The following is a 72,089-nucleotide window of genomic DNA, read 5'->3' as shown; positions in this document are numbered from 1 at the left end:
CTGCGTTTTTTCACGTGAAAGGTCTCTTCAGTGTGAAAGCGGGAGCTTTGCTGAACGCGTCCGTGGTTCGAAGGTGAATGCATGGATACCTACTCTGCGACTTTTGAAATGTAAGTGCGAAATGTAGCCGTTCCTTTTATGCGATGAGTATACGTGGACACTGATACCACTTTGTGAAAAATGTCGCGATTATGAAATTATATTATGAAAATAGGATGTAGCACTTGGTGAAAGTCATGTCTGTTAGACATCAAAATAAAATGCGTGAATAAAAAGGCGCCGCGGTTGAAAGAAAAAAAGTATAGTGTAAATGGATGAACATTGTAGCACATGTGAACGGAACCGAGGTTTAACGGTTGCAGTGTGAATGCGAGAATGGTTACAGCATATATATCTACAAGAGGAACGGTCCTAATAACTTTAATAACAAGATAGGGACTTTATTTGATATCTCCCTGAGGTCCCATCTACCTACAAACTAGCGGTGTCTATTCCATCACACCTATCACATTCTTTTAAACAGACCATTCATTATCATTGATTATCGTCACGAAGTCTTCGTTAGGTAAAACCGTCATGTAAACCTGCTCATGATATATCAATGCCGGATGCAATTTATTGAAACCCAGATCGAAAGATGTATTTATTATCTCACAGCTGATGGCATTGGATATGGGGAACGGCATTATCAGGACATGAGATAATGGACATACACAAAATCAAACAGGAGGGAAAGGAAGAGCCTCATGCCTAAAGTTCAACTCAATTCAGTGGTTATTTCTTTAGTATTATTGGACCGAATGGCAGAACACACAAAATTGCAAAGTTTTATTGTAGATTGCAACTGTCTATACAATTATTACGATAAAAATATCTTAAAACACCAACTCCATCGTAAACAAAACAATAATAAGTTTTAAAAGTAGAGGAGGAGGAATATAATTAGACCGCTTGGTGGTTACTTCACCAAAAGAATGTATACTTTATGGAAATATCAAAGATGTACTGCCAAAACATGTGAGTTCATGTTATGGGTAGGCTAGGGAAATATGTAAGTTTGTGAATATGTTTGTTTGTTGTTGTTTTAATACTTAATTTATTATCAATTTGCCATTTATCTGACAGAAAACCAAACACTTTTGTTTGAAATTAAAAAACAAATTCTTTGACAACTATCACGATTTGATGGATTCTAAAATATAGCTTATTAAAATGATATCAGACTCAACTAATGACTAGAAATTATGCTTTGAGAAAGTTTACATTGCTATACAGCTGATGTTTTAGGCATGGATCTTTGACAGTTTCATTGACGATCGTAATCATCAAGCGATCACGAATTCGTCTCCTAGCGATTGATGCTTAATGACTTCGTAATATACGACGACGCGATTGCGGAAATATGAAATGTAAACATGTTACAGTTTAAAATCTGTTTAATAGCCGGGGAGTGGTTAATCAACCATCGGGCTAATCATGAAAATGGATCAAAAAATGTCCGCTATCAATGCAACTGGCTTCGTTTCATCATAATGAAACACACTGCTCCGCTTTGTCTCCTGCTCCGTTTCTTTTCTCTTCTTTTCCAGTTCATCTATTCATTTCTTTTATATCAACATTTTATTACATTTATTCCTTTTCTTATTCATGTTATGTTTAGTGTTAGAAATATGGTTATTACAACATACATAGAAACTTAGGTCTCCACTCTTTTTTCCTCTTTGTACTAATCACTCGCTCATGTTATATCATCTACTTTTAAGTATCAAACAGAAAAATAATTTAGATTTGTACGTGAACTAATGTTAAGCACTATCAGGTGATGTATAAGAATAATATGGAAAGATGATGAAACGAGTGAGTATGGTGATAATCAAAGAAAGGAAGAAAGACAGAGAGAGAGAGAGAGAGAGAGAGAGAGGGGGGTGTGGGGGCAATGGATGAAGAAAGAAAATAAGCACGGTGATACAATAGTTTATACAAAACACGAAACGAGTGGTAAAGTAAAGGGACAAGCTTCCTGACATAATTTTTATTTGTTAATACAAGTAAGAGAAAGGAAGAGATTTTGTATCAAAAACCTTACAATTCGGCAGCCAGCGATCGATCACCAGGCTAAGTAAACCCCATATTTCGGAAACAACGAGAAATAAATAGTTTCTCTATCCGGGGAGTGTCATGCGTGCACGTGATAGTTAAAACTGTCAGGTGATCTGTTCTCTCCCTCGAAGGAGATCTGTAAGAGGATCATGTTCAAGAAATCCAGACGATAGTAGGTCGATACAGACCCAGCGAGCTTTCTCAAGTAAATTGTTTTACAATGTTCCTGTTTACAATTCGATTTTACTAAGAAAACGAATTCGGTTAAGGATTCAATGTTTGGGCAACCTAATTCCCCCGAGGCTCAACCATTCGCCGTCAAAAAATACATTCTAAGTAACGTTACAAAATGCTCTGTAATCAACTATGAATTATATTTCCGATTCGCTACACTTACAAAACTTCACAACACTTTGATCATTCGAATCATTTCTCATCACGAAATGTTTGATTTTCAGGGTACAATGTTTCCCAAGGCAGTACGCTCAAAGCTCAGGGGTCAGGTTCAGAAAGAACATTCGCATGTTGCTTATGGTATACCCTCTCCATTTTGGACACACGAATCCTAAGTGTTTCGATTGGTGCTTTGGGGAGTAACAATTCGATCGTAAAAGGCGCGAAAAGTTAGTTTAATCATCGGCAAAGAAATCATCTGACAGACAGCGACCAAAGGGTTCACGGAAAGGTTTTGCTTTAGGTGTACAATGTTATCGATTATGAATGATATCCCGCGTTTTCCTTAGAGAAGAAAGAGGGTGGAATTTTTTTTCATAAGAAGTGTGAAATTTTGAATATTCCTGTGGAAGGAAAGTCGGCCAGATGTGAAATGTGAAAGGCTAGTCATGCCCCTTGGGTGTGAAGCTTGTGGAAGGTAAAACATAATCGGAACATGGCGCATATATTTGGGGTGTTTGGATGTTATCGATAATGGATGATATCTTACCCGGTCCAATTCTCTTGACGTGATGCTGATTGGTTGTTTCATGATCACGTTATGGAAGGGGATGCTCTATGTAATGTAGTTGGTATTTATCTCGGACCAGGGATTTAATTCTAATCTAGCAAAGACACGTGTTTTAAAGGGTAGAATTATTGTACTTGATTATAAAGCTACAGGATCTATGTTTAGACCCATTTCAAATGTATTTCTAAATATTCTTTCGTTCAACACGCAAAATGGAGTTGAATTGCATAGTCCAAGGAGGGTACTATATATATGTAGGCGAATAAAGGGACAAAAAATAGGGGTAGTCATGAAATCAGTTATGTTAATGCAGATTTCACTTTTAAGCTAACTGATATTAAATATCTTAGCACTAAAATAAACATTTCTCAAATAACTTTGTAAAAGTTCTCGGTTTGGTTAAATATTAAATTAATTAATTCCAATGTTCATCTCCTTTTGACTTGAACTTTAGTGAATTACAAATGTGGTTTTCACTATGTTTTATCTGAAATCCATTCCTTTTCCTTCCCCTATTTCTCTCATGAAATTTGAAATTATTCTTTTATACTCTTGTCTGTCCTAATTCATCTCATGCACACATACATAATTATAACACATAATAGAAATGTTAATATGGCATGTCTCTGAACCTAAACACACGCGCACACACATCTACAGACGACCACACCCCCCATTTTACTTAAATTGTTATTAATGTGAATGTCTAGTCTTACTTTACTGATTCATGATAAAAATATATCACTATGCGTGATAGCTAGGCAGAAATATGTGTCCTTTCATTTCGCTTTACCTACCCATATACAAAGTTTCATGTCTTAAAATGGCGTCACCATACAAGAAGCGATCCGCCATCAATTAAACTAATTCTATATATCCTAACCTAATTAAGTAAGCAGAACGTGTCGCAAAATAATAAGCGGGAATAGAGGAATGTGTCAGACTTTGCTCAGAGTCTCAGACAACCCGTCCAACAATTTGGCGTTTTTTGTTGGAAGGCCAGATTGTGCCGAATGCACTTAGTCGCGCTCCAGAAATCACACTTTAATGTTGACAAAGATTCAACTGTTAAATAGAAAGAGAGAAAGAGAGAGAGAGAGAGAGAGAGAGAAAGAGAGAGAGAGAGTGAGTGAGGGGGGTATTGGGAGAGAGGATAATCAATTATCTTATATATCAATGTCTAGTTGAAGCTTGGTATGGTTGCTCTGGGAGTTAGAAGGGTAATGTGATGCTATAAGGTATCATGATTGAGAGGGGTGCTAGGAAGGGCTAAGGACTGTGAGATACCAAGAGAATGAGAATAAATCCAACATGACAGAAACTCTTTATGTTTGGTCTGAACTCGGCCACCATCGGTGACTAAAGTAGGTTATGCATTTATAATCATGTTCCTTCAGGTCTCTTTGTTTAAGTCTCTTTAGTTAGATAAAGAATGAGTAATTGCATCAAGGCTCACGAAGTTCCATCCATAATATTCGTTTTTATTAATGAGAATGTCTGGTATGAATTTTACTGTGCCATTTTAATAAAAACCTACAACCTTTGGTATAGGGCATTCTCCTTTCCTTTCTCTTCCGTCCTATTCATCTTTTGTTCTTCTTCCTCATTTTCAATATCTGATTACCACTTCATTCCATATCTCTCCCCCTCTGTCATTTTCTTTCTCCCCATCTCTCTTACCCTCTCCGCCTTTCCATATACATTCTTCCAATCCTCTCTTCCTCTCTTTCTCCTCCAACGCACCCTGTTTATAGTGAATACTTTAAAAGATACATGTTTTTGTTTTATAGCCATGTCTTTGCTTGCCCGAAGCTTTGTCAATATTGATATTAATAAACCATAATTCTTTACTGGCATTATGAAATGTCACTCTCAATTTATTATTTGAATTTTGTTATACGATTTATCGTTCTTGGGAACGTTATCTTGTAATTTCGCCAAACAACATGCATGCCTTGACATTTAGTTGCTTTAAGTGGTATTTACAAAATGATTGATGAGCTATTAAAAAAAAATCCCTTTTTTTAAGCAGTTTATATCTTTTATAATTACGTTGTTGTTGTTTTATCGCGACTCAACTCTTTCTTACAAACCTTTGTATAATTCTGTATCTATTCACTGTCCAATTAATTTCCTTTCCCTGTTTCTTTCCCTATACCCATAAACTCTCTCGCTTGTAGATGACTCCCCTCCCCCTCCAATATGCATCATAAATCCCCTATCCAGCCAAGAACATGTTCTATGCATGTAGTCGAACGTCAATGTGTCTCGAATCTGAATTTGACAGAAGAAACTAAAGAAAGAGGATATCCCATGACATTCCTTTTTCTACTCAGAAATATAACCATTGCATTCTCAGAGCGCCTTGAATGTGTGAGTTAGACCGTTGCTACGAATGCTATCTTTGGTGCTGTGTCGCCATTCGAATTACAACCGTAATCTAATCTCTACTGGAATATCAATAATTCGTCATGGGCGCCTGATTAAAGGCTAAAAGCCTTGCACTGTCCTGAAACTGTGAACAGACGTGCTTCAAGTTTCATTCCATTAGTCTTGTTTGATCTCTGGCAACAAGGTGTTGATCTTTCGCGCGCTTTGCTAATTGCATAATGTCGTCTGTCTCCGACGTGCACGGTGTCTTGATTGTTAAAACAAAACAAAAAATGATTCTATAACCACCAGAGAGATTCAAGAATTTAACATTTAGATGTTAATCCATTTTATCTGAAGTATAGATCTATAACCTGTTTTCTCTCATTACGACTATGGGACTCAATCTGCCAACCAGTTCCTCTACCCATCTCTCTCTATCACTAGTTCATCTCTCTCTCTCTTTCTCTTATTTTCCTCTCTCTTTTCTTCCTTTCTCTCTCTTTTCTATCTTTCTTTATCCTGCCTCTCTTTCTCTTTCTCTCTCTCTCTCTCTCTCTCTCTCTCTCTCTCTCTTTCTCTTCCCACCCTTATAGCGTTTTCTATTCTCTCTATCTTTAACTCATATCTTGCATTCCTTTTGTTTCCATTTCCACGCACATACACATTCAATTTCTTCTCTCCTCCGCCTTCTCTCACTCAGTGTGATACCCCAAACAAACTCAACTACAGTGGATAACGATGGAGATTTCTTCCTGCCCTGTCTGTGATAATGGATTGTCAACGTTCATATCCTATCCATTATATCTGATGGGAAGTACGTCAACGGCACAGGCCAGGAAGATAATGATTAAAGTTCTAAACAAATCATTACCTATCCAAATGTATTTCCTCTAAAACAAAACGCCTTAGTGCTATAAATTGGCAAAAAACAGTTAGTATTAAACAAGTTCGAATATAAGACCAAAAGAGCTTGGTAATTATTGACTTCCCGATGATATACTGGAATAAGCATGGTCTTGACCTTTGACTTTTAACCTTGAAATCATTTATCACGGTCAAGGTTTTCGAAAGCATCTAATGATCACCTATTCAGATCTACCTTAGACATTGTTAGAAAGCATCAGGATAATTGTAGTGAAGTTAGCATCCACTTTGCATTACTGATCTACTTATTCCTATGATCTCTGAAAGTCAAAGAAAACTCTGAAAGTCAGTTGTACTTCCTTCTGCACAGCGTTAAGTAGAGATAAAACGAATCGATTCCTATTTTGAATAATAGTTTCACATAAAACTATGACACACATAATATACGCTTGAAGAAAAAAAAGACTGTCTTGTTCTCATCGAAGGGATTTCCTTTAGATTTATAGACACGATTACAAAGACTTTTGAGCAATCAGCCCAAGGCATTTTCAATAGTCTTGTCCATCCGATTGTCGGCTACATGATGTAGAAATACGAAAATGAGTATATCGGTAATAAAACGGGGTACTGAAAATGCCCTTGAGTTGACTTCTGGAGAGTCTTTGCGATCATGACTGAGTGTGTATATCTTTTTTTGGTTAATTGAATCAGTGCTAGTTCTGTCACTGCCATCATCATCATCAGTCATTATATTAATTCATTCCTACAATACAAAAAGGTATTTTTTAATTGTCTTAAGTATTACAAAAGTAGTATCGAACTTTTAAAAACTACAGTACCCTATGAAATGAAGTGCCTCTTGCAACTTCTGTCCCTCATGCTGAGCCGCTGGAGAGGACCAGAGAACCATGCCAAACATGTTAAATCCTTAATGGATACTATGTTGTCAGTAACTCAATAACTTTCGAATAGCTTACTGGTAAGCACCTTAAGGAGCCTCGTACATTCATCAGAATAAATTTATCAACTAACCTTCGAATCTGGCTCACATCATGCTGTATACATTGACTAGTAACATTCTATTCCAGATTGTTTTCCACATGACAGGTACGCCAGAGTGATCCCTGATTTCAGATTCAAGCGCTATCTTATTTCTGTCACTAATCCATCGATAGGTCATGCACCTGTGACCTTTTAGAGGATAGCTGACACGATGATGACGTCACTTTCTGCGTCATCTGAGGAAAATCCCTACCTATAGGAAGGATCATTCCTACTTGTATCCTTATGTTCAACTATTTACTTCACCGATCTGAATGTAACATTGAAGACAATATACTTAACCGTATGACCTTCGCATCTCCCAAATATTAGTAATATCCCCGTGTCTACTAAGCCAACAGTAACTCAATATTCCCTCCAAGTGAATATCATCTTCCGTAACCAATACCTGTACAATTTAATAATTCATCCCCAAATTGAATCAGATAACCTCTAAATTTCAGTATTATAGATCTGCCATGCCTCAAAGTCAAACGTGTAGAGGTTAGATATGAGCATGGGTCACACAAAAATAGTAGGCGCATTTCCCCGTTTATATCTGACCTGTTCTCTAGGGTCGACATCGTACAAATTCGTGCAATATAAGTTAACCCATTGCTTACTGAAACCTGGTGGTCCCTCTGTTAAGTCTATGGGAACTAGATAATTCAGTAGCCAACGGGTTAAGAAAGATATGTAAAGCCCACCACACACTATACGATCCGACTACGATCCGACTACGATCCCATTTTGGAAGAATTTGCAATAGCATTGATACGAAAATTTAACATATACAAACTTAGTGACCGAGCATCTGAAGTGTCGTATGATTAAGAAATCTTTATTTGAAAGGATTTTATGCTTTCTTGAAAGAGGATAAGCTAAATCGGTTCAGGATCGTAGTGACGTCAGACCAGTGGTGCGATTGTCTACGATTTGAAGCCGATTTCGGCTTTTATTCAGACTAGAAGAGTTCAATGCACTAACGTTCCAGTTGTTTGCATTCTTATTCTTATTTAGAACCTAAATCAGGAAGATTTTTTTTTTTTTTTTTATAGTTCCTACAATAATTGTCATTTCTTTGAAAATTGAATCGCAGGACCATCGTGTAATGTGTGGCTTAAGCCTAATAAAGGGATAGATAGCCTATACATACGAATACATTTATGAGATAACTAATTTTGATTGAATATATAATTATTATAACGAATGGATTTCTCAAATTAAATCTATTACTTTGCCTATCTCTTCGGCCGGCAGAAACTCACATGCATCAGCATTCGTGTTATCTTTAAAGTCATCCCGATTTAACTTCGGAAAGAACAGAAAAAGAGAAAGAGAGACAGAGAGAAAAAGAGACAGACAGAGACAGAGAGAAGAGAGCAGAGACAGAGAAAGAGAGAGAGAAAGAGAAAAGAGAGAGAGGGAGAGAGAAAGAGAGAGGGAGAGAGGAAGAAAGAAAGAGAGGGAGGGAGGGAGGGAGATAGAGCGCGCACAACCACATGAACATCCGATATCTTCAAGGTTATGATATTAATCTTCGCTCTCTTTTGGAGGTACATTTTGAGCTGGTTACGCAATTGACTCTCAACACACTGATGCAACTGTCTGTCTGTACCGTGTGTGTTTCTCATCAATCCATTAGATGCAATCAGCGGTCCCTCTTCATTCCTCTACTAGGTATTAGTTAAACAAATTAGGGGTGCTACGTAAACACCACACTCCCGCCAACTAGAATAGCGATCTACCGTCTCCGTCGTTATTGCCAATTTGTCGTCGTTTAGAGCAATTTTTAATTTTCATCCATTTTCTACATGGGTAACATATAGTCGGGGCGGAAAACAATCAGAGTAGCTGTTTAATGTTCATCTAAACTTCCTTTTTATATATGTCTTCGACGAAGCAAGTTGTTTGATTATCATAATTATGACCCAAAACAATTGTCTCTCAGTTACTTAAAGTATCTACCACTTGAGAGCTGTTATTGTTTAGGGCAATATGAGCTCATAGGTTTATACACAATAACACAATATTAAAGTATCATTGGAAATGTAAGGATTTCCCCTTTATTTGAATCCCCCTCCTTTTTGAAATTTTTAAAAACTAAGTTCACATCTTCTCTGGATAATATTTATCAAATCTTGGAATGCTCCAAAAACAGCTTTACAGAGTACACTCTGGTTCTCTTGTTCATGAATATATTCAAACAAACAAAGTTACAATTACGAATAATGGCATTCGAGTCAACATCCACATACACGCCAGCCGCACGATGTCTCAAGTACCTTCTCTGCTCTACAGAAAATGGTGAATTAATCCTATTTCCTGAGCACATTCTTCGTTTCGTGACCAGAAATGGAACACTATTCCCTCCACTCCATACCGATTTCCATATTAGATCTAGAGTATGGGGCTTCCTATCATTGAACGACCTTGGTTAGCTACGTACTTGACCTTTCAATAAAACGAATTTGAAACATTAAACGCATTTCAACCGGGGCGCTAATACTGCAATTACATAATTCACCGGAGCGACTTACCTTCACCGAGCGAATATGAGTCGAAAATCTTCTTACCTCCACCCGCTAAATGGATTTTCTTGAAAAAAGGTGAGAGCATGCGATAAATCTTTAGTTCTTTATTCTCTGCCCTGATCTTAGACAGTCTCATACGTTTCTTTCATCTTAAAGAATAATCCATTAAAATCACTAAGCCTTCAGAATATTCAGCGGTAGCAAACAGAAATGTACAAATGGATACTTTCGCTCAACCATCGATACTGTTTGAATATTAAAGTATTATGCACACACAAACAAACATACTTACATTATCAAAGAAACAACTAATATGGTTCGTGTAATCCTTTGACGAAATCATACACGCAACTTGATGCATTTGATGATTCAGGTAATTTTGAGTGAAAAAACCACAGGTATTGCAGCAATTGCACAATAAAAGACTGTAAGTTATCGAGCATCGCTTTAAAAGCCGGCATTTGGAGTGTTTCTCTACTACTTCAAATCGCGAGCAAAGTGCTAATGAAGGAATGAACGATAGAGGGAGATGCGTATACTTTCTGCGGTTATCACCCCAAAAAGATGGCAAACTACTGGATGGTGATAATCGAGCATTGACGCAACGAATGCGGTAAGCCGACACACGCACTTTCCGTTTGATACATATTTGTTTATTTTCGATAGTTACCACTGTTGTATTAATGCAGAGGCGTTTGGTTGTGTAATTATTGGTTACTTGTATTATTAAGTCCATATTGATGGATAGATTGACGAAGTCGATCTACATTAAGAACCATAAAACCCCTCAAGCTCCCATTACCAGCATCTCTTACTCAATCAACGTTGACAAGTTGGAGCAAAGACGAAGGAAAGTGCAAGATTCTTTCAGCAATCGCTGTTTTCAAAAGAGACCTCTCGTTTATTTTTTCTTTTATTATCATTAGATGTGACCTGGCTCGACGACAACGACTTCGGATTTTAAATTATTTTGCAATCAATCAATCAATCAATCAGATCTGCAATCCATCAACCAATCAGTTATTGTAATGAAATACACAAACAACATTCTATTCAGGATCTGTTAGACACAACATAAAATGCTTCTTCAATCAACAGTCAATCATTCAATCAACCAATCAATCAATCAATACACCAGTCAAACAATCAACCAATTAATCAGCAAACCAAACAAATTTATACAAGTGTAGGCACAACTAAAATAGTATACAACCACCGCCATCTATAAACACAACAAACGATATTCTTTTCTAGCCAAAGAATTCTATGGATGTCGAAATTGCTCTGACCTTGCCCTTGCTATATACCTTTACTCTTTCAGACCATCTCAATCTCATAATATATCTCATCAATGGCCCTTATGTTTTTTGTCACCTGTCCCTTGTCACCTGTTATTTTATTTCAACGCGTTTACCATAATTACCTTTTGTTGTATTATTTCTCTATCTCCTATGCTTTGGTTTTCCCCTCTATCTTCCCGTCTCGATGTTTTCATCTTCTCTATATTTTTTTTATTTTTTTAAGGATTTTACAATCTACTGGTAAATGAAATACTTTTTGTCTCTTTCTCTGTGTCCTTATCTAAATAATCCTCTTTCATTGTATATTTTACATTAATGTCACTATCCTGACTTGCGCCACTCATTCTAATTAATTACTTCCCTCGGCCTTTATCTATCATTCTCAGTCTCTGTCTTGTTATTCATCTCTCTCTCTTTCTTTCTCTCTCTCTCTCTCTCTCTCTGCATCATGTATTTTTCCTGTCTCACGGTCAACCTGCATGTGAGGTTCCCTTCTCTCGCTTCTGACTGACCTGCAGGAGACCTTATGTAAGTGATATCCAAGTGGTAGCGAATGAGAGAACGTGTGTCCTCTGTGTATTGTTTCTCAGGGAGGGCATCAGCCGGTATATGTTTAATAGTAACATCACGACCAGCTCACATTATCAAGGGGGCCTTTTCGGCTCCAGGAATGGGGCAAAGATTTCGTTCCCGCTCGGAAAGTCATATATGCTTCCACTTACAATTTTGTGATGCTCCCTGTTTTTGCTTTTATCGAATATAACATGCCACATGCATCGAATACAGTATGTACCGGAGTTTGGCGTTCGGCTCGGTTTATGTACCGTGTATTTTCTTTCTTTGACTTCTTCACTTCTTCACTACAATATATGAACCGATATGGAATCAAAATCAACTGTATGAGTAAAAAAGCATTCTATATTTTGGAGGAATTATATACACGATCTCAAAAGGCCGAGTGACTCCCTTTGGTACTGAATGTAGTTTGTATGCCGATTATTTTTAATATATATACGTTAAGGAAAACATACATAATAATCAACAGCAATGCTGAATACACATTTCAATCCTACTTTAAAATCAGGACCCGAATGTTATATGAAGTGAGTTACGAACATTTCCATACCTGTAACAAAACTGATCCTCATGTGTATTTACGCGAGCACTGTACATCCAAGTACATGCATATTAAAGAAAAACAAAAGTCCAAGTTGCCTACATGAGAAGTTAGGAAACGCTGTCTCCGAAATAGGTTGTTGAAGTGATATGTAAATATTTTTCTGGCTATTCTAGAGCAAGATCTTGAGGTCTATTTGTAGAGCAGTCTTTCCTTACATGGTGGCTCGCGTAAGACGACTTGGAGTGGAAGTTTTCTGACTTTAATTTGGAAGGATAAGAACTGGGGTGATAGGTATAGAAGGGCAAGGGTCCTTCTTGTGACAATACGTCTCTACCTGATAATTAGAACAGACATGATGTATAAATAGAGCGGTAAAGAAAACAAAGAGAATTAAGAAACCGTTTTAAATTGAGTGTGAGATAAAAATGGTGCCTCCGGGCTAACTGACCTGCACCTCAGAGGACACTCGTTTGAAATAGAGCATTCAAAAATCTATAACAACACCATCACTCCTGTGATATATCAAGACATGGCTATTATGTATAGACCGGAATGGCTATTCTAAGTAAGAACAACTTTAAAATAGTGATAGGAGCAACCTTTGCCTACATTTTGACTTTTCAATAATGTATACAAAATAACAAGTTTGGTATGCATCATTTTAATAGCCAAAATGAATATCCTCCTCTTCTATTGTCATATATAGTAAACTCCAACAAACCGCTCCTATGGAGTATGGAGAGGAGGGGGCAAGGATCTTTGATAACATATTCGAATTTATTAAGTTTAAGTTAGTATTTCGAAAATGATAATCTAATAACTCAAAAGTAACTTTTATTTTCCCTCTTCGATTTTTTTTTAATCCCTTGGCCGATTCTAGCAGAGAGTTTATTTGGGTACATCGTGATACAACATAAGATATTTTTAATTAAACCCACTACTGAGCCAGTCACCCTGTTAGACTCACTAATCTCATGGGAGTACGTCACTTGTAATCCAGACTTGGATGGAGTATCCTTACTAATTGATACGACAAGGTGGGGAGAGTTTAATTAAATATTAAGACAGGTTTAACCAGTGATCCCATAAGATATGACTTCAATGATTGGATGCTACAAGCGGTATGTCGTGTTTTCTTCATCTCATAATATGATCACTGAGTAGATATCATGATATATTCATATGAATTTGTAATATAGCCTGACATGCCTGGCATGGCCTTGTAATTACCCAACCTCTGTTGAAAAACAATCAGAGAATAGAAAGAGATTACAGTGACGCAATAACTTAGTTGGTTATTTGAATTGATCATCTGTACCCGGGTGCCAAATTAAGAGTCATTTGAACACTTATAATAATGCAGTGTGAGCCTCCGATTGGTGTGGTTTACCCCCCCCCCCTCCCCCTCCCTATTCCTTTTCTCCCTCCACCCTACACGAAGTGACACCCCAGACATGTACTTTAGTGGTGTGCGAAGAAAAAACATACACTGCTTTGGTTGAAGGTCATGAATGTGGAAATAATTATAGGTTCGTAAACTTTTGTGGTCGATGAAGCCATGATCATGTTTTCTTTGTATATTTGTCAAGCAGTTCTTGATACCGTAAACTAAATATTTATGCATATCATGATGTGAGGACGGGAAGCTTGTGGATATTGATAATCACTAAAAAGGGAATATGAAGAAAAAAGGAGAAAAGTTATATAACTTTGAGGAGGTATAGTTCGAATATACCCATATGGTAAAGGACACCTTACATAAACATCAGGAAGGCACTGCCATCATTACATCACGATGCGTTATATTTTGGCGCCACACTCAACACTGTGTAACCCCGAAAAAAGTTCACGTGATCTAAGTTCATGGTATGGTATGTAACCACAGACCGCTGCTTCGTATGCTGATAGCTAGCTCGTTGGTGGGACGTTTAGAAGAGAGATCTCCGTCTCTCCCAGACCAATTTGATTTAATTTGGGTAGTGGGAGGGGAGGAAATTACCCAAATCTAGTTATTAACAGTACATGATGGTGGATAAATTGATGAAGGGTTGCGATAATGTAGCACGCGTCAATGGATTAAGAGAAGGAGTGAAGGGAGGGAGTGAGGGGCGGGTAGAGGGTGGTGTAAGATGAAGGGATTAAGACATCAACTCAAAGACTGCAGTATAACCAGGGGGTGTTTCACAAAACTTTTCATTGGTTACAAATAATGACAGTTTGTGTTATAAGCTAGTGAAATCCTAGCTTCTGATTGGTTATCAGCAGATTTGTCACTGATTTGTGTCGCTTGTCATTAAAAAAGGCTTTGTGAAACACCCCCAGGATGATTGTAGAATGGACATGAGCAATATGAGAAGGGAACAAGTGGTTTAAAAAAGAGTTTCTGGACAGAGCTTAGAATTTAAAAAAAACTAAGAAGAGCAAAAGACGAAGGAGAATGGGGGCAATGAATAAAGATGCAAAATACAGAGAGGGTGAAAGAAAAAAAAGAACGATATCATACAGAGAGAGAGAGAGAGAGATAGAGAGAGCTTAGATGGGGAGTTGGGACCGGACGTTGCGTTGAAGCTTCATTTAAAATTATTACACCGTACAACCTGAATTTCAAGAGAACGTACAAACACAACTCTTGGACTATATGTCTTCAAACTTCATGGCATTTTGGAGGAGGCGAGAGCAACGCGTATAATACTTGTACACCTCACATACAACCAGACATGATGATAAAATATGTACTTCTAATTGAAAATATGGACAAAGGTCGACTGCACAGCATTTTGTCGGTCTAACGAACACAGGGTCTAGTCGGTCGTCGGTCTCTTAAAACTCCAGAATAATAAATTGTAAGACCGACACATTCTTGTGGACCTTTGGTCTTACTTGTCCCCTCCTGATACTAATTTGGACCCATATTAATAGCCCAGATTACAATTATCACTATATCATTCTATACTTTGTGTTCAAAGACGAATTATGAATATAATGAATTGTTGTCAAAGACGATAGTAATAATAATGAATGGAAGGAGGGAGGGAATGTGAACCCTTGGGACCAATCCAATGCACGTCACGTATAGGTGGGCCATGTGTCCTTTTAATGCCATCGGCATCACTTGGTTCGTGAAATTAATATGCTTGCTTGCTCCAAATATCAAGATAGTTTCTTTCATCTTCTCTTTCTCTCTCCCTCCCTCTCTCGCTCTGTGTGTTTGTCTGCTTGTCTGTCTCTCCCTGTCTGTTTGCCTCTATCGTTATTTCTATATATTTTGCTTGTATTTTGCTTTTTCACAATTAATACTTGTTAAACAGCGTCTTCACGTGTCTCTTTCTCATTCCAAACATTAATATCCATATATCAAGTCACATCTTTGCAAAGTAAGATAGGCTCCACCTGTTATTTTATGATTATTTTTTAAATATTTCCATCAGATAATATTGTGTGGTCTTTAATATAATGCATACTGAAGTTGCTTAAATAATGAAGTTCATTGTCTAATTCTACAAGTTTACTACTTTTTCTGATTCCATTGAAATAATTTTAAGACAGACATTCCAGACAACACAGAATATAGATTCAGAGCGATGCAATAGAGACGTGCTGTAAAAGCTGGCAGTCGTATCAAGGTATATTATTAGATTGGTACGTTATTAAAGAAGCAGCGATGCCATGGGCTATGTGCACTATATATCAGACTTATCAGATTAATTCTGCTACCTTATCACAATACATGCATCAATACCTTCCTTTATCCGTGCTCTACTTATCAACATATAGCTAGATTGTATTCCTTTTAAACACACGCTATTTTCATAATTATGATATCGGCAATTAATGGTCAGCATGTGGTTGCAACCAGCCTTTGCGCATTTTCATGTTGTATTACAACAGAAAATAAAGTAATAAACACAGCTCGAAAACGTGGAATATGGTTCATTAACATCATTAATTAACTGTCCTTCTTTTTGTTTTCTACTATTAAAGGGTTTAAAATGCATGGCTTGTCTTTCTTTCTGTATGTCTGATGGCAGTTTCCTTTCACTTTATTGGATCCTACAAGTGACCATACCCTATTGTCACAAACGGAGTATTCGGCAAGTTGGCTTACAATTATCTATTACTGTTACCATATATTTTTTATAATCTTTCACATCATCTTCAGTGAGAAACAAATGATTGGGATGAGGTATATCAAAAAGACAGAGGCATCTACTAACATGACGTGAAGTGGAAATAACAGCTAAAGTGAAAGAGCAAGAAGAATAATCAGAACTTTCTAAAAATACGACGTGATCTAAAACGAATAAATATTGATTTTTGTTTATGTTCTCTCCCTATATGCGCTTCGTTAATCAGAATCCGTTTGCAGCAAAAATGTAATGTCATATTCCCGGTCGTAACATAATTACGTATCATCCTCTTGGCATAGTGATGGGATAGTGATGGGATAGTGACAAAAACACCTTCATATCTGGAAATCGATATCATGTTTCCTGCTTGAGCAACCAAGATATCAAATTACAAAGACATTCCCAAGGAGACAATCGTTCATTACTTCATCCAAATGTTTGTTGACTCCGACATCCTTTCTTACTGCTTCTTTCCCTCCTACTTCATCTGTTTGCTGAGGGCAAGACAGTGATCTACTGCTGGACAATATTGGAGCAGAGCAATTCTTGAATTTAACTGGATATCTTAAAGCAACGCTGGCCTACTTGGAAATCATAGATTAGTTGAGGTCATGTGAGGGTACATGGGAAAACCATATAGATACAGATGGAACTTTTGTGCAATCGTGCTTGTGCATGTTTACTCTTGAGAAATTATGTTCCTTTCATTTTGTAGTGAATCACGTCTTTCATTTATTTCCCATTTTTCAGATGTTTCTTGTCCACATTCTCTCTCTCTCTCTCTCTCTCTCTCTCTCCCTCTCTCCCTCTCTCCCTCCCGCTCTCTCTCTCTCTCTCTCTCTCTCTCTCTCTGTTTTCTGTCTCCCTCTGTCTCTGTCTGTCTCCCTCTGTCTCTCTCCATCTGTCTTTGTCTTCTGTGTCTCCCCTCTCTCTCCATCTGTTTCTTTCTCTTTCTCCGCTCTCTGTCTGTGTGTGTGTGTGCGTCCGTGTGAGTAGTGAGCACTATTTTTTTTTTTTGGCCCTCAAAAATTTGAATAATCGCACCCCCCCCCCTTAAGCGCTAGGGGGCATCTCCCAACAATGTTAAATTAACGTGTTTTTACACGGTGTTTTTTCCAGGGGGGGGGGGGGGAGCCGGCCCCCCCCCCTCCCCATGGATCCGCCACTGTCAAAAGTTAACAAGCGTATTTTGAGAGAAATAATTCCTTCATTTTCTGTGTCTCTCTCTGTCTCCCTCTGTGTGTTTGTCTCTCTCTCTTTCACTCCCTTTACTTCCCAGAAATTGTGGTAGAAAAGTCCGAGTCCTCAAAATAGTGCCAATTTTCAGGCATGTATTTCAACATTTGGAATTTAATAGTTTTTTTGTTTAATTAAATTAATTTACAATTTTATCATATTACCATGCAGTAGCAATGTACAATATATGACGGTTGGTGGCGTCTTAACACATTTATCCTCTGTCAAGATTGGTGTCGAGAATGTTGGAATTATTCTTCTTGCTCTGTCGCTTTACCTGCTCGTTCCACTTCACGTCATTTTAGTAAATGCCTACTGTATTTTGTTTCACGTGCAAGCCCCTATTTATGTCACTTCATAAGTCCTTCTTTTCGATTTACCTCCTTCAATTTTGTTCACAAAATATAATGTAGAAGATTATAGCAAAAATGATACAAACGATGCTAGCCATCTTGCTGAATACTCCGTTTGTGTGAATAGGGTATGAAAACTTACAGGATCAAATAATGATAATAATATTTCATTCATAGATCCGGGGGGGGGTATTACATATTAAGGCCTGTATGTGCCGCTCTAATTGATCACTTTTTCACACAAAAATCCCTAAACATTGGTCCCATTTTTAACAAAAATATCCCTATACGTGGGTCTGTTTTTTTCAAAAGTTCCAAAAAACGACCCTTTAAAATGGTTAGAAGTTTCGAGGCTGGAGCGGCACATCTCCGTCCAAACCAAATCTGAGTACCCCAGGCATATCCATGTAGAGTATATCTCTGATATATTGAAGTTACATCAAAGGCAATTTAGATTCCTATACAAGCTGAGGAGTAACACAACAATGCGAGTAGATGTCTAATCACTAACAGCCTAATGTAACCTTCCAGTTCTTTGCGTTAATACTCTATCTTCGGTAATAATATATGGAGATGTGTATCTTTAAAAGCCAAATACAATGTTTAAAGGTCGACAACAGGTCGAGCGATAATGCGTCAGTTAGCCCCGTGATCTCTGTCCTTGGCGGATTGACTGTTTTGCTCAAACAATTATTTCGTCAAGACAGACGAGCACATAATTTCTTCGTCTTGACATTATTGGCAGGGAGACCAGGATCTATTAAGAAACGGTAGTTTAGAAAGTAGGTCACAAGAAAGAGGCAAATAGACAGACTATACCAAGATGAGAGGGGAAAGGAGCCGTTTTTCGTTGGCCGGAATTATCCCATTCATAGTGATTGGATCCATACTGTTTGGGGTTGGGGTTTTGATCGGACATTTTGGAATCCCAGAAGATTCATGTCCATCATTCTCATCAATCGAAGATGATGACATCAGTCAGATGATGGTTGATGAATGTAAAGCAGAAAACATCGAGGAAAATCTAAGGTAAGAACAAAGTTTGTATTTGTAATAATCGCTAAATTCACATGGGCTGTATGTATTAATTGACGTTTGATTATTTATGTGTCTAAATTCAAATACAGAAATGAGTGTTATTCTTTCGTTCCATTTATTCTCGAAAGTATACTTCCATGTTAAATTATGAATGTATGATATATATCTACACAACTACTAGCTGTAATATCAAATATGTACTCATGTACATGTATATACCCGCACATGTATAATGTAGGCCTATTTACAATGAAACTGTAAATACGGACGTAATTTAAATGCAGGGGTAAATGGAGGGGGGGGGGGGGTAAATAGTATAAAAACTGATGAGAGAGGGTTTTTTCAAGAGTATTCAACTCTCAAGTGCTTATGTATATATATATATATAAACAGTATGAAACAAAATATAGCAACATTGATGAAGTATCTTCGTTAATGTGTTTACTACATAACATTACAGAATAACCACATAAGGTTCCTGTTTAAATTATCATGATAACATTTAGATGGTGTCACATGGTCTGTTTATAAACAAATTTTGACTTGGAAAAAAAAATATATCGTTGTTGCTGTGTACAAGATTTGTTTTCTTTCTTCCATTTTCGAGATATCAACATAACGCGACAAGATAATGATAGCGTGACAATATTAGATGACATGACAAAACAAATGAATGGAAGTTTATACCTTTCGCGAAATGAATCAATTATCTAGAATGGCAAATACCAATGATGCGAAAACTAAATTCATACAATTTGAATGCATGGTATCCTGATCATATTTGATTAATAGACAATTAAGCAGCCGACCTCATTTGGCGGGAACACCAGCTGAGAAGGAGAATGCTGAGATGCTTGTTAATCTCTGGACTGAGTACGGATTCGATTCGGTTCGGTTACTACCCTACGATGTTCTCTTGGCTTATCCTGATCCTGATAATCCGAATAAGGTATAACATCCAACCGATTTGATTTGTGATTTTCTATTTAATATCTACAATATACACATCATCCTGATATCCAACGCAATTCACCGATGGTAAGAAAGTTGCATTATCATTTAAATGTTATACTCGTAAATAGGACTAGCCTACATGTTATGATGAAATTTTTCATAATCACATGGGGAAAAAACCGCAAGAGGGTTGAGAGAAGAAGAGACTTTAGTTAGTGAAGAGAAAGAGAGAGAGAGAGGGGAAATAATGATGATGATAATGATGACAGATTGAGAAAAAAAGAGACATTATGAATGGATGATATACAGATTAATTACAGATTATTTGCAAGAACCCTTGCAAGTACCTTGAGCCCATATTTATAAAAGCTGTCTTGGCCTAGGGGTGAACTATAAGTACGTAATAATGAAGAAAGCTAACGAGAGCATTATTTGGCTTTCAAACGCATAAAGACTTTACAGGAGTGATATAAAATCTATAATGTTCATAAGATTCAAAATTATAATGGTGATTAATGCTTTTCTATTGTCAACGAAATAGAATGTACATGTCATGAAATGTGTTCCCCTTTTCCATTATAGCCTTCTTCCGTGAAGATTAGCAAAACATTACGCTGCATGTACTGATCTAGAATGACATTCTTAATATTCCTTAAAAAGAACAGAGAAGTTAGATGATAAAACCTCTTACACCAAAGTTCTTCTTATAATCCACTGAAAAGATCCACGCCCTCATAACATGTTTCTTATATGTTATTTAACGTGCTCGCTGAATACATGTTACAATAACATAACAATAGGCCGATATCATGCACTTTTATGCACATCGTATTATTAACAATGTTTATACACACTGTAATAAAATTGATTTATTGAGACAAATAATGGTCCTGGCCTCCATAAAATATGTTTTATCATGCATGTTGAACGAATAGCAGTGAGTACCATAACAGTTTGTTTTATAGGGACCGATATGCACCCACATAGTATACACAGGCGTTGTCCTTTGAACTTTTATCGTATAGTAGGTCAATATTGTTATGTAATATTGAATTGAATTGATATTGAATTGATATCTTTATTTATACACGGTTAAAAAAGCCCAAACAGTTACAAGACTGATTTCCATTGGGGCCGTGTGACACAATGTAAATACATCGAATTAACATAAAAATGATAATGGTACATCAATGACATATTTAAAACAAACAATAAATAATCAAGATAAATATCTAACAATATAACGATAGAATAGTACTGCCGAAAAAGTATATGTATATTGATAACAATAATCATGAGTGTCCAAACAAGAGTACTGTAAATATAATCCAAATTAAAATAGGTAATACAAATTGTTACTAGTGCATATAAACTGCCAGAAATTATGTATTAAAAAAAAAATATTAAAAAAAAAAATCAAATGTGGCTGGTCAAGATACTGCATTATTACAATTAAGGATATGATTACAATTTTATTTTATTTAAGTCAGTAAAAAAACACTTAAAAGTGAATTAGAATAACAAGCACAGCAGATAAAAGATATATTATTTAATCATTTTCGGATAAAATGAAATGAAATTATATTACATCATATGGAAATTTAAAAATACCTGAGCAGATGCATACACAACAATATAAATTCAAACAACACAAAAATGGACACATCAAAAATAAAAAGGAAACATTCGAAAGTTCATAGACATATTTGAGCATAGTATATTGTATATTATTATAAATTTGTTATTCTTTTGAGACCTGTTGTGAAACTGTACTTGGTTTGTGCAGCTTGCACTTCGTGTGGTAGTGAGTTCCATAGGCAAGCGCCTCTGTACACAAATGTGCGTTTGGTACTATCCGTTTTAGGCTGGATTGTCATAATACATAGATTGCCACTTCTCGTATTATGTGGTCTTTCTCTGAACGAAAATTTATCAATTAAATAAGAAGGGGCTTTTTTATTAAGTATATTGAAAGTCATTAAAGCGATATTTTCCTTCCTTTTCTGTTCAAGCGTATCCCATCCAAGTTTATTAAGGTTGTAGCTTCCCGATGAATCCCAAGGGGTATCATTTATTATTCGAGCTGCCCGATTTTGAAGTTTCTGGAGATCATTTTGAAGGCACTTTCCACAGTTTCCCCATATTACATCACAATAGGAGAGGTGGGATAAAATCAATGCATTATATACTAATTTCAATGTATCTTTACCAACAATATTACGTATTGATTTTAACATATACAATCCACTACTACATTTCTTTTGTACAGATTTAATATGGTCTGTCCATGATAAAGTTTCATCCACAATCACTCCCAAATGTTTGCATGTAGTAACTCTTTTCAGAGGGGTTCCATCTATGTTAATATTCAAATTTGTATTACGTGCTAGTTTAAGACGATTTTTTGTTCCTAGTACAATGTATTCTGTTTTATTTATATTTAAACTTAACTTATTGACATCAAGCCATTTTTTCACATTTACTAAATCTTCGTTTACTTTGTTTTCCAGTTCAGAAAAGTCATTACTAGCATAATATAAAATAGTGTCATCAGCATACATATTTATTTTACAATTTTTTAGTACTAAGGGTAAATCGTTGATGTGCATAATAAAGAGAAGAGGTCCAAGGATGGACCCTTGTGGAATTCCAGATTGAATAGGTAAAAACTCAGATGATATACCATGGACTGTGGTTTTTTGGTATCTCTCATACAGATAACTTGTGAACCAATTAAGTGTGTGTTGTCCAATACCATAATATTTTAATTTTTCAATTAGTAAATCAAAATCAACTGTGTCGAAGGCTTTCTTCAAATCTATCATTACAGAGCACACCACTTTGCCTTGTTCGAAGCTTTTCAGCCATTCATCTGTCGAATTCAGCAATGCAGTGGCTGTTGAGTGCAGTGGCCGGAAGCCAGATTGATATACATTGATTAGATTATTACTATTCAGATAGTCATATAACTGATCGAACACTACCCGTTCTAGTACTTTCGAAAATATTGGCAGTATCGATATCGGTCTAAAATTTGTGGGTTCATTTGTTCCACCTTTATGTAAAGCACTTACTCTTGCCTTTTTCCATTCGATAGGGACACATCCAGTAGTAATAGAGGTATTTATAACATGTGTTAAAGGTTCATTAATACTGGAAATTGCCAGCTTAATCAGTTTCATCGGTATCATATCACATCCCATTGCTTTGTCATTTGATAGTTTCAACAATTGTTTTTTCACTTCATCTATGGTTACTGGGATAATTTGAAAGATATTTGTCAGCGTATGCGGTGAGAATAGCATAACATTATTGATTGCATTTATGTGCCTTGTACATTGAATGACACTAGCAAGTGAAGGACCTATTTTGACAAAGAATTCATTCAATTTTTGTGAAATTGTTTTCGTGTCATGAATTTCTTCTCCATCAATTTTTAAATATTGAATTTTCACATTTTTATTCTTGCGTGGTATCAGCATGTTAAGATTTTTCCATGTTTTCTTAACATTACCCTGCGAGTCTTTAATATTCTTTTGAAATGTTTTTCTTTTGTTCGTTCTTATTCTATAAATAACGTGATTCTTGCTTTTTCGGAATGCTTTCCAATTCTCACGAGTATTATTTCGCGTTGCAGTTTCTTTCAACTTATCCCTTTCATGAATAAGATTAATTATTTCAGCATTTATCCAGGGTTTCCGATCTTTTTTTACACGACCTTTTCTGACCGGAGCATGTAAATTACATAATGTTGAAAACTTTGTCTGGAATTCATGTAGCGAAGAATCGGCATCAGTACATGTAAAAACACTTTGCCAATCAATGTTTCCTAGGTCGTCACAAAAGTCATTTACATTGAAATTCTTATAAGTTCTATAGGTCCTATAAACATGGTTAGGAAATGATTTGTGAACTCGACCCCATACAATATATACAAGTGAGTGGTCACTTATTCCTAAATGAATGACGCCACTTTCAACCACTTTCTCACAGTTAGAAGTATAAATTAAATCAATAAGGGTAGATGAAAGCGGTGTTACCCTCGTGGGTTCTTTGATCATTTGGCTTAGAGAATAATTTTGGCAAATTTCAAGTAATCGTTTTGTGTAGCACGATAAAGGGTCTGCAAGTATATTGCAATTGAAATCTCCTAAAAATATGATATCCTTTCGTTCCTCGTCAATTTTTAACAAAATATTCTCAATGGCTTTAAATAGTTCGATACTTGTTCCAGGGGGTCTATACCAAGCTAAAACGATCATAGGTGAAGACATAGGTTGCTTCACTTCAACAGCAACAAGTTCGATATCATTTACCAGAAGATCTGATCTTAGTTTGTGGCTAAGTTTATTTTCATTAACGTATATTGCAACCCCTCCGCCATTCTTATTACGGTCTTTCCTATAAATACAGTAATCATGTATACCTATTTGCACGTCCTTTATTTCACTGCTTAATCTTGTTTCATTTAATGCAATAAGATCAAATTTAAAATCATTAACCATCAATTGAAGATTGTCAATATTAGATAACAGAGTTCTAATGTTCAATTGAGCTATTCTTATTCCATGCTTCTTTTTTATTCTCAGACAATTATCTTTAATATTTTTAGGCAACAATTTGGTTTTTTCCGTTCCCGGATTACATGTACAAGTATCTAAATCAGAGTCATATACATTGCCAATATTAATGTCTATTTCGTTTTTGTCAGCAAAATCGGATTCACTGGCATCAATTTCATCGAAGTCACCTCCATCGTCAAAGTCTAATTCTATTTCTTCACTGAAGTTTGCCTCGTTGTCATCGAAGCCAGTTTCAATATTACCATCAAAATCGCTGATATCGTCGTCATTAGTGTCTTCTTCATTGTTGTCATCACTACGAATAAAAGAAAATTCAGTCATTTGCTTCAAATCTAGGATATTATGGACTACATAGTCGTTTAACTGAAGAGTGTTATTATCGGCGCACACTTCTTGGCCATTATGTTAAATTTGGTTTATTTCTGAACAGTATTTAGCTTTATGGCCGTAGTTATTAAGTTAATAAAATGATTGTATTAAGTTGATACAAGGTCTCTGTGACCTGAGTAACGTTAGTATAGGGAGGCGTTTTTCTCTTTGATTCAATTATTCTGAGCAAATGTGTGGTGTGATATAAATCATAAAAAATATTATTGTATTGTATTTGTAATGATACGTAACGGAAATAACGTGCAAATCATATATCTTGATTTGTGTACATAAATGAATTAATTCTCAATTTTTCATTATATTGATCTTTGCACAGATATTATATGCAATCATGCTATTGCTGGTGTCAATAATTTGTTCTTGCTTAGTGTGATGAGTCTGATTTAAGTTGAATGATGTTACGTAGGCCTTACAAGTATAAAATAAAATAAAAGGGTAATAAATGAGCAAAAGAGGAGTAAGTATCAAACAATAATGATTTCCAGGATTCTCGGACCCCCTACTCACCGTCCCAGTTACAGAATACCCCTGGAGTACCACTCTCAAGGATATTACCCGGGACATTCTTCCCAGACAACTGCCCCTATCCGGGGCTCCATTTATATAACAGGTGGAAAAATGTAGAAGTTTTGTAGGGTAGCTTTATGAAGAGATACTTGTCTGGGGTAAATTTGTTTTGGGGTAGTTATTGCCTGGAGGTAGCTATATGTATAGCTAGAGCGGAGGTAATTAGTTTACGGATTTGTATTCCTGGGTTAGTTATGCAGACATATCTTTGGTCTGATTACCATTTAGTTGGCACTCCTTTAAAGGTACTATGTCCCATTTGCAGGCCAAAAAAAATGAAAAAGTTAAATTCCAACTGCATTTGAAAGATAATACTAATTTAGAACTTCTCTAAAAAAGGTGGGGCTTGAAAAAAAGGTGGGAAAATAACGACTATTAGTTATCAAATCGACTTTAGGGCTATAGAGCCCAAAAGTAATAGTCTTGATTTTCAGACAATTGTACCGAATGGTCATACGTTTTATGCTGCTCAAAGATTCAATCAGTTTAATCTTGGCCATCACAAGAAATGGTTTATTGATGTAGACAAATGCTCATGTACCCTTTACAACTCTTTTCATGTATGTTATTACCAAAGAAGAAAAAAAGCCAGTCAGTCACTCAATAGTGTCTGACAGTGAAGTCCAGCAAGTAAACGGGTTTCCTTGCATAATTTGAATAAGAGGACACTGAGGACATGTCATATTCATAATTCCTGCAAAGTTATACAGAATTTGAGGTTGGCTGCAAAAGGGACCTTTAACCAATATTAATGTAATCGTAGAAAAGCACTTATATTTAATACAACAATATGTTATGTTGACCATGTAAATGATAGGTGATGATAACAGAGAATGGAGAGGTTAACTTCACGACCGCCTTAAAGGAAGAGATCCTACGACCTGAAGACGATCATCCAGACGTCGTTCCACCCTTTAATGCCTACTCAGCTCAAGGAGAACCAGAGGTAAGAGATTTTATTTATTAGAACTGGGGCCCGTTCAACAAAGCCCTTTTTCAATGACAAATGACAAAAATCAGTGACAAATCTGCTGATAACCAATCAGAAGCAAAGATGTTAGTAGCTTATAACAAAAACTGTCATTTGTCACTGATGACAAGTTTTTTGAAGCCCCCCCCCCCCCCTGGTGCCTTGTGAATGATAAGTGATGATAAAAGAGAAGGGATGGATCAATTCCATAATAACTCTATGCTATGGTCACAACTTACAATGCGTGTCCGACGGAGCTGCGATCGGCTCGTAGGTCAACTCCTGCGATTCGTACGAACTTCTTACGATCATTCGTGGGCGTAGTTTTGTTGATCATTATGTATGATTGAGAAATCTTTTACAAGAATGAAAGATCAATTAACCTAAAATGATGAGCTCATGTAAGCTCACGACCAAATGTAATAGGCACAATGCTGTCCTCACTGATTTAATATTGACAAAAATTACAAGTATCTGTCCTATTCTATTATGTTTCTAGGGTCCTCTAGTGTATGTTAACTACGCCCGTGCAGAGGACTTTGAATGGCTGGCCAAGAACAAACCCGAAATCAACATCACTGGTTGTATCGCGATCGCAAGATACGGGAAAGTATTCCGAGGAAATAAGGTGACTTATACGACTTATCCTTTACTTTATTATGTTCTTTCCCTAAAATTGATCACGTCCATTTTTGTTTCAATTCCCTGTGTCTCAGTCTAGTGTACGTGTATTGTGTTTTTATAAGTTTTTATAAGTCAGAAGTTTCATTCAGTAAACCTATAAACGAAACAAGCCTATAAAGTAGGTTTACTTTTCATTACCGTATTTAAAGACTTAAAGAACATTCTTTCGTGTCCTTAATTACTATAATTCAGGATTATTCACTTCCACATTACTTGAAGAATGCTAATATTTTGTAAAATGCAGTATGCTTTCCAAATTTGGCATGAAATAATATTCGAAGCAACCAATTAATCAACAATCATATTTTATTCAAACTACCTCAGACCACATTTAAAACAAACAAACAACAGAAGCAATAAATCAGCCAATATAATAATCACCAAAGATTGTTTACATAGTATTCCATTTTCTCTTGTCCCGCCTTGCCCCAGGTTTGTGGCGCAAGATGAACGCAGATATGTTTCGTGAAATTTGCCCCATTCCTTGATAGAACTACTTTTTTTCTATTCTTATATCTGAACCGACAAATAGTGAAGACAAAAAAACTACATACATTCAACGATCACTTTATAATCATATATTCAGGTTCTTTCCGCGCAGGCAGAGGGTGCTATCGGAATCATTCTTTATTCGGATCCTGCTGATTATGCCGTTGATGGTGATGTATCGGTCTATCCGGACTCATGGTGGTTACCCGATACCGGAGCTCAAAGAGGCAATACGTTCGTCAGTGATGCCAAGGGAGATCCCGTAACACCCGGTTACCCGGCTAAACGTAAGTGATCATTTTACATTTATAGATTGAACTACATAAAACAAGATCAAGAGAGAGAGAGAGAGAGAGAGAGAGAAAAGGAGAGAGAGAGAGAGAGAGAGAGAGAAAAGGAGAGAGAGAGAGAGAGAGAGAGAGAGAGATATATGCATTAAACTATGGCATTAAAGACATTAGAACGAGGTTAGAAAATCATTCTACACGATTGTACATGTTTCTTTTTATCCCAGCATACATGTACCGGTTAGACGACGCGGACACAGCCCTTCCAAAAATCCCGGTTCATCCGATCGGTTATGGGGATGCGCAACATCTTCTCAGGTAGGTAGTCGCTGTATGTTACCTTTGCATATACAATATTTTGATCGACTAAATGAGCTCTTGTATTCAATAATAATTATAACAATAATGGGTTCTAGTATATATCAGAAATATCACCTCATTTTTCGGTTTATCAATTAATTCATATACAATTTTTAAAGGTCACCATGATAGCAAAAAAAAAACCCAAATAATCTGTTATCGTATTCCTTATAAATGGAGGTGTCGTGGACTAGTGATACATCGACTGAATGTGCGTCACATGGTTCGCAGTTCGAGTCCCGCCGCGGCACTAAATGTCAATTAGCAAAACATTATTCTACATTTACCACACTCGACAAACATGGACTATCTGAATATTCCGGTATATTGCTACGCGTTGGTCAAACTATAATATTCTGTATAGTTTATTTCATCTTTTTTTCTATCGGAATTGTGACGTATTATCAAACTTGCATTGTTATATTACTACCATTAATCGTAATTGACGATCCTTCCATTATCTAATTGCATTGATTTTTTAGCGAGTTATCAGGGGATGAAGTTACTTCTGATTGGGCGGGGAGTCTGGCTGTTACCTACCGATATGGACCGGGATTCATCAACCCAGAAAGGTAACGATGGAGTGCTAAGTGGCTACGAAATTAGAGGTTTTATAGTGAAATATATATATATATATATATTAATGGTATCGTATTCAGCTGAAATTGAGATGGACTATAAAAATATCAGATCGGCAAATTTGGTTTCCAGAAACGTGATAACATTCATGGCTGTGATCAGAGACGATCTACGCCTGCAGTTTTGGTTTAAAGAGAAAAAAAAATAATTGCATGATTTAATCTTAAATTGAGCAAACAGATTCAGCCAAAGTTATTAAGCGAAATCTGAGCACTGAATGTCAAAAGTGTTGAAAGATTTCACCTTTTTAATACCTTTAAATGATTTTCAGAAAGGTCAAGATGAGCATTCACACATCACGTGAGATTAGAACCACATATGACGTCATCGGCATCATCAATGGAGCCATTGAACCAGGTCAGTGAAAGGCCAACATACTTATTTCTTTATTGTTCATAATTTTGGAAGTCATTAGAAAGGAGTTACGTCATGCATGATCTGTGCAGCTTAGAGATAATTAATTTCTTGTTATATATATATCGCCATTGCTCCAAACTCAAGCTCTTTCTGTTCTAGACACATAAATATACTTAAGAATCCTAATTCCTGTCTACACTGTTGCATTGTAATCAATTTTCATTTATTTTTGTCTGACATGCAATCCTATTTTTTGCAGTATCATTCTTTTTTTTCGAATAATTGTGTTTGTGTATTAAAATATTTATGTATTTTCGTATTTATCTATCTATTCATTTATTCTTTTGTTACTTTATTTCCTGTTTTATCAAGGGTAGCGTGACCAGTAATTATGAAACTGTTATCCATTCTAAAATAAATTGTACTGCACAATGATTTATGTTAGATAATTTTGTGTCATGTTCTAACTTGGCTCGAAAGAATTCATGACTATAAGGTAGAAGGATATTCAGTCCAAAACACAATATTGTTTCTTTAAAACAGAACTAATAAGTTTAAAATGTGTGTATTTTATTAAAATGTGACGAATAACTTTTGTGATTATTTTCTTCAAGATCGGTATGTGTTGCTAGGCAACCATCGTGATGCCTGGGTTTATGGTGCTGTAGATCCGTCTAGTGGTACAGCAGTTCTTATGGAGGGTGCAAGGGTATACTCACAGATGATCAAAACAGGTAGGTAACTATGTAAGCATCAGAAACACAATAATGTTTGTATCTTAATTTCCTGTTTAAAACATATTTTTAATATCCATAATATGCTTTTTCTTTGCATTAGACTATATAGGCGAAAATATTCGGCAAATGATTTTATTCTCAACTCTTTCAGGTGGTTGGCTAAAAGTCTACAATACCATTTTTGTAAATTGCATTGGAAGCTATTCTTTCGTTTCAATAGGATTCTAGAGCGGAAGATGATAGGGAAAACGTAATAGTTTGGTAGTATTGGCAAATTTTGACAATAATAGTGTGTAAGTATATTGACAAAGTATATACAAACAAAAACGACACAAAATATTTGAAAGCATTTTAGACATACCAGTATATAGAATGATTATACGAAAAGAGTTATGTCTGAGGCCTATCTACATCTATGTTACGTAAGAGGAACAATGAACGTGGCCAAAGGTAGAGTTCATTGTCATGGTTATAATCTCGAACAATAGAAGGGCGGATTATGAGGTAGGTGCTTGCATGACCTTCTGCTCGTAATCGACAAGTCACCGCATTAAAATTAAATTGCAAATAGTGTTCAACAACACGATGGTGGAAGAAACTTTCTAATATTCGAAGATATATGACCCTGAGACCATATTGTTTCATTATTTTTTATTCAATCAATCAACGGCAAAGAATTGATTTATCATCGCTCTTCAATTTATTATTTCACCTTTGTATGTACTTTCATTCGTATGCATCACGAAAGAACACTGAATTGGATTCTTCAATGTTCGTTTTGATTAATTTCCTCCCCTTTCCTTCTTCCTATTTAACACCGATACAATTTTCAATTTTTCTTAATCAAGTCAAAATATTATTTTCATATTTTCTTTATGCAAGACAGGGAGAGAGAGAGAGAGAATATGTTAAGTGAGAATTATCGAGTACAACCATGAATTGCATACTTTTCAATATTATTCAATTCGCTGAAAATATTCAGAATATGAATATGATAAATCCACATAATACACCAACGCTCCAACCATAGCCCATATGCCAATGCACCATATTTATCAAATATGAAAAGATTTTTAAATGAAATGTGAAGAAAAATAAAATGTACAATGCAATAACAGGCATCAGTTGAAATCATGAATTCTCTGTGACTGGCTTAGCACTAGTTTCTGAGGGACCAGTCACTGAAGAGGAGATAAAGGGAAGGAAAATTAAGGAAGAAGTAAAGAAAAGAAGGGGGATATCAGTTGCAATTTTCCCGCCAACAAGAGCTAAAAGGGACCAAAAAAAGAGTAAGAAGAAAAAAAGGGTGAAAAGAATTTCGATGCGGTGTTCGAGTAGAATTCTGTGAGAGGATGATATACTTTCTGACTCGTAGCTTGAAGTGTCTATTATACAAATATTGACTGCTCATGAGGATGATGGTGGGAACTATCACTCCCAAGGTGGTGTTCACACCGGTCCTTCTATCACCCCCGAGGCGAAGCCGAGGGGGTGATAGAAGGGCCGGTGTGAACATCACCGAGGGAGTGGTAGTTCCCACCATCATCCGATTACAGAGCAGTCCATATCTGTTTTATATACCTCATCCTTTTTATTGATTCATGATTAGGTCTAGCTGTAGGTCTAGATCTAGCACTAAAAAACAGGAAACTAGATCAAGAGGAATTACTCACTAGAATAAGAAAAATCCAACATCAAGTCCAAGGCAAGAGTATACAAATATTGACTGCTCATGAGGATGATGGTGGGAAATATCACTCCCAAGATGGTGTTTACACCGGCCCTATATCACCCCCGAGGCGAAGCCGAGGGGGTGATAGAAGGGCCGGTGTGAACACCACCGAGGGAGTGGTAGTTCCCACCATCATCCGATTACAGAGCAGTCCATATTTGTTTTATATACCTCATCCTTTTTATTGATTCATGATTAGGTCTAGCTGTAGGTCTAGATCTAGCTCTAAAAACAGGAAAGGAGATCAAGAGGAATTTACTAACCCAAATAAGAAAAATCCAACATCAAGTCCAAGGCAAGAGTATTGAATTCCTACGCGCTGCGCGTAACCGCGCGATTGCGGTAGCCTAGCAACTCAAAAAATTTGTGTGCGCAACTGAGTCGCGGGAGGGGTTAGGGGTCCTATCCCAGGGTTTGATAGTAGCTATCAACCCCTCTGACGTAATGATACTTGATAGATCGAAATGCTCCTTGACATGTGATATAGTCTTGACCAATCAGTGAATGACAATCTATGTATGAGGTATATAATATTAAATTCCTACGCGCTGCGCGTAACCGCGCGATTGCGGTAGCCTAGCAACCCACAAAATTTGTGCGCGCAACTAAGTCGCGGGAGGGGTTAGGGGTCCTATCCCAGGGTTTGATAGTAGCTATCAAACCCTCTGACGTAATGATACTTGATAGATCGAAATGCTCCTTGACATGTGATACAGTTTTGACCAATCAGTGAACGACAATCTATGTATGAGGTATATAAATCCAGATATCTGTTGATAGTATTATAGAATATAGAGGCCTAAAATGACCTTCTGCTCGTAACCGACAAGTCACCGCATTAAAATTAAATTGCAAATAGTGTTCAACAACACGATGGTGGATGAAACTTTCTAATATTCGAAGATATATGACCCTGAGACCATATTGTTTCATTATTTTTTATTCAATCAATCAACGTCAAAGAATTGATTTATCATCGCTCTTCAATTTATTATTTCACCTTTGTATGTACTTTCATTCTTATGCATCACGAAAGAACACTGAATTGGATTCTTCAATGTTTGTTTTGATTAATTTCCTCCCCTTTCCTTCTTCCTATTTAACACTGATACAATTTTCAATTTTTCTTAATCAAGGCAAAATATTATTTTCATATTTTCGTCTTCTTTCTCTACTGAGTTCCAGGTTAACATCTAAATGAAATAGGATTTGGAGTTGTTTGATTATCAATGGTCACAGATAATTTTGGTCTAAATAAAGTTGACACGCACCGCGTACCGATGGTGCAACTGATCGAACGGATGGCACTGAGCTATCAGATTCAGAGTCCACGTCTACTAAAGATTTTAACAAGAATTAATCCACTTGGATTATCAAAACAATCATGCTTCATAGATTATTTTAAGGTGTAACGTTAAATCTAATTAAAAGTGAATTATACTCATGATGACGATCAAATGTGAAATAAAACCCGATTAGAAAGTCTGATCTTGATAAAGATGAGCACCGAAATTCCCCGGGGTGGGCCTGCCGAAAGCCCGGGGCCCTATAACTGGAGTATACTAGGGTGAAATGACGGCAAACCGCAGTCAAACTACTTCATGACGATGAAAATCAAAGTGCAATTTCAAGAGCAATATTTTCCTAGTCTTTTCCCAAAAAATATGTTGAGAACTGTCTCAAAATGTAACGAAATTACCGTAGATCACGAAGACTATTGCAGCTTTTTCAAAATTGATGACTAAATTCACTTAATCTACTCATATTTCAATCAATTACTCACCCATTCTCAATTTACTAAATCTTCTCAGTTTGTGCGAGTAGCCTGCGTCGTGCATAAATCTTCATAATTAAAGTGACGCATTGGCCCGAATTCACAAAGCAAGGTTTGAGCTCAAACCTCCTTTTGTTTCGCCAAACCTCCTTTTGTTCTTTACAAACCAGGTTTGTAAAAAACGCGTAAAACGCGTCATATGACGTACGAAAACCAAGGTTTGTCGACAAACCTCCTTTGTGAATTTGGGCCAATGAGTTCAGATATATTATCACATTTCTTAAACGTTACTATCGATAAAATACATATTCATGAGGCTCATATCCAATCAAAAAGCCGCCTCAGGTGCTTATTTTGTCTTCAAATGATCCAAAAGAGGCGGAGCCTAATCCCATTCGTGTCATGGTTTCCGCGCGTGCTGCTTTCCGTCTAGTAAACGCATAGAGATATAATTATTATATACCTCACTTAAGAAATCCAGCCATCTGATTGGTCGAAATTGCATTCATAAACTTCAACTATTTCTGTAAAATTCCCAGTAACCATTACCAATCGGGTAATAGCACAATTCTAACCTTCCCTTGAGCGTATAAAAACAACTATTTCTCTCAAAGCAGTCATTAATACTATACTATTTCTATGAGTAAACGTCTTTGTTTCACACACACACACGCGCGTGCGCAAACACATATTTACACGCGCGCACACTCATAATTCATTTGCACCTCAATTATGAATTAAAATACGTATGCTGCCTCTGCTCATGTGATACAAGGGTTTCCATCAGAATTCGATGATTGAGTTGACGATTGTGAACATATATTAATTCAGTCAGTGTTGTATCTTCATTACCGTGATCAGGTTGGAGACCGCGTCGTACGGTCATGTTCTGTTCCTGGGGCGCCGAGGAATATGGTCTTCTGGGATCAACAGAATTCGTAGAGGTAATTATATACAAAGACAGAGACAAAACGAATAAATGGAGAAAGAGGTTTAAGACGTTCATGACAAAATTACGTTTATCAATGACATTCCAGAATAGATGCAACACAGAAAACCCGTTATTAAGACACGAGATAACCACAGCGTCTGTTTACAGAATCAACTCCTTTTTAACAGATTTCATACATTTTTCCTTTTGTAATCATGCCTGAAGAAATTTCAGGGAGTAACACAATTCCTCAAAACGATTACCCCACCCCCTCGAACAAATTCAGAACAGTCTCGGCTACGCTGTGCTGAAAGCAATATGAAATTTATTAAAAATATCATGTATATCCATATATTTGTCGTAGTTTTAGTATCTTATACTTTGATTAAGATTGACCATTAAAAACACTTAATCAAACGGATGACTGCGATTATAATTTTAGCGGTGCGTTTTTTGAATTTGTTAACCTTGTAGGAATACCAAAAGGTGTTAGGAGAAAGGGCTGTGGCATACATTAATACAGACATCGCTGTACGTGGAAACTTCTCCTTCAGGGCTAAATCAACACCTCTACTTCAAGGCGCCATCTACGACGCTGCTAAGAAGGTATTCAACGCCAGCATTTATTAGCCAATCAGAATGCCCGTATTTACCCATTTCGTGAAGTTTGATTGTGATTGGCTGATAGTAGCTAAGTTGATTGCAGGAACCAATTGCAAAATTCAAATCATAACGGTTTGCTGGTATTTACATTGTACACCGAACATCTCTCTGGGATATAAACATTTATTTATCTATTTATTTATTTCGTTTCAGGCAAGATGATAACATACAAAACATCACAAGGTTGACAAAATGATATAACATAAACATAATGATATTTAACACCAGCCAATGCCTGAGGATCACCTAAAAGTATTTTAAAAATTCTGTCTAGAGGCTCTCCACATTGGCTAGTACAAATACATGCTTGTATCGTCGACAGCAGTGGGTCATCGTTGTTTCTGATTCTACTTTGACGTTGTTTGATGTATGATGAAACAATCGATACTTATTACCAGTGTTTTAAAAAGTTTTTGAATGAATTTCATAATCAGGTGCCTGATGGTGAAACTAGAGAAAGAACGACTTATGATGTTTGGGTTGAACGGCTTCCAGATAACAGTGGTAGTGGCCTTCCATCGTAAGTTGATCGTGTTTTTCTTAACATCAGAGAAGTATATAATCCACTTATCCCCTTATTTTCTTTCAATTCTCTGATAATATGTACCACCGATGAGTTATTCGGTTGGTACCACTCTGCATTAATTTTGTATACTTGTTGATACAGTAAATGTTTCTATATTTGTGCTTTAGAAACTTTCAAACTGACTCTATTTTTGAAGAATTCACTGTTATACTTTACAATTTTATTCAACTATTCAATTTTATTATGTAAAGAGATTTTGTGAGGTAACACTCTTTGTTCTTATTTTTTCCTGAAGTGTTAACGTACTAGGATCCGGAAGTGATTTTGCTCCGTTCATGTATCGCATCGGTGTACCATGCAGTGACTTTACATACACATATGACACGGTAATCAAATCAATCTAATTTTAAGTAGAATATCCTTTAAAATTCCGTACATTTTACTTCTTCTTCAAAAAATGAACAACACTTCTGCAGAACTTTAAAATTAAAGCGTCTGTTTGGAGCCAGAAGGGCGTAAAATCATTATATAAATATGCACATATTACTGTCTTTTGATGAACAGATGATTAGAGTATAGTTTCTATGATCTAACGTTTTCATTTCATTAAAGTCATAGGCTTATGGTTAGGGATACAATTTGGTTTGAAGTTAGATTGAAGATTTCGTCTAGAGTGATGTATTAATGTTAAGTCAAAGGTTGAAGTTAGGACTTAATGAGTGTAGACTTTCGAACAGTTTCGAATCGATCGGCTAATACATTTTGTAACAAAAGACAGAACAGAATTCAGTGAATGTTGAGACAGTACCAATTATGTTATATGCTACGAAGACGGCGTGGTTACTAGTTACAAAGTTATATTTCTTTCATATACAGAGCCTCAGCATATCATCATATCCTGTGTATCACTCGGTTTATGAGACATTCTACACCGTTAAGATGTTCATAGATTACAATTTCTGGCGTCATCAGTCTGTTGCTCGGGTTATGCTTGAATTCTCGCGAAATCTCGCGGATTCCGTGATTCTACCATTTGGTGTCCTCGACTATGCCAATAAACTGAAATCCTCCATTGACAACATTGAAGATGAATACGGCGACAAGATGGCGGCACAGGATATCACCTTCGGTGAGTGCCGAGTATTAAATTTGAACATTTCATAAAATAATGATATAGCGTGATACCCGATAGGTGACAAAAGATATGACATAATGAAGAAGATTCAGGACAGAGAAATAAGGAAATAACTTATCATAATTATGAGTCTGGTGGTTGGACCTGCCCTTAATTGGTAGAACACTATGAGGGAGAAAAGGAGAGAACGAGAGAGAGAGAGAGAAGGAGAGAGATGATAACACAAAATTCACATTTCCTTTCCTCACCTTTAAAAAACAGTTAATGATTTGTAATGGGATTGTATCAGTATGCATAGCAATTGATTTACCCCCCCCCCCCCTGTAAGACTTGATAACGATTAACTGATGGATGATTGATAATCTTTTTCAGAATTCGTCGATTCAGCTCTGACAAATTTCACAGCGGCTGCTACATTCTTTGAAGAGGAATTAACTGATATTGATGTCAATGAGTAAGTGATGATTATATTAACGATGTGTTTCCAACTTTCCGTTGTTATTTTGTAAAAAATTCCTGCATGATATCCCGAGCATTATACATGTCAGTTGGTTATTAGTTAAAGACACATGGTTAACGGCTATACATGTAGGTACACAAACATGTTTAGGAAAATACATTTAAAAGTATCATGATGATCCAAACCAAGATTTGGATTCTTTTTTTTAAGTTAAAATATTATTATGAAGAAGACTGAGTTAACAAGCCTGAATGAAGGCATATAAAGCCATGTTCTATAATACCAAGTTCGTTTATTTCTCTCTCTCTCTCTCTCTTTGCATTTTAGTCCCATCGCAGTGAGACGTGTTAATGATCAGATGATGCAACTTGAACGAGCTTTCATTGATCCTGCCGGGCTACCAGACAGAAAATGGTTAAGGTGAGACAATGATATCAGTTACATTGTCAATACAACATAGCAACAAGTCATGTCGTGACAGTACAGTTAGCCTATCATTTTTTTCTTGCGGAACTTGAGTCATAAATCTGAACAGATTGTTCCCCTTACGGAAGTGAATGTTATGATATAATTATTTAAAACCCGTCACTTGTGGTTGTATTAATGTAACTTATTTGAATAAATGTAACATATATTTGTATTAATGTTACAGTTTTCATTAGAAGTGTATTTTTATTGCATAAAACGCGTACAGTTTAGTATGTGTACTGCTAATACTGTTTTAATAAACCTCTATCGAATTGATTTGATGATTTGAATGAAATTAGTAAATTCAAATGACGACAAAACAATAAAAGGCTATATTGCCTGACTGAAATGATGACAGACTAATTAACTGATTGTCCCACAAAGCACTAATCTAATTACGGTATAGCTCCTTGAAAGAGGAATGTATACGTTTATACGTACGTGATAAAGCAGTGATTAATACAAAGTTATGGGGCCTATATCTCAATGATCCAAATATTATCGGTTATATCTATAATCACTATAATATACTGAATGTGAAAATAAATACTACGTCTAAAAAAAAAATATTGCCATTATCTCGGGCTTTTTTCCTCTTGTTTGTAGACATGTGGTCTTCGCTCCGAGTAGTGTGAATTACTATGCAGGCGATGCATTTCCCGCCCTCGTCGATGCCATGTACCAGATTGATGACGACATCGATCAGGTGACTCGGTGGAATGCAGTTAGAAAACAAATGGCCATCATAACATTCATTATCCAATCAGCAGCTAGTACACTCACTGACGTCACACAATTTGGATAACAATTCTCTTTCTCTCTCGCTTGAGCAAGAGGCCCAATTGATTTTTTTTCTTTTCTTTTTAATTAATGATGCAAAGAAAGAAACAAGATTATAAGTACATTAAAACAATTATATTTGATAATTTTGAAAAGATGTTTTGATATAAACAATAATGTACAAAGTGTTTTTAATACTGGAAATGCTGTCTGTGAATTCGTCTATGGTGGATTGCATTTATGCCGTCACATAATCGAATAAGTCATTTTTCTTTCTTCAAGGTTTATTGCCTTTATGTTTATTCAAATGAATATAATTTTATAAATACATTTTACAAGAATTCAGATACACAATAAAACCTATACAATTCATTGTACATAAGAAAATCATTGTTGTATCATACCTCAATTTGAATTTTGTATTGATCTTCTTGAGCTTGTTTTACATGTTGTTAAAGATATTTTGGACAATTTAATAAACTTGGTATACGTCTATAATTTACAATCATAACAAGGGCCCCGTGGTATAAAACTTACCATTGATGGTAACTTCGCCATCAATTGCAGCTACTATGGTAACAGGGCCCAACAGCCAATCAAAATCAAGGTTTCCATGGTAGTTACCATTGATGGCAAAGTTACCATCAATGGTAAGTTTTGTGCAACGGGGCCAAGGTATCCATATAATATGCTGAATTAGAGAATAAACATTTCGAAATTATTACCGGATTCATGTCGTTTATCAATAACAATAGATTGATATTTTACCTTGTTAAACATAATGCAATTACTGTCATTCAATTTTACTTAAATTGATTTCAGTTCATTAAAATAATTTTCAATTAAAGTTTTGGGTCGGGTTTTGATTCTGCGGCCCAAACATGTTGGGCCAAATTAACATCTGCATTCTATACTTTTATATTCATATAGCCTATTCGAATTTACTTTTGTATTTGACATGGTTAGCTGACATTGAATGAAAAATAAAATGACCTGAAATATAATTGCTTGAAAACAACCCAAGACTGACTTCAAAGCCACAAGTTTGTTACAATTTAAAGTATTGATGGTATGATGTATAATAGTGCGATAGAACTGTGTTTTGAAAATTTAAAAAATAAAACAATTTCTAAAGCTCTGTTCCATTTATCAGTCACACAGTGTTTCGCGATCTCCTGTCTCGCGCCTTCAGTAAAGGCTATTTAGCGTATAGGGACATTTGTTTTTAAAGGGTTTAAAATTCGAAATAAAATTATAACGTGTAGTGGTATTCATCTAATTTTATCAGGTTCTTGTCAAATCTTGGGCCCAAAATTGTATTTTAAAGGGGCAATATTTGAAGAAGAAAATGCGGAGTATTTTATCGCCTTCCATCATTTAAATTTCAAATTTTCGATAATACTGCGCCCCAAAGATTTTGCTGGAATAAAACAGATTTATTATTAATGGGTATTCACAATTTGTCAAAAGCCCTTTTAAGACTAATTTACATGGCTGTTGTGTTCCAATATTTTCCAAGGTATTAAATGCATAATAAATAGTGTTTTGGGGAGTTGAAATGGAGAATAATCCAAGACTAGGTCGCATTTGCTTCCCCGTTTCTATAGATGATGATCAAACTTTCACTACCTATCAAGGTCCAGTGCATACAAATTTGTTTTGATACAGTGCGCTTAAAGGCCCTCTATAAAGTGTTGTGGGCCCCAAAAGTCGCAAAAAGTTTAATAACAACATTGTTAAACATCTTCTCTCTCTCTCTCTCTCTCTCTTTCTTTTTCTCTCGCACTCGCAGTTTTACTCTCACTGTGTTTTCTATCTCTTCTGTTACTCATGTAAAAAAATTAAAACAAAATGAAAATCAAACCAAACCAATCTATGAAGATTTGTGATGTGTGAATGGGCCTCGTGTCGCCCTTTGAGATAGAGCATGAGCGGGCCCTTATTAGGGCCAACACATGCACCCTATAGAAAGAATACGTGGTGTAACCGCAGACCTCGCTCAAAACAAACAAAATAAAAGATACTGTATGACAATTACATGAGAGATCCTATACTTTAAACTATGGTACCCTATAAGACATGAATATGTCGTGTTGTTGTAGGGCACTATAGCTGCACTAGAGACTCAAATATGATACTACTACTACTACTACTACTACTACTACTACTACTAATAATAATAATAATAATAATAAATATTATAATAATATTTATTATAGTAATTGTAATAATTGTAATGATAATTATAATTATAATAATTATTAGAAAGATATTGTATATAGACCTCGTTAATGGTTCTTGATTGAATCTGTATCTTATGATGGGCTCTAAGGCAGAATATACTTCAGCCGTCCCGAAGGCTCAATGCGCTCTGCAAGCCATGAGTCCTTTTCCATGGCCTCCAAATTGCGGGGGGGGGGGGGGGGCACCAGTTAAAGTCTATGCTAAATACGCCTCTGTTTGGAGTTTAATAAGTAAATGTTTGTTATCCACATGCTAATTAGTGGTCCGGGAGTGCAAGACATAATAAAACTGACGACTGACTCGTTATATTCAAATACTTTACCCTAATTTGATTACTGTATCTTAACCTTACATAGAGAGGAGTAGGCGTTTACATTCAGTAGATGTAATATTGATTGAAGTGTAGCCTATATCATGTATGACAATGAAGCAATCTAGACCATGTCTGCTCTACGTGGGGTTAGCGGTTATTATCGGATCCATCCTTTTCGTGGTGGGACTTCTGATCGGATTATACGGAATCTCAAATGGACCGTGCTCGACCTCGTCATCGACGTCGATTGAAGATGAAACAATCGGTGGTATGATGATCGATGAATGCAAGGCAGAATACATCGAGCAAAATCTCAAGTAAGTTGTTCAATATGGAGATATCAATTACACCTCTGTCACAATTGAATTTAGTACTAGTTATAGTGGTTATAGTTTTGATAATAGTAGAAGAAGAGAATTAGTAGTAGTGGTGGTGATGGTGGCGGTGGTTTTATCATTATTATAATTATTATTAGTAGTAGTAGTAGTAGAACACTCATATTAGTATAGTAGTAGCAGTAATACTAGTATTATATTGACCTGTTGAATCTCTAGTGAAATGAAAATGGAATTTAGAATCAGATTTATTTAACTGGATATTTCGAGAAATGTATATAGAGATCATAAAAAAGGAAAATACCAATAGCGCATGTGCAATAAACATACATAATTTTGAAGTATCATAATCCCATTCGATTAATAGACTATTAAGCAGCCGACCTCATTTGGCGGGAACACCAGCTGAGAAGGAGAATGCTGAGATGCTTGTTAATCTCTGGACTGAGTACGGATTCGATTCGGTTCGGTTACTACCCTATGATGTTCTATTGGCTTATCCTGATCCTGATAATCCGAATACGGTCAGAGCATTACTTTTAAATCATTATATAGTGGATATTGCGATTATATATTACCGAGTCCTTATTCCAGGTCTATACTGCTCATAACGCCTCCATATTATGGTATTACGTTCCTAAACTGATAGATGTAAATGATATTATTATACATACTTGTAATTAAAACAAACATATTAGACTCTGATTCAAACAACAAAATTATTTAAACCTTATTATTTTTTCTTTATCTTTTAAATATTCTAACGTTCATTTTTATTTGTTTGTTTACTTTTGTATTCTTTTCTCCTAAAATATATAATTCAATATCTACTTACAGCTCTTTTCACATATCTAGCCCCTTTTACTTTAGAAAAGTGTGTAATTCACCAGAGATAACACCATAGCACTATTCACAAAGAGATTGGCATAAATTATAGTATCTTCGTTCTTGTGTATAGGTGATGATAACAGATAATGGAGTAGGTGTCTTCACCAGTGCTCTCACTGAGGCTGTTCTTCGACCTGAAGATAATAATACAGATGTTGTACCACCATTCAATGCATACTCAGCACAGGGAGAACCAGAGGTACGTTCAATACATAATTCATTCACTTGGTTGAATAGGGTGGGTGAAAATTGTACCTCACCCAATATGATATTCACTACACACAATTACAGAATTTAGTAGATCAAGACTTTACAACTACGCCCAGATAAAGATTTGAATTAAGAAGGTAAAAAGGAATTTTCACATTTTCATATTAAAGTTTACAGAGCATTTTTTTAATCTTCTGTCGTTTTTTCTCAAATAATAGATTAAACGCATTTCTTGGTTTGATACACATGGTAAAACGTTAAATGTCTTATGATAATGATTTCAAGTATATATATTTTTCTATATTTCTTTCTCTTTGTTAAAATAAAAATACTGCGAACATATACCAAACTTATCTGTTATCAAAGTACATATGGATGAGCATGGTTAGAAGCCTCCTAAAATCTCTCTCAAATAACTTTATATCGTGCGGTCTAGTCAGGTTTACCATCATTTTTTGGTCCAGGGGCCTCTTGTATACGTCAATCATGGTACATCAGATGATTTTGACTGGCTAGCCAAGAACAGACCAGACATCAATATTAATGGTTCAATCGTCATCGTCAAATATGGCAAAGGTTTCCGTGGACATAAAGTAAGTTGGTTTTTATCTATTGATATAGATGCACCTCTTTTAGTAATCTTTATTTTTGTAAATGATAATGATTATTACACAATTTGATGTTAATGTTGCTTTCCATAAATCATTTGTAAATATTCATTGATCAATTACGCAGAGTCTCAAACTGAAGAAGTAATTCGTTATTTCTAATTTCGTTTAAAACAATCCTAATTAATGATGCAATTGATTAGACTGGTTTACAAGTCGCTCTGACATATCTAGACATATAAAACATTACCATTATTGCCAGAAGATTGGGATGCTTTAGAATTTTGGGATATTTATTGATTAACAAACTAGAGCAACAAATGATTAACATTTTCAGGAAATATATCAGATGACACATTGCAAACTAGATAAAATGGTAACACATAAGCTTATGCCCTCTCCACTCATAATGCCTGGACAATACAAAATTGAATACATCATAATATCTGCAGTATACTCAACAGGAGCCCGAAACTTCGCTGAAACTCGACAAGTGTTACTAATAATGTTTACTTATTACGTAATGACACCACTATCGGCATCGAGGGTAAACGATTGGGGTTATTAAACAGGGATATAATAATAGTTAAGAGATAATAGACGGCTTACCTACTGACCTAAGATACAATGAACAGTTTTAATCTATGATAGACAACAAGAAATAACTTAAGCATCAGGACAGTTTCACAATATTCATGTTATAATTATATACAAAACACTTGCTTCATTGTTTGGATTGATCTTAATGGCTGTGTTTTTAATGACAACTTCATTCATATGAGCAGCCATGTTTTCCTGTCTATGGTTATTGAATATTTGTCTGATTCGTTATCCCAACCTCTTTCTACATTCATCATGGCGAAATAACCAAAATTAATATGAATGATAAACGCGACAATGATCATAAGGGGAAAAAAGTTTCTCTTTAAAAAGAATGATAACAATAATGATGATGATACCTGTAATGGATTGTTTGACAAGATCGTGGGCTTGAAAATACGTAAATGATTATAGGAGAAATGGGAGTTCTTAGTTTAACAAAATAGGTTTTAAACCTTCAGGTTTGAAATTCTAGCGCTGAATCATTATTAGTACATACAAGTTTGACGTTCATCATAACGGTCGAGCTTCTCTTATCTCACAGAGCTATAAAAAAAAGGAGAACAAAAATTGATATTTGGAAGATCAATCGCCGTACTGCTACTCGTCATTGTAATTCTAAACTAACACCAAATTCCGCTCGACCGCCGAGCAGGCTACTTTTGGGTAATGTGACCATAGCATTATACCGTTTTTTTTCCTCTTCTCCCCCTCCTTTCTCTCTTTCTATTTCTCTCTCTTTTTTTTTTCTCTCTCTCTCTCATTCTCTCTCTCATTTTCGTGACAAGGTACTAAACGCTCAAAAGGCAGGTGCTTTAGGAGTAATCATCTATTCGGACCCTGCCAATTATGCTCGAGAAGACCGCGATACTGTATATCCGAATGACTGGTGGTTACCGGATACCGGTACACAGAGAGGAAACGTGTTTGTAGGTAGCGCAAAGGGAGATCCGGTTACTCCCGGTTATCCTTCTAAACGTAAGTTATAAGCGGTTAGTGTGATGTAAGCTTTAACAATGCATAGCAAAATGAAACACTTAAACAAAAATTAGAATGGTAATTGAGATGGAAAGAGAGAGAGAAAAAAAAAAGAGAAAGAGAGGAGGTATGTGGATAATAAATTATAATACCTACTTCGAAGTGTATTTTGGGTGTCTTTCAGTTATTCAGAGTGTCATATTAGTTTTCTTCCACAATATTTGTTTTCTAACTTACTTTCCTCCCACCTCCTTTTGTAACTATCAGCTTATATGTATCGGTTAAATGACTCGGATACCTCTCTGCCGACTATACCGGTTCACCCGATCGGGTATGGTGATGCACAACATCTTTTAAGGTATGGAAACGTAAACAGGGAATTGGTAATATTAAAACAGTGATTTAAAAAACCAAGTTAATAAACTGTTTTGTATTCTATATAACCAGAAAATAGTATGCCCTTCTCTCTTTCTCTCCTTTTGACAATTTCTCCTTCCCCGTTCCCCTCCATCTCCCCATCTCTGTCTTTTTCTTTGTCTCGGTCTCTGCCTCTGCCTCTGTCTATGTCTCTCTTTCTATCTTTATGTCTTTCTTTCTTTCCCTCTCGCTGTCTCTATTTGTCACCTTCTCTCTCTCTCTCTCTCTACAGGTATCTGTGTGTGTATGCCTCTGGCTCTGTCTCTCTCTCTCTCATTCTCTTTTACTCTGTATTCCAGAATATAGTCATTTTAAGCCAAGATGTTTCTATTTCAAAGCGTTATTGAATGAAGATATACAGTTATTAAAACATATATTCGATAAAATTAAATAAAGATATGTTTTCCTTCACTAGATGATATAAAAAATACTTTTGCTAGATTAATTTAGTCAGGAGGGATTAGACCTCCCTGCGTGGTCACTGACAGATGGTTATTTCATCAAATCAGCTCTCAATAATTAATATAAGAAAAAGGGGATCATGGGAGACCAACGGGTACCACTTAGGCAATGTTTGCCAATTAGAAGTAGCTACAGGTAGTACAGTCCTGCTTAAAATATAGCACTGATTCGAACTCTTATTTCTTATCTATTTTTTCTTGTGCGTCTCGGAATAGAAGTCCTAGATAGATAGTGCAAAAAGAAATTACCTATTATTATTATCATCATTATTATTGTTACAACAAGCTGGTGTTTACTTTATAATTTGTTATTGATGAATGCAGTGAACTCGGAGGTGATGAGGTCCAGGATACCTGGAAGGGAGGTCTTAACATCACCTACAGATACGGACCAGGATTTACTAATCCAAACAGGTGAGTAGTTCATTAACATGGATTAACTAATCGTAATAGGTGAGTAGTTCATTAACATGGATTAACTAATCCTAACAGGTAAAAAGGTCATTCGCTTGGATATACAGTGCGTCCCAGAAAAAACGAAACCGAGAATAATGTTTTATCATAACTTAGTCACATTCATAATTAATAAATGACACATATTTGGAAAGCTTAGATCCTCCTCTTTCATTATTTTGATGCAACTCACCTGATGCATATTTCACGCATGAGTGATTTAAATGAATTTGAAGAGAGGAAACCAAAAAGTCATTTGGCGGACGATATCTGAATTTCAAAAGGAAAATCACATTTCTAGAAAGTTGAGTTTCTGCCCTTTCATATGACACCTCAATCACGAAAAATGAGCCAGGAATAACAAAGTTCTGTATGTTTAAAGATAAACTCCAGTTGTGGTAAAAAAAAGGAAATTAATTCTCACAGAATCAAACGAAACTTACACTGAATGTTCAAGATTACAAATAAATGACATATGCCAAACAATTTTGGAAGAAAATGTATACAGGCTGAGTGATGAGCATAGAAAGACAAGGAAATCAAGGTAGTACTATCCCCGACACCATGTGTGTTGTCCCATATATAGCTTTCTGTGTACAGGGCTTGTTACTTTACCAAGACTCGGTCAAATTTATTACAATTTTGATGACTCCAGAACCTTGCAGTGCACACCAATACTTACATGTTACATGATCAACTGTTTCTGATCCTTTCCACATCTTTTCTTTCACAATGCAATCGCATTACCAGTACTAAAGTTTATCTTTAAAGTAGTGCTTGCACTTCCATAATTTTATCAAACGAATTCGTTTTCACTGGCTGCCTGCCGTAGCAAAAAACAAAATTGTCAATAGACTTAGCTCCGTTTCGTTGACAATCAGCTAGCATGAAGTCTTTCGTCTACGGCCGATTGTCAACGAAACGGAGTTAAGTCTTTTCTTAATTCCGTGTGTTGCTAAGGCAGGCAGCCAGTGAAAATGAATTAGTTTGTTAAAATTATGGATATGCAAGCACTACTTTAAACATACAGAACTTTGTTATTCCTAGCTCATTTTTCGTGATTGAGGTGTCATATGAAAGGGCAGAAACTCAACTTTCTGGAAAAGTGATTTTCTCTTTGAAATTCAGATACCGTCCGCCAAATGACTTTTTGGTTTCCTCTCTTCAATTCATCTTAATCACTCATGCGTGAAATATGCATTATATGAGTTACATCAGATGAAAGAAGAGGATTTCAGCTTTCCAAATATGTTTCATTTATCAATTATAATTGTGATAAAGTTATGATCAAACGTCGATAATTCTCGGTTTCGTTTTTTCTGGGACGCACAGAAATCATACTGAAAGGCAATGACGAGGAGAACGATTGCGATGACCATTGTAACTGGCATTTTTTAAATGAAAATGGATGAGGTATGTAGATGAAATAAAACGAATTAAAGCAAAAGGAGAATGAGAGAGTGTTTAGGAAGAACAAGAGCATTGGTCCGAATGATATGCTTCAGGTATATTGATGATTTAAGGCTTTTTGGCACAATTTTGCAATAAGACTCAGTTTCTTTGGTGTAATTCATTGAGATTGAGATTTTTTGTTCATATTATTTATCAAGATCATATTTCTCACCTATCTAATTGCTTCTTGTATTGATATACAGAAAAGTGAAGATGAGTATACATACCTCAAGAGAGATTCGAACCATCTATAACGTAATCGGTGTCATCAACGGAGCAGTGGAACCAGGTGAATTAAGCTTTATTCTTTAACAGATGAACATTAATGTTATATGCCTCTGCTGATGTATTGTATTCGTTTTTCTAAATCCCTATACGGACCGAATATCAAAACATAAAATCATTATGAAAAAATGTTGAGATAATTTATTAACTACCCATCTTTGATTCCTCTAAAGTTTTATCTGCTTATTTTCTTCCAGATCGGTATGTGTTGCTAGGCAACCATCGTGATGCCTGGGTTTATGGTGCTGTAGATCCATCTAGTGGAACAGCAGTTCTTATGGAGAGTGCAAGAGTATACTCACAGATGATCAAGAAAGGTGAGCATGTTGATTATTTGTAATGTACTATATTTTTAGATATATTCTTGTCAGAGATCTGTTTGAAAAAGTTCTACTATTTTTACGAACATTGTTCCCCCTTCTCTCCCCCCCCCTCCCTCTCTCTCTCTCTTTCTTTTCTCTCTCTCTCTCTCTATTTCTCCTTAATAGGATGGCGGCCACGTAGATCTGTAATGTTTTGTAGTTGGGGAGCTGAGGAGTATGGTTTGTTAGGATCCACCGAGTTTGTAGAGGTAAACCAGATACCTGTCTTTCCAGCTCTTATCTATCAATTCAAAAGTTCTTCCATCCATCCATGCATTATCTACTTACTGCACTGTCTTTTATGTTTTTATAAATTTTCCACTCTCAACCTAGGTGTAATAAATGGGAACATGGTAGGAAGGAGAGCTTGGCCATAGTCAGAATTTGTCTTTCCCTAATTGCCTTTAAAAACATTGTTATGAACGTCATGAAGTTCAGATAACCTCTATGATTTTTCTGAAATTATTGACAAGTAATTAATTAATTTTTTAATTTATTTAAGTTTTATTTAAAATATAGGTAGGCAAAAAAAACAACAGATTTCCAAGTACGCCCTCTAGGACGACATAACAAACATGTGATATACAAAACTACAAAAGTTAGGGCCATGACATTTATATTTTAAAAACTACATGTAACAAACAGTAGTGATATTTCAATCTTTGTTCGACCGATTGCTAATTTAAAGTTATAAGAAGCGTACATTGTGGTGTGTCGTAATCCATATTTAAAATCAATCTCGCAAATCTATTTTGTAACTTTTGCAGCTTCGATAAATTTGTCTTTGAGCAGTTTCCCCAAGCAGTACAACAGTAGTTTATCTATGGTAAAATTAATGCAAAGTAGAAGTTCAAAAGAATTTAAAAGAAGTTATCATATGCTACATTTTTAAGGAATTTGATTTTAATGTGCTCATCAGCAAACTCTTTTTGTTTAATAGCCCTGTAATTTATTTTGACTTATCACCAATTATTGCCCTTTTTTATACGAGCAGGAATATCAAAAGATACTTGGTGAGAGAGCTGTGGCCTATATCAATATAGATAGTGCTGTGGTCGGGAATTATTCATTCGTTGCCAAGGCAACGCCTCTTTTGCAGCAGGCTATAATGGATGCTACCAAAAAGGCAAGTTTGGACAGTAATCTAGTCTAAAATATAAATTGTTTATATTTTTGTAGGTGTTTAAAGTGTTTTTGCGGAAGTTTCAGCTTATTGCATTATAATTCGCTTCATATATTTCATTATGCAAAGATTTCACAAAATAAATGGTACAAATAAATGTGAATTATATAAACAGGGACAAAAACAGACAGTGAGTACGTCATATCGATTTGTTTGCATAAAAAAGACTGTATGTACTAAAAAGAAGATTGAAATACAGAGGGGGCTTATGGTGAAAGCTACGCAGTTTGTGAGAGCGATAATTTATTTGTCGGGTCACAATAGAAGTTGAAACCTTATCTTTTTTAGCAATACCTGTGCTTGGCACTATGACACTCATCCGAACGTTCTCGTCCAAACTCTCTCATTCTTTCTATTTTTCTTGTGCGCCTCGGAATAGCATTGTCTAAATAGACGGCGCTATATAAATGCCTATTATTATTATTTATTTAATGTCTGAGTAATCTTTAAAACTCAAAGTATTCAGTTATAGAGAATGAAGATTATCACATAATATTTTACTACACGTTACATTAGAGCAACTTTTTTATTATTAGTATTATTATTAGATACTTTGCTCACCAATAATCCTAAATTGTTTGCTCTTATCTGTATCAATCTCGTTTCGTCTAAACCTCTCCAATCTCTTTCTCTCTCTCTCTCTCTCTCTCTCTAGGTACCAGACGGAGAGACACAGAAAGAATCGGTTTATGACTTGTGGTTGCAGCGAATTCCTGATCCTGCCGGAAATCCCTAGTAAATTTCATTTTCTTTTATGATAATATTGAACGTTAACAACAAAGAGATAAAGGCAGTAACAGGATAATATTATCCTAAACTGCTGTTCAATTTAGAAAAAATGGCCCCAAAACGATCACGAAATGACGAGAAATTAACTGTGTTATTGACATCTTTATTACCACAAGATTATTATACACCCTTATGTGGAAACATAACTATAACTATGATGTTTATAACTAGACCCATCGAATAAACGTCTCCATTTACCATTCTTTTACTATTTCCTTTAGTGTTTCAGTGATAGGATCGGGTAGTGATCATGCCCCATTCATGCACCGGCTCGGAGTCCCTGCCGCCGATCTTCTCTATGTCTTCGATCTCGTAAGAACTTGATCTCGTAACGTTGTTATTAGTTTATTTGTCTGCTCGATCGACATGTAGTATTCCTTCAGAGATTGTAAGGATAGTATAAGGAAAGATGATATCATTATTATTTCAGATGATTAGTTTTCTGTACAAATTGTTTTGTTGCCCGATTTTGTTTTGTATGAATATAACTCTGGTCTAAAGCAGTCTAGTCTAAGGCAGAGGCAACATAGAATAATATGTAATTAATGCACATAATAATAGTGAACAGGATATTAGATAAATGTTGAGATTTAAGTGTAAAATAACTTTCTAAATCGAAATAGATTCTGGAGAAATTACTCCAAGAGCCATTTCTGCGGACAAGCTTAAGCAAAAAAACAAAGATTTATACATGTACCTGCGTTACTCAAATATCATCGTTTTTCATAAATAGGCACTCGCAATTTCAATTTCAAATATGTTTCTTTATCAGAGATTAGGGCTGTCATCTTATCCCGTCTACCATTCTGTATATGAGAACTTTTACTACGTGAAGAACTTCTTGGATTGGAATTTTTGGCGTCACCAAGCCATGGCAAGAGTTTATCTTGAACTATCGCGAGATCTCGCGGACTCCTTGATTCTTCCATTCGGCTGCGTAGACTATGCCGCTAAACTACAACAAGCTGCACAAGGCTTGGAGAGCAATTTCGGCGAAAAGATGGCACAAAATGGTATCGATTTTGGTAAGAACGATACTAGAGGATGTGTTGCTACCCTTAGCAATCTTGATAATAAGTCAGTGAACCACTTATCAAAATCAAATGATATCAGTTACATTATGATTGGATTTGTATGTTGTATCGAGCAAGGTATTCTGTACCAAAAAAAGTTGTCTGTTCTATTAATGACAGGCTTACAGTATTTTTTTAACACTGGAAAAATAGGAACATAGTTACTTTATGAACAGTTTCTCTGTATTGAAAGTGATTCCAATCTAAGACATTACATGTCACGAAAAGCAGCAGATCTCTTGGTTGATATTTATACTTTCTTGTCAAAATTAGACATAGATAAATTATGAGTTGTATAATCCCATGCCCCTAATCTTATAATTTATAGCATTGTTTATTTGTTAGTTTTTCTTTATCTTATATTGGAGGGAAGCCTGGTAGGAGTATGTACATCTAATTCAAACTTTTAACATAAGGTGTTTTTTTTTTAATCACTCTAAACTGAAATCACCTTTTCTCTCCTAGATTACATGGAATCGGCTCTAGATAATTTCACAGGAGCAGCACAGCATTTCGAAATGCGACTAACTGATATAAATGTAAACGAGTAAGTAGTGTTTTGTAAAGTTCATATTTAATCCTTTGTTGTTGGCTGTAACATAAACGGCATTTTCAATAAATCAACAACTAAAAAAGGTAAAATGCGTTATTTTTCGCTCAAAAGGTAAAGAGAGATTTCAATGAAACTTTAAAGATATAGGAGTAATGTTTCTTTTAGATTATTAGTTAGCTGTCCATGATAGGGGCTTTGGCTACACCAACAAACCGGTTACTACCTGTGTTCATTTCTTATCCCTTTTCTACCGATGCAGCCCTTATGCAGTAAGACGTGTTAATGATCAGATGATGCAACTTGAACGAGCTTTCATTGACCCTGTTGGGCTTCCAGGAAGAAAATGGTTGAGGTAATCCGCAGTATTTGGTACTTTTTTGAAATACCAAAAGTCGATCAGGATGTGACAAAACTGTGATAAATACCTAACACAAGATCAGCAAAGCCCCAGCTGATAGGTAGTCTTTGAGACTGTTAGTGGAACAACGAAAGAGTTCTCGAGACCGGTGGCCAATGAGACCAAAGGGGTTCCATGACACATGCTCCGCCGACGATTGCTCCGCCGACATTTACTCCGCAAAACGCGACAATTGCTCCGCGACATTTGCTCCGCGACATTTGCTCCGACGTCAAATGCTCCGCCGACAGGTGCTCCGCCGACAGTTGCTCCGCCGACAGTTGCTCCGCCGACAATTGCTCCGCCGACAGATGCTCCGCCGACAATTGCTCCTCCGACAATTGCTCCGCCGACAATTGCTCCGCCGTCAATTGCTCCGCAAAACGCGACAATTGCTCCGCCGACATTTTCTCCGCCGACATTTGCTCCGCCTGAAGCGACACTTGCTCCGCCGACATTTGCTCCGCCGACATTTGCTCCGCCGACATTTGCTCCGCCGTCAATTGCTCCGCCGACAATTGCTCCGCCTGAAGCGACAATTGCTCCGGTGACATATGCTCCGCCGACAATTGCTCCGACGACATTTGCTCCGCCGACAATTGCTCCGCCGACAATTGCTCCGTCGACAATTGCTCCGCCGACAATTGCTCCGCCGACAATTGCTCCGCCTGAAGCGACAATTGCTCCGGTGACATTTGCTCCGCCGACAATTGCTCCGACGACATTTGCTCCGCATGAAGCGACACTTGCTCCGGTGACATTTGATCCGACGACATTTGCTCCGCCCAAAAAGTGTCCCATTAAATACAAATGCTACTAGTACTACGACAAATGCTTCGCCGACAATATTTTTTTTCACGGGTTGTTTTTGTTTCTTTCTTTTTTTCTTCATTTTTTGAATGCATTTCATGACATTATGTAAATGAAATGAAATGAATGAATGTTGAAAATGTGGGAGGAAAAAGCAGTTGCCTAAAAGTCATTTCGAATATACTGAAATAACTTTCCATCTATCACTGTACGTCCCACATAATGTACACTAAACACTCATTACATGTCATGGGAAGTTTTTTTTTTTTAAAGTAGAGCAGCAAGCCACATACCCCAATACGCGCATACCTCCTAGTTAATTTCAAACAGCTCATCAATATGTAAGACCTGAAATTACCTCAATGAAAGAAGACTAATAACATGAGAGGAAAGAAAAGAGCAAAAAAGACAACCGTTTTTTGCTATTCCCCATAATGTTTGATTTAAAAAAATAAAAAATAAAATATAGCTCCTTACACAAGTTCTCCGGCGAAAGATAATTACTCCGCTCAAAATCTGTTTCATGTATTACTCATTAGCTGATCCAAAGCTCAAGGCTATCTCTCTCTCTCTCTCTCTCTCTCTCTCTCTCTTTCTCTCTCTCCCATGCTCCTCCTTTTCCTGTTTACACCGTTTTCTTGTCTTCTTTGCTCTTTTCTTTCCTCTCATGCTATTAGTCTTCTTTCATTTCCATCACTTCTTCTCTGCTCCCCCTCTCGAGTTCTATTTCTCTCGTGAAATTGAAACGTAAAGTAATACAATCATGTAGTACATTCTTGTTTAGAATAATATTTTCAATAATATCCAGTCCATTTTCTAAAGGTTTCTTTCCTTTAGTTAAGTGTATGTAGCTTTAATATATATATGTTAGTGTGCAAAACACTCCGTTTCATTCGAGTACTTTGTTTTCACTAAATAATTTAAGGGACTCACGAAGCCACCGGAAGAAGAGCAATTGGCTTATCATGAAGAACTAACATCAAACTGCAACAAAATGATTTGTATAAATGTGAATAAGCAGAAAGGCTGCCATCTCATTTTCCCGTCTGAATGGGTTCTCTTCCTTACGTATATAAGTGCCCTTATTTTCTAAACTTTTTTTTTTTTATATTTGTGTGTTTATTAAATTTTCAATCATATAAAAATTACATATTTACAAGTCATTGGTAATAATTAGACAAACAAAAAAAAACAATATGTATAAGAACAACTAACAATAATGAAAGGACAAGAAAGTTATAAAAAAAAAAACATTATAGTAAAAAAAAAATACACTGTACACATATAAATCATAGTTTGAACTCCAGTGCATAAAGGGGAGTGAGGGGGCACAGGAATAAAAGTTAAATCAACATATGAGTATCATAAGTCAAATCGCCATTTCTTAAAATGCGAAACAAGCTTGTTCCTTTTTTTCGCTGAGAAATATTCAATATCTTTTTGTTTCTTTATAAAACTCTTAAAAAGATCAACACTTGGTAAATCCCCCTTACTTATTTTCTAAACTTCCATGATGACCTATTACATTGTATAATGCTTTACCTAGTAAGATGCATTGATCGAGGTAATTTCAGGTATTACATATTGATGAGCTACTTGAAATTAACTAGGAGGTATGCGCGTATTGGGGAATGTGGCTTGCTGCTCTACTTTTTTTTAAAAACTTCCCACGACATGTAATGAGTGTTTAGTATACATTATATGGGACGTACAGTGATAGATGGAAAGTTATTTCAGTATATTCGAAATGACTTTTAGGTAACTCCTTTTTCCTCCCACTTCATCAACATTCATTCATTTCATTTCATCTACATTATTTCAAGAAATGCATTCAGAAAATGAAGAAGAAAAAAAGAAACGAAAAAAATAGGTGTAAATATTGTCGGCGAAGCATTTGTCGTAGTACTAGTAGCATTTGTAGTTTATGGGACACTTTTTGGGCGGAGCAAATGTCGTCGGAGCAAATGTCGGCGGAGCAATTGTCGCTTCAGGCGGAGCAATTGTCGGCGGAGCAAATGTCGGCGGAGCAATTGTCGCTTCAGGCGGAGCAAATGTCGGCGGAGCAATTGTCGCTTCAGGCGGAGCAATTGTCGGCGGAGCAATTGTCGGCGGAGCAAATGTCAGCGGAGCAAGTGTCGCTTCAGGCGGAGCAAATGTCGGCGGAGCAAATGTCGGCGGAGCAATTGTCGCGTTTTGCGGAGCAATTGACGGCGGAGCATTTGTCGGCGGAGCAATTGTCGGCGGAGCAATTGTCGGCGGAGCATCTGTCGGCGGAGCAATTGTCGGCGGAGCAACTGTCGGCGGAGCAACTGTCGGCGGAGCAACTGTCGGCGGAGCATTTGACGTCGGAGCAAATGTCGCGGAGCAAATGTCGCGGAGCAATTGTCGCGTTTTGCGGAGTAAATGTCGGCGGAGCAATCGTCGGCGGAGCATGTGTCGGGTTACCACCAAAGGTCAACGAGACCACTAGCCCTCGGTCCTCCAAGGACATTTGGTCAACCGGGTCATGTGGGTTGTAGCAATAAACGTTAGTTCTATAACTCAGATAGTCACAGGATCTCTTCTCCTGCATGTTCACTTGGCGATGGAGAACGGAGCTCGATTATTACCCTCATATTGGTAATGACCTGAACCAGCTGATCCGACTATGTTAAAAATTTTATTTTTCATTTATAAAACTACAAGAAAAAACAAGGGACAAAAAAATAAAGTCTGTAAAGAAGTCCATAAAGACAATATATATAATGTGAGTGGGAAAATTAAAACTAAATCACTGCACCTGTCATATTTTACATCTTGTATTTTTATGGCACTTTTGTTGTTGCGTGTATGATCAATAAATTGAACTGAAATGAACTGATGATAAATAATTTTAAAAAGAGAATTATAATTTTTCTTCCTTTCCATGTTATTATCTTAGGCATTTAATATTTGCACCTAGCAGCGTTGATTCCTATGCTGGTGATGAGTTTCCTGCCGTAGTCGATGCTTTATATCTTATCGACGATGACCCCGATCAAGAGACTCGATGGAATAACGTTAGAAAACAACTAGCCATCTTAACATTCACCATCCAATCAGCGGCCAGTACGCTCAATGACGTCACCCAACTTTAACTCGACCGCCTCATGATATCCAATCACTGGCCAGTATGCTGAATTACGTCACATAACTTTAACTCTTGATATCCATCAGCATCCAGTATGCTCAATGATAACTTTTCCCTCTTCGCGATCCAAACCCGGGTTGGAGCTGCAATCCCTGGAAGTTTGATATAACTATAATATTTGGGCAACCGCAACCTTGAATATCGAGATGTACTATTAGCGATATTTATATCTTATGACGAATAGTTTTGACAAAATTGCATCGTCAATACAATAAAGTGTAGTAAATATTCTTTGCTCGCTTTCCTCACTGGCAATATTTGAAAACTTGACATTTTATATTCAGGTAAGATATATCAGCCCCTGGCAAAATACTTTCCCTGTACGCCGCCTATGTTTGTACAAAAAGACATGATTATATCTAATGATACTACTTTTACTACTATTATTATAATTATAAACCGTACTTAAAGAGCGCACTATTACAGATATGTCCTCATTTTGGTGTAAACATATTTAACAGGGGGAAATACATTCTTTGGTCACTGCACTTAATATAGGGCCTACGTGCAAACGTTTAGACTTGTCGCCATTGGACTCTATCAACCATGCTAAACTCGAAGAAAAAAATAGGTCAGATCTTGTTCTGATTACAAACAAATATGATTTCGAAAATCTGGATTTCTATTGATTGTCCCAATGTAAACATGTTACAATGGTTGTTTTTTGTAATTCAGGTGGACCCGTTCTTTTGTGTCGTTTTCTTTTACTGTGACCTCGCTTAGGAATGTATAACGCCAATCAACTACCAAGCCTTTAGTCGAACTGTATTATTGTTGGGTTGATTCCTTTCTGTTTTATATGAGAGGATTCATTTGTAAATTCCATTTATTAGGATCGAGAAACCATTCATCATAATTGAGAAAAACAACACCTAACTTGGGGTTGTCAATTGGGAAAATCCATATGCAGTGGACGAGGTGTGTGCTTTTCAGAGCATCATTTTGTTTAAGTTTTAAATGATATATTATGATTTATTAAACTGTTAACATGCAACCTGATTTATTCCTATTTGTCTTATGGTGTTTCATAGCAGTCATGTAGTAAACAATAAAGCAATATCAGTATAGTTGTATCTGTTTACAACATGGTTTATTGATTGTAGTTATGATATTTCGTATTCTGACAAAATGTGACAGAGTATTATTACGGGCCCATATCAACACTGTGGATGGCCTTGGAAGTTGACGTGCATTATGCAGGGCACAAGGAATCTGGGTTACGTAGGATTTTTACGTAAAGGGGTTTACAATTTGTTGATAAGTTTAATACATCGAAGTCAAACTTGGAATGAATACATTGTATACAATATTAAAAGTACAATGAAAGCATGCTCTGACGCAGCTCGGTGACCTGTAACCCGTTTGGTTCCGAATAATGGATGATATTTCCGAACAGGTATAGGACTTCATACTTTCCAGCCTTGACTCTGAGCAAATAAAAATAGGCCAATATTGTGTTCCAAAGCGGAACACGAAACACGGTGAATAATATTGTGTTTGATTCATATCTATCATTCCATTCGCACACAACACAGTAGCTCTCCCTTGCAAGCCTGAGAGCTAATCGAGAAATCAGTCCAGCTTCGTAAGGCGGTTTGTGGTGTAAGAAAGGAGGTGATTCCTCCTTGAAGATTAACCATGAAACCTCAATCAAGAGTGTTTATCTTTGGCCTGATCGTCGTCGGAGCCGCCATGCTCGCCATCGGAATTCTCATCGGACAATTCGGGATCCCTGACGGTTCTTGCTCTGCCTCATCATCGCCATCGACCAACACACCAAGTGAAAATGAAACCATCAGTGTTCTCATGATCGAGGAGTGCCAGGCAGAAAACATTGAGGAACATGTCAGGTAAATTTTATTAAATTAACCCAACGCAGACATAAAGATCGTGATAGAAATGAAATGTACCATTTCTAAGATGAAGTGCTGTAGTAAGAACAAAAGTACAAGAGGAGTAAGTGCTATTATTCATGTTTGTACTCAATACAATACTCCTTCTTCTAGAAGTACTATTATACCAGGGACAATCCCTACTTGCTTCTGCTTTACTACCGCCACTTCTCTTGGTAGAGGGGGTCGGGGTGTGGTGTGGGTGCTGAGGTAAGATTAAACGACCATGTTTTCAGATAATTTCCCCTCTACTTATGATGTCCGTAAGCGTAGCAAGTATCATAATGAGTAAGAGAACAAAGCCATAGAGTGATGATAAGGTGTGGTCAGCGGGTTGTGAGTTTAAACTCACAACTCGCAGGGGTGGTGGGGTCGTATGACTAGTACTACCGTTATTCTTTAGGTTGCCTTTGTCTTTCCCTTTCTTTCTCTTACTCTATTTGCCCCCCCCCCCCTTCCGCCCCAATCCCTCTAATATAGGCCTAGTCATATTTTCCTGGCGGAAAGCGCCATACATGTAGGTCCATCTTTATATAAAACATAAGGCCTCAGAAGTCTTCAGAAGGCTATGCAAGTTTACTTACATATTGCTCCAGTTGTCTCATTTTCGCCAGCACAAACGTAGCTAGTTCGCGTATATAGCAGGCGGCAATCGGCGGATCAGACGACACTTGATAGTGATTTTGTATATGTGAGATTGCTTTGCTAAATATAAAATACAAGAATCATTTCCATATCTTTAAACTATCATTGATATCTGATAATTAAACAGTTAGTAAAATAAACCTACCAAACTACATAATACAATGAAATACTTGACTGAAAGTAGGGGAGTTTGATGTGGTGCACAATTGCACCCCTCTGTTAATAATCGAATAGTCTATGGTGTTGATGAATATTCATGTTTTTGCTTACCTCGGCAAAATGCTTGCCTATACTAAATGGAAAAATTACTGTGGGGGGGGGGGGGGGGGGGGGGGGTTGGATGAAATGGACATAATGAACAAATCAGAACTGATCTATGATAATTCACGCTTCTTATCCTTCGTGTGCTTGACTTATAACCTTACAATCGCGTGGTAAATTGAGTCCAAAGTTAGACATGTTGTACATGTGTTATAATTATAGGCATTGGCGAGCTTGCAACCTATTTTGATCAAATTACGGTGGGTGAACTTTCAAAAGTCAATGGGAGATGAGGGTTCCAATGAAAGAGCTAGTGATAACGTACGCCGGGGTGGATGTGCTTTTCGTTTAAACAATAATGAATTTTTAACGTTTTTTTTTGTAAAAGTCCATAGGCTAACGTACATGTTAGGCTGTTGGATTCTGCCGATAGGGGGCATTCTCAAATGAGAATTAACGGAGCTATATGGATTGTGATTTTGAACAAGGGAGAAAGTATTATACATGATTATTAATGACCAACGGAAGCAGGACTGCCGGTTGAAATGATTATATCCTGGGATGTTGATAAAAGTGAGCTTTGATGAGTAAATGCAGAGGTGGGAAGGGGGTAACAGTTGAATAACATCTCAATTACTAGTGTTTTGATTTAATCCACACACGAATATATAAGATGAGAAAATCCACTTCGACGTGATTGGTTTATTATTACAATGGAAAATAGTTAAAGACGCGGCTATATAAGTTTCCCATTCATTGATAACTTTAGACAATTAAGCAGCCGACCTCATTTGGCGGGAACACCAGCAGAGAAGGAGAATGCTGAGATGCTTGTTAGTCTCTGGACTGAGTACGGATTAGATTCGGTTCGGTTACTACCCTATGATGTTCTCTTGGCTTATCCTGATCCTGATAATCCGAATAAGGTAAGGTCGAATAGAATTGTGGTCTAATTTAAATTTATTTAGCACAAGTACAAAGATTTCTTGGTGTCGATATCACTATGTTATAAAAATCAGAGTAATTCCAGGATCATGGGTGAATTTCTAGAGGTACCAGAGGTAATGCCTAGGTCACATTTGCAGCGGCGGACGTGCGGTCTGAAATATCTACGGCTAATAGGAATAACAGGACCGCCGCAGCATTCCCACGCTCACATACGGTAGCGGTCACATACGTTAGGGTAGCCGCACGGCGTATTTAGAATTAGTGGAGACAGAAAATCAGCGACTGCCGTATGGCCTTTGAAGTGATGCCTTAGGTCGTCCCTGCGGCGGCCGTAGCTTTTTTGACAAATACTAAGGCAGACGCAAGGAGCCCGCAAGGGGTCGAGCGGGGACCATACGGCGACCGTGCGGCCAGACTGATGCTACCGCTTCACCCCTGGAGTATATAAAACGCAAGGCTGTCGTACGCCTGACGTACGGTCACAATGGAACCGCTCTACGGCATGGATACGGCGTGTCTAATTGCTAAGGCCAATCTAGAAATGAAAACAGTTATAACTCCGCGTTATAATCCCACGGCGACCAGTACGGCCTGTAAAGATATAGGGATACGCCCGAGGGTGATCCTGAGGCCACCGCAGGTTCTCTGTGGCCGCCGCAAGTATCTGTCAATTTCGGGGGCGTATTCGGCCGCCGTATCCTAGCCGTAGAGCAAATTTGAACTAGGCATTAATCTCTATTTTATTCAAAAGGTAATGCGCATTCTTTGTTTCGGCTGTTTTTTTGCTCAACACTTCTTCTTTCAATTTCCTGTTATTTTAATTTTTTATATTTCTTGGGTACGGTAAAGATTTGTTACCCTCTCTTTCTACAATATCTTTCTTCTTCTCCCTGCCACGCATATTCCCTTTGCTTAGTCCTGTATTCAGCAATCAGTTCAATAGTATTTCTATGATCCTATTTTACAACGACTTAAGGTGATGATAACTGATAATGGAGTAGCTGTCTTCACCAGTGCTTTAACTGAGGCTGTTCTTCGACCTGAAGATAATAATACAGATGTTGTGCCACCATTCAATGCATACTCAGCACAGGGAGAACCAGAGGTACGTTCAATACATGATCCATTCACTTGAACACGAGTTCAACACTCATTAAATACACTGGACACTATAGAGTTAGTTAGCTTGATCGAGATGTAAATCTACCCACAATTAGTGCTCAGTGGATGTAGGATACATGTTAATGAAGAAGAAAAAAATCGTTTATCTGTATAAGTTTCCTCTTTTAGAATGCAAATCAAAATGTTCAATGAATTGACACATTTTGTAGAAAGTTGATACCATGCGTAAAAAAATAGTGTGCTAATATTGTTCTATTCAACAGGGCGTCCATCCATCTTTAGGATAGGAAGGGGGGAGGGGCAAATCTATTCTTCGTAATTTATTATATGCTCTGTGGCATTCACAACTAAAAGCTAAATTTCCCCTCCGGTTCAATGCCTTTGTTTTTTTATGATTTTGTTAGTGATGATTTTACTCCATATGAGACTTAGAGCTATCACTTAATGCCTTCGTATATATACTCTCTCATCATAAAACAAGGTCTATATGCAGCAGAGGGGGCTGCATTTATTTGTTCGTCCCCCAATTTTGTTGACTACTTTTTTTTCAGGGGCCTCTTGTATACGTCAATTATGGTACAGCAGATGATTTTGACTGGCTAGCTAAGAACCGACCAGATATTAATATCAACGGGTCAATCGTCATCGTCAAATATGGAAATAACTTTCGTGGACAAAAGGTAAGATATTTTGTCGATATCTATACATGATAATTGTCTTCTTGTGTAGCAAACTAACAAAATTAAAGATCACAGAAATGGATTAGGCTGTCACTAGCTGTTACAAGACCTATCGGGTTGTTCGAACCACTGCCATGACGTCACTAACATCATTTGGCTCTCTGGACCAAATAAAATAAATACGCATCAATATACATGTAAATACATGATTGAAACATTATTCCTTTCCTCATGCATTAGTATTTTTTCTTCTCTCTCTCTCTCTCTCTTTAATTTGGACAGGTATTACACGCTCAATTAGCAGGTGCTATAGGAGTTATCATGTATTCGGATCCGAACGATTATGCCCGTGATGGCTCTGAGGCGGTCTATCAGAATGATTGGTGGCTACCGGATACTGGAGTGCAGAGAGGGACCGTAAAGGTTGGGAGCCCAGGAGATCCGATTACTCCCGGATATCCTGCTAAACGTAAGTACAGTACTTGCCAAAAACTTTCCGTTCAGGAAACTGTATACCAGAGCTGGTATTTAATCCAATACTTACGTCGGAAATATACAGTTTACTGAACAGCGAGTTTTTGGTAAATAATGGTTCATAATCATACAAGTCATGTAGCATAAGAAGAGTACATTTCGTGAGTCAAATCGATCTGGATGTTCAGTTGGACCCCTACACGTCGTCATCCCTTCTCTTGTACGGTTAATGAGGTGGGTTTTTAACGGAGGATGTAGTGGATGTGTACTTATCGTGCTGAGGAGGTGACTCCCCTCAATACGGGGCCTCCATTTAACCTCCTATCCGAGGGACGTCGTGTTTCGCACTATAACGTATTCCCTGTGTCTATGAAACCGATTAAGTCTGGCTTGGATTCTTATGATTTAGTGACGCCAAATACTTTACAACGAAGATAAAGATTAGAGAGAGAGAGAGAGAGAGAGAGAGATGGGGGGGGGGGTGAGGTAATGCGGTGCAGATGACAGGCCTATTTATTTCCAAGCGCATTTTTTGGATTTCATTGTTTTAGTTGTGTTTCAATATTATCCTCGTGATAGCTTTTTAAAGAATAATATAATTATGGCTTTCATCTTCTATATCACCAGCTTATATGTACCGGTTAAACGCATCGGATCCCTCTTTGCCCACTATCCCGGTTCATCCGATTTCATACGGTGATGCGCAGCAGTTGTTGAGGTATGTAGGAAAGGTGTTAAACTACATAATATTGTCTCTTTCATTTCCTTTCCTTCTCTCCCTCCCCATCCGTCTTCACCCCCTCTATGTTCCCCCCATCCCTCTCACTCTCTCTCACACTTCCCGACAGCACGTCCAGCTTCTCTAATGAGTGTTTACTGTACCAATAGCTACGTTAAAACAATAATGTTTTCAATAAAATAACAGAATGCCAATAACAAAATTTAGAATAGACACTAGCCAAATGACTGGTGCCATATGCCCCACCCCCACCCCCCCCCCCCAAAAAAAAATAATAAAACTTGTTGTCATTGTTATATTTTTCCTGTTTCATGCTTTAACTCGATGTGGATGCAGTGAACTTGGAGGTGATGAGGTCCAGAATGCTTGGAAGGGAGGTCTTAACATCACCTACAGATACGGACCAGGATTTACTGATCCTAACAGGTGAGTAGTTCATTAACATGGATTAACTAATCCTAACAGGTGAGTACTTCATTCACACGGATGATTATAAAGACATCGTCAAGAATACCTTTGTGAGGATGGTGTTAACTTTAACTTGCAGTGATGAAATCAGTGAAAATGAATGCGATAACGGACAAACGGAATAACTAACAAAACTTCAGAAGTGAATAGAGACAAAATAGTGATCGTTATCATCAAGCCTTATGCACTGACGTAATTATTGTTGGATGAAAGGTGAACCTCTTCACCCATCTGAACCAAAACCACTCAGTCAGTCTTTGTATACATATACCAATTATCACCTGCAGCTATATACACTATCCATCTCCTCGTTCTTAATTTCTTGGTAGAGACAGTATATACCGGAAAAGATAATTTTCTTACGATTACATTTACATAGATGAATAAACAATATTTCAGCTTCTTCGTCTTCTTCCACTGGAGTACATCCCTCTTTTAATACAGAGTATTGTCGTACTGTACTGGGGTGTGCATGTGGACCACTACACCGGGGTTTCCCCCTACTCTTATAAGAATAGTGCAATGGGCAAAAGGCGGTGACTCTCCTCTACACGGGGCCTCCATTTAACGTCCTATCCGAGGGATGGAGTGTTTTCTACTTAACATAGCCTGCGTCTATGAAACAAGGGGAGGGGCACGTCAACACCCACGAAGGTTTCAGTCTTCCGACTGGGTGGGATTCGAACCCGAGATCTTTGGTTCGACAGGCAGACGCTTTACCGACTGAGAAAACTCGCCTCCGTTTCGGCAAAAATATTTATGCTACTTTTCAATCTATTTATATTGATATTCAGAAAAGTGAAGATGAGCATACAAACTTCAAGAGAGATTCGAACCATCTATAACGTAATCGGTGTGATCAACGGAGCAGTTGAACCAGGTGAACTATATATTTGCTTGGATGTTTAAATCATAAGTAATAATATAATTTGATATGTGTCATTCATTATTTAACCTAATTATTATTTTTGAATATGAATGGAGTGATGATCGTGGATGATAAACATATTAAAGTATGAATGGAAGATTCGTTATTATACAGCAGGTTAGAAATGTTTATTCTCTCCGATATCTATCCTCCAGATCGGTATGTGTTGCTAGGCAACCATCGTGATGCCTGGGTTTATGGTGCTGTAGATCCATCTAGTGGTACAGGTATTCTTATGGAGACAACAAGGGTCTATTCACAGATGCTCAAAATAGGTGAGTATTCCAATTATTCATAAGTCCGTAATTATGAACTATTTGAATGTAAGATAAATACTCAAAGGGTGGTTTTCTTAGAGGTACACTACCTAGCTTTAAGTCTCTTAAGGGAAATTGTCCTTATATGTGATTGGGGGGGGGGGGGGTACAGACACGCAGTAATACACATTAGGATACTCGTCAAAGTATATTTATTGTTATTGTAAATATTTTATTTACCTTTTTTGTTTTGTTTTGTGTACAGGTTGGCGACCACGAAGATCTGTAATGTTTTGCAGTTGGGGTGCTGAGGAGTATGGCTTGGTCGGGTCTACTGAGTTTGTAGAGGTAAACGTATTTACAAAACCTCTGCCCGCTTAAACTTATCCATGACCCAAACCATCACCATAATTATCTATCTACTGTACATATGTTCTACATGTATTCATGTATCCACTATTCGCTTCCAAATGTGTATATTAATCGGTCTTCTCGTCCACACGTATCTATCTAACTTTGTAAAGCATGTCTCTTCATTAGTCATTCTTTTGTCATGTTTGTGTAACTTACAACTTCATTATAATAATATTTCCATTTGATAAACAATTTTGTATCTTGGGGATTGTTTTTACGATATAGTGAAAATTGATTATTAACGACATTATATGTGTTTCTTTTTTAATTTCCAACAAATATAAACAGGAATATCAGAAGATACTTGGTGAGAGAGCTGTGGCCTATATCAACATAGATAGTGCCGTGGTGGGGAACTTTACATTTGGGGCAAGAGCAACGCCTCTTTTACAGCAGGCCGTTTGGGATGCCGCCAAAAAGGCAAGTCCAAAGATGATAATCATTGGATTAGGTTCGTTTGTTATCTGATAATCAAAATGAACTTACGATTTCTGAATATTGTTTGATAAATGTGTATCAATATTTGTGAAAATTTCATACCAATGTTCTAACTCTAATTTCCGTCTTATTCATCTATTCTCCCCGACTCCTTTCCTCGCTCTCTCTCCGATTCCTCTCCCCCTCTCTCTCTCTCTTCCTCTTTCCCTTTCTCTCTCCCCTCCCTCTCTCTCTCTTTCCCTCTCTCCCCCTCTCTCTCTCCCTCTCTCGCTCTTATTTCCCTTTATCTTTCTCTCTACCTCTCTCTTCTCCCTCTCCCCTCTCTCTCTCTCTCTCTCTCTTCTCTCTCTTCTCTCTCTTTCTCTCTCTCCTCCTCCCTCTCCCTCTCTCTCTCTCTCTCTCTCTCTCTCTCTCTCTCTCTCTCTTTCATGTCTAGGTCCCTGATGGTGAGACCCAGGAGCGCTCAGCCTATGATGTGTGGCTGGAACGCGTTCCTGATCCGAGGACCGGAACGCCTTTGTAAATATCCGTCTAAAATATTTTACTGGGAAGATACACAAGAATACCTAATGGGTGGATTCAGTTTCCCTATTAATTCCCCTCAAACAATACCTTTTCCGTACCCATATACTTGTAAGAGTTACATAATTTGTATAAAGAACTCGTCTTACATGTACGTACACCCCCTTACATCCCCGCCTCAGTCTGAGATGAGAAATATTCCCTCCCTCTTCATTTTATAAACACTACAGAAACGTGCCTATAATCAGCAAGTGTGAGGTCATACCTATTTTTGTTTGTGTTTTCAAATATCGTAGATTAGGTCGGATATTTCATTCTTTTTGGAGTCTTGCTATCTTCATTAATGCTCGTATTTCTTACATCTTTATTTCTACTCCTTTAAAAAAAATTGATATACCTGTAGCACGGCAGGGATCGGGTCGGGAAGTGATTATGCTCCGTTTATGCACCGGATCGGAGTCCCTTCAACCGATCTCCTCTACGTCTACGATTTCATAGTAAGACTATTCACTTGAAAGTTAATTTCCTTCTTACACAAGTATGGTTTACATATTAAGACAAATTCAGTAAAGAGAACGCATACCTTGCAACAGAAAGGGAATTGAAAACCCACACAGTACTGTGTGGGGAACATCATAAACAAATTGTTTGCATAGTCAGTTTGTATTTAGTCAGTTTGCATCTAGCCAGTTCGCATCTAGTCATTTTGAGTAGGAAAGAAGATGCTGTATAAAGGTTGGAGTAGAAGGAGAAAGTTATCATTTCTTGCAGTGTGTTCTACTGAAAAGGGGCAGAAAAATAATAATTAGGCGATGGGGAAACAAAAAATGTAATACCCAATTTTTGTTTGAGTAAGGTTAAAGATAAACTTTAGTACTGGTAATGCGATTGCATTGTGAAAGAAAAGGTGTGAAAGGATCAGAAACAGTTGATCATGTAGCATGTAAGTATTGGTGTGCACTGCAAGGTTCTGGAGTCATCAAAATCATAATAAATTTGACCGAGTCTTGGTAAAGTAACAAACACTCACATAGAAAGCTATATATGGGACAACACACATGGTGTCGGGGATGGTACTACCTTGGTTTCCTTGTCTTTCTATGCTCATTACTCAGCCAGTATACATTTTCTTCCAAAATTGTTTGGCACATGTCATTTATTTGTAATCTTGAACATTCAGTGTAAGTTTCGTTTGATTCAGTGAGAATTAATTTTTTTTTTTACCATTACTGGAGTTTATCTTTAAGCTACGGTCACAAAGGTTCGTACGAACGATGCGTTCGTACGAATCTCCCTGTTCGTAGGAATTCCAGAGTTCGTAGAGATTCTTAGATGGGACATAGTTTCTTACGTCCTTCTAACGGACTTCGTTCGAACGCCATTTAATTTTTCGTTTTTTTTCGTAAGAATGCCTTGAGTTTTTCTTATTTCGGACTTACGGCCATCTTACGAGTTTTTGTTCTCACAAGATGGTCGTATGTGTAACTGACGGCATTCTCAAGTAATTCGTAATACTAAGAAGATTTCACGATTTCTAAAATATTTTGTCTGGTTGCAAAAAAAGCGCTGCATAGATTGCATAGGATGTGTATGTACACCTTACGGGCATCTTACGAACGCCTTACGAACACCAGGAGTCGTTCGTACGAAAGCCATACGAATCTCCGTTAAGGCGTTCTTAAAGGTAATACAAAGTTTTGGGAAATTTTGAAAATTGGGTGGATAGTGATTCTTTAAAATTTAAATATATTTTGATGCCCCTGTGGATGCATTATAAGTACCAGAAAGTTTAGCCTCTAAAACACTTCTGCTTTCGAGAAAAATTGAATATAAAAATTTACCGGTGCTCCCGGTAAATTTTGATAAATTTCAAATAGCGCCTACGGCCGTACAATGGTAGCTGCGACCATGAAAATCTCAGAATATGTAGATGTGACATATAACTTCCAAACGAGAATAGCAAATTGGTCGATTTTAGTCAAGAAACATTGTTTAATATTAATATTTAATATTTAATACACACACACACACACACACATTGTTTAATAGCTTAATTAATATATTGCCGTTGAGAGGGAGCTATACAACAAAAAGAGTGTATTATTTATAATTTCATAGCTTTAGACTCGATTTCAACCGCGACAACGATCATTGAATATTGTAGGATCGCATATGCTTCCAATATGTTCATTTGAACCAAATTCATGACCCCATACCAAAACTTTGTATTACCTTTAAGAACGCCGTAAGAGCCCTCTATGGACAACTTCAGGCGTTCTTCAGATCATCGTGAGAAATTTGAGGCTTCTATAGAACTGTCTATCGATCCTACAAAATGTACGAAGAACTTGCGTGGTTCTTACGTTGTAATTACGACGTTCGTATGGCCGCCATACGAAGAAAGAGTTTCGTACGAGGTTGAAAAAAATCTTGGACAAGACCATCGACCAACCTGCGAACTTACGAACGGTTTACGAACGTTAGTTTCGTATGGCCTTCTTACGAAGATCTTACGAAATTGTCTGAACATCGTTCATACGGCGTTCGTAGCAGCTCGTAATGGTATTTGTGACCGGGGCTTAAGTTGCATTAATCTTCGTTTCGTTAGTGAGATATTCTTTACTACGGTTGTATACGCGAAATGATATCTTTCCGGAACTATGTGTTCTCCACCACCATTTCGAAGATTAATCAGGACTTTGTCTGAGAGAGAGAGAGAGAGAGAGAGAGATACTGTATGTCGGTCTTTGTATTTGCACTATTCTTAAAGTTAAGTTATACGTTATACAGTATGCCACTACTACGACATCACTCATGTTCATCATAGCTATTACAAAAAAAGTACCATGGTAACCATGATTATCACGGTACCAAAACAATGAAATACATTGTTTGATGACCCTATGTATTTCATTGTTTTGGTACCATGATAACCATGGTTACCATGGTGGATGGTAATTTGGACAAAAAAACATGGTTACCATGGTACTTTTTTGTAAGGGAATTATACTGTATAGTAACTTAGAAAGAGAGAAATGGTTTTCAGATAGTTTTTGCAATTTTCTGCCTGTTTCAGAGATTGGGGTTGTCGTCTTATCCCGTCTACCATTCCGTCTATGAGACCTTTTACTACGTGAAGAACTTCTTGGATCGGAACTTTTGGCGTCACCTAACCGTTGCGAGAGTTTATCTCGAACTCTCGCGAGATCTTGCAGACTCCGTGATTCTTCCATTCGGCTGTGCGGACTATGCCGCTAAACTACAACAAGCTGCACAAGGCTTGGAGAGAAATTTTGGAGTTAAACTGACACAAAATGGCGTCGTATTGGGTAAAACGAATTAATTATTCATGAATAAGAAGAAAAACACTTTAAAATTGTGTAGCAACTCATATTACTCCCGATTAAAATGACGGACAACAAAATAAAATGAGATTGTGCTTCACACTTTAATGAAAAATTAATGTAGATGTTAAGGTTTCGTTAACACTTATTGTTACCTTCCTCAGTCATTCAGATTCTAAATGTATTTTAAAAGTAAAGATCACTTTAAAAATGACCAAAATCAACCAGATCGTCTATGTTGTCGTATTTTGGTGGGATAAGTTTCGTATTTGCAATACATCTAATTTTGTTCAAGTAGTGCACGTTCTACTCATGTCATGTTCGGTTAATTTCCCAACTATATAGATTGACAGGCAGAACTTACACATTCATATTGAATCTATCAATGGAATGCATAAATAATTATATCAATGTGTCGAATTACTAATGGTATACAATGATTATCAGTATTTTAGTAACCTGTTTCCTCTCCTACAGATGACATGAAATCAGCTCTGGATAATTTCACCGAATCCGCGCAGAATTTTGAAATGGAAGTATCTGATATCGATTTGAACGAGTAAGTACTTCTTATCCCGACGACGTTAACGATCAGTTGACTATCATATCCCTTAAAAACGTGAACAACTGCTTACCTTGGACATCTACTTCCGTAGGATAACAAATCATATTGGATAACTGAATGGATAACTGTCTTTGTGTACTTATGGATGTTCTCATCTTTTGAAAGCAACCGCAATTACATTTAAAAATAAAAAATTGACATTTCTTCTTCAGTAAGCCTAGTCCTGTCTTACTTTGTAAAGTGCATTTTCAGTCACGGTTTTTAACTATATGCATTAAGTTTGTTTCATTTCTCTTATTATATTTATTTACTGCTTATTATTATTATACAAATAATACACAGCAGGAACAAAATGATGGGTATTATATGTTTTATAAGATGATGTATTATTTGTTTTATAAGATGATGTATTATTTGTTTTATAAAATGATGTTATATAACACGATTTTACTAATGACCGGTCATTAGTAAAATAACATGTTGGGCTAAATAAATTCCTGGTCACGTGTATGCTCTCAACCAATCATTGCATTATTATGATCCGCTTCATCATCTTATAACGTATTTTATCTCCTTGTTCTACATCAAGCGCCTATGCAGTAAGACGTGTTAATGATCAGATGATGCAGCTTGAACGAGCTTTCATTGATCCAGCTGGGCTACCAGACAGACAGTGGTTGAGGTATGATCAAAGAAACATAATTTAACCATTCCTCCCCATCATTCTTACATTGATCATTCGTATACCGTCATCATTTTGTAGCTTGACCTACGAATTTATATTTACTCAGGGATACTCATACAGGCATAACACAGACTCAAAAGTCATTGCATGAGGTGGGCTTTATCATGAATTAAGAATTTTGTTTAAAATATTGTATTCTCGTTACTCAATAAAGGACTGGAGGAGAAGGAGGATAACAAGGACAAAAAGAGGGGGTGTGAGTCGGAGGGGGGGGGGGGTGAAAAGTAGAAAGAGATGGAGAAGAAGACGGTGAAGAAGAAGAAGAAGAAGAAGAAGAAGAAGAAGAAGAAGAAGAAGAAGAAGAAGAAGAAGAAGAAGAAGAAAAGAAGAAGAAGATGACAATGAACAATACAAAATAAAAGATAAAAAAGGAGAAGAGGAAGAAAAGGAAGGAGGAGAAGAAGATTGTACTGTACACATAATTATCAATCCCAGTGGATGCTTAGAGCCCCTACCCTTGGTTAAAGCCAAGCTGCCCTTAATCGTTGAATTCCTCTCTACAAGGTATTCATTTACTACACCTGGGTTGCGAGAGGCAGATGTAGATTAATGACTTGTCAAAAGAACCACGGTTCGGTGTCGAACCGTTAATCATTTTATTCCCATCCGGTGACAAATCCCCAACACCGCTCCACATCTAAACAGTTTATCAAGGACCTAAGTCGACTTTTTTCCCATTTCTGATTCATTCACCCAGGCATGTCATCTTTGCACCGAGTAGTGTCGATACGTATTCGGGTGCGGAGTTTCCCGCTGTGGTCGATGCTTTATATCTTATCGACGATGACCCCGATCAAGAGACTCGATGGAATAACGTTAGAAAACAACTAGCCATCTTAACATTCACCATCCAATCAGCGGCCAGTACGCTCAATGACGTCACACAACTTTAACCGGACTGCCTTATGATATCCAATCACTGGCCAGTATACGCTCAATTACATCACACAAATTTAACCGGACTGACGTCATACAACTTAAAATGGTCTTTTGCTGCTACATGTGGCAATGATTGGTCAAAATGCTCACTTATGTATCATAATTTTAAAATGTTTGAATACTCATGGATATTATTAAAGGGGAAGTCCACCCTGAAATTAAGTTAGTTTTAATAGGAGTAGAAAAATGAGAGAAACAAGTCAGTGGAAGTTTGAGCAAATTCCGATTAAAAATAAGGAAGTTAGGATTTTTGAAGTTGTGATCAATCAAACACAAATTGGCAACTCTATGACGTATCATGCGAGCTCAACTTCCATTTGCTCAGTACTAAAAAAATCTAAAATTTTCATTTTCCCTCAAGAAAAATTTCAACCATACATGCACCCTAAATATAATAATTGCAAATATGTTTCTATACTCCCCCTGCAAGGAACAAATATATATTCCGTCATCAATAACGAAGAAAACATGATTTTATGGAATATTATGCACAAAGCAAATGAAGGAGAGCTCGTATAATAAGTCACAGAGTTGCCAATTTGTATTTGATTGATCACAACTTCAATAATTCATAACTTTCTTATTTTCATT

General features: G+C 36.8%; 5 protein-coding genes across 5 annotated transcripts; all 5 read left to right on the top strand.

The window, feature by feature from the left end:
• Positions 1-18,650: 18,650 nt before the first annotated feature.
• Positions 18,651-39,258, top strand: LOC576362 (glutamate carboxypeptidase 2). Its single transcript, XM_030999100.1, has 17 exons — positions 18,651-19,042; positions 19,844-20,000; positions 26,363-26,491; positions 27,015-27,143; positions 27,786-27,975; positions 28,203-28,293; positions 28,818-28,907; positions 29,246-29,331; positions 29,946-30,065; positions 34,436-34,518; positions 34,980-35,111; positions 35,603-35,688; positions 35,990-36,080; positions 36,571-36,823; positions 37,202-37,283; positions 37,617-37,709; positions 38,364-39,258. The coding sequence occupies exons 1-17, from the start codon at positions 18,837-18,839 to the stop codon at positions 38,560-38,562; spliced, it is 2,217 nt and encodes a 738-aa protein (XP_030854960.1). The 5' UTR covers positions 18,651-18,836; the 3' UTR covers positions 38,563-39,258.
• Positions 39,259-41,058: 1,800 nt separating this feature from the next.
• Positions 41,059-43,283, top strand: LOC576219 (glutamate carboxypeptidase 2). Its single transcript, XM_030999130.1, has 5 exons — positions 41,059-41,411; positions 41,797-41,953; positions 42,388-42,516; positions 42,968-43,120; positions 43,263-43,283. Exons 1-5 carry the CDS (start codon positions 41,200-41,202, stop codon positions 43,281-43,283), a joined length of 672 nt encoding a protein of 223 aa, XP_030854990.1. The 5' UTR covers positions 41,059-41,199.
• Positions 43,284-44,985: 1,702 nt separating this feature from the next.
• LOC115929602 (N-acetylated-alpha-linked acidic dipeptidase 2-like) lies at positions 44,986-49,296 on the top strand. Its single transcript, XM_030999129.1, has 6 exons — positions 44,986-45,071; positions 45,916-46,005; positions 47,700-47,785; positions 47,979-48,098; positions 48,270-48,352; positions 49,138-49,296. The coding sequence occupies exons 1-6, from the start codon at positions 44,986-44,988 to the stop codon at positions 49,294-49,296; spliced, it is 624 nt and encodes a 207-aa protein (XP_030854989.1).
• Positions 49,297-50,872: 1,576 nt separating this feature from the next.
• LOC115929601 (N-acetylated-alpha-linked acidic dipeptidase 2-like) lies at positions 50,873-57,184 on the top strand. The gene is made up of 4 exons (XM_030999128.1): positions 50,873-51,140; positions 51,654-51,735; positions 52,001-52,093; positions 55,869-57,184. Exons 1-4 carry the CDS (start codon positions 50,873-50,875, stop codon positions 56,062-56,064), a joined length of 639 nt encoding a protein of 212 aa, XP_030854988.1. The 3' UTR covers positions 56,065-57,184.
• A 460-nt stretch (positions 57,185-57,644) lies between these two features.
• LOC594763 (glutamate carboxypeptidase 2) lies at positions 57,645-71,635 on the top strand. The gene is made up of 17 exons (XM_030999099.1): positions 57,645-57,967; positions 59,685-59,841; positions 60,840-60,968; positions 61,537-61,665; positions 61,948-62,134; positions 62,767-62,857; positions 63,215-63,304; positions 64,141-64,226; positions 64,430-64,549; positions 64,797-64,879; positions 65,234-65,365; positions 65,820-65,902; positions 66,309-66,402; positions 68,982-69,234; positions 69,727-69,808; positions 70,404-70,496; positions 71,257-71,635. Exons 1-17 carry the CDS (start codon positions 57,756-57,758, stop codon positions 71,450-71,452), a joined length of 2,217 nt encoding a protein of 738 aa, XP_030854959.1. The 5' UTR covers positions 57,645-57,755; the 3' UTR covers positions 71,453-71,635.
• The last annotated feature ends 454 nt before the right edge of the window (positions 71,636-72,089 follow it).

This window comes from Strongylocentrotus purpuratus, unplaced genomic scaffold (genome assembly GCF_000002235.5).
Source record: "Strongylocentrotus purpuratus isolate Spur 01 unplaced genomic scaffold, Spur_5.0 spur5_scaffold_5, whole genome shotgun sequence".
In the NCBI taxonomy this organism is placed as follows: Eukaryota; Metazoa; Echinodermata; class Echinoidea; order Camarodonta; family Strongylocentrotidae; genus Strongylocentrotus; species Strongylocentrotus purpuratus.
Note: the sequence above shows the minus strand (reverse complement) of the source record. Positions and strands in the feature narration are given on the sequence as shown.

Coding starts and splice junctions, on each gene's coding strand:
- LOC576362 (XM_030999100.1), top strand. CDS start 18,837: ATGAGAGGGGAAAGGAGCCGTTTTTCGTTGGCCGGAATTATCCCATTC. Junction 29,332..29,945: donor CAATGGAGCCATTGAACCAG/GTCAGTGAAAGG, acceptor ATTTTCTTCAAG/ATCGGTATGTGTTGCTAGGC. Junction 36,081..36,570: donor TTACATACACATATGACACG/GTAATCAAATCA, acceptor TTTCATATACAG/AGCCTCAGCATATCATCATA.
- LOC576219 (XM_030999130.1), top strand. CDS start 41,200: ATGACAATGAAGCAATCTAGACCATGTCTGCTCTACGTGGGGTTAGCG. Junction 41,954..42,387: donor ATCCTGATAATCCGAATACG/GTCAGAGCATTA, acceptor TCTTGTGTATAG/GTGATGATAACAGATAATGG. Junction 43,121..43,262: donor AAGGTTTCCGTGGACATAAA/GTAAGTTGGTTT, acceptor TCAATTACGCAG/AGTCTCAAACTGAAGAAGTA.
- LOC115929602 (XM_030999129.1), top strand. CDS start 44,986: ATGTATCGGTTAAATGACTCGGATACCTCTCTGCCGACTATACCGGTT. Junction 45,072..45,915: donor GATGCACAACATCTTTTAAG/GTATGGAAACGT, acceptor TGATGAATGCAG/TGAACTCGGAGGTGATGAGG. Junction 48,099..48,269: donor CTCACAGATGATCAAGAAAG/GTGAGCATGTTG, acceptor TCTCCTTAATAG/GATGGCGGCCACGTAGATCT.
- LOC115929601 (XM_030999128.1), top strand. CDS start 50,873: ATGTTTCTTTATCAGAGATTAGGGCTGTCATCTTATCCCGTCTACCAT. Junction 51,736..52,000: donor ACTGATATAAATGTAAACGA/GTAAGTAGTGTT, acceptor CTACCGATGCAG/CCCTTATGCAGTAAGACGTG. Junction 52,094..55,868: donor CCAGGAAGAAAATGGTTGAG/GTAATCCGCAGT, acceptor TTATTATCTTAG/GCATTTAATATTTGCACCTA.
- LOC594763 (XM_030999099.1), top strand. CDS start 57,756: ATGAAACCTCAATCAAGAGTGTTTATCTTTGGCCTGATCGTCGTCGGA. Junction 60,969..61,536: donor CAGCACAGGGAGAACCAGAG/GTACGTTCAATA, acceptor CTTTTTTTTCAG/GGGCCTCTTGTATACGTCAA. Junction 70,497..71,256: donor CCAGACAGACAGTGGTTGAG/GTATGATCAAAG, acceptor TCATTCACCCAG/GCATGTCATCTTTGCACCGA.